This window comes from Solea solea, chromosome 5 (assembly GCF_958295425.1).
Source record: "Solea solea chromosome 5, fSolSol10.1, whole genome shotgun sequence".
Lineage (NCBI taxonomy): Eukaryota > Metazoa > Chordata > Actinopteri > Pleuronectiformes > Soleidae > Solea > Solea solea.
In genome coordinates this window covers 9,657,619-9,729,707 of record NC_081138.1, presented here as the reverse complement: position 1 = coordinate 9,729,707, position 72,089 = coordinate 9,657,619, and the positions used below count along the sequence as shown (strand labels likewise).

Below are 72,089 nucleotides of genomic sequence, written 5' to 3'. Positions count from 1 at the left end.
GTTCCGGATAAAGTCAGCAAACGTGTGTTCGCACCACTTCGCATCAGACTGCGGCCAGCGGTCGCCGTATTTAGTCAGCGAACGTATTTCACCGACGTACAAACACACACATTTTTAAGAAAAGGTCACATGGAGCTCATAACTAACCATTCTGACATGTCCTAATTAAAAATATTTGTTCAGTACGTCCTCCATGACCGGAGCACAGTCTGATCACATACAGCGGCCGTTTCTGCCGCTCGCCACTGGCGATCAGCGGTAGCGATCAGCGGTGCTGCACTCTCTGTGCTGATCGCCAGCGGCGAACGGTGAGCTGCCTAAACTGGCGCTGTATGTGTGAGTGCCGTCACAGGAACAGACCTCCGACACATGGATACTTAGGGACAGCACAGCTGATCGCCACCGCCGATCGCCAGCGGCGAGCGGCAAGCTGCCTAAACTGATCGCCAGCTCCGGAGCATACAGTCACCGGTCTGATACAGCGCCAGTTTATTCAGCTCACCGCGCGCTGCTGGCGATCAGCTGTGCTGTCCCTAAGTGTATTTAACTGATTTACAGTTCGGCAATGTTCGGCTCGATCCTTATGTAGGACGTCTCTTCCTGTGACGGCACTCTCGCTGTTTTCTGCGCATGCTGCCATGTTGATATTGTCAGAGAACTAGTGGAGGGAGGGGGAGACGAGAAGCAGCTGAGCGAGTGAGCGCTGTAAAGAGGACAAATCAGAAACCCCCTGGAAGAAGTGGGTGTGTGTTTGCAGGTGTTACAGCTTACAGTTATTATTATCATGTAATATTAGTGAAACATTAGGTAACCAGTAGGGCTGCATCGATTGTTAATCAATGACAATATTAATCATCAACTATTTTGATAATAGATTCATCGGTTTGAGAGGGTTTCTTTTAACAATTAATACATTTTTTCAGCTTCTTAAATGTGAATATTTTCTGGTTTCTTTGCTCCATTTGACAAAAAAAATCATTAAACTGAAAAGCCATTGAGAACATCATGATTTCCAGGTTTGTTAAACACTGATCAACATTTTCAACATTTTAACTTTTATGGACAAAAGAATACTTGATTAATCAAAAGAATCGACAGATTCATCGATTCTAAAAATAAACGCTATATTTCATTAAACACTGAAAAGACATCTCTGACAGTGTTTCTTTGACAACCACTTTGACTTCAAGATGGGAATTGTGACACTGCCAAGATGAAAGTCTCCGAGTAGGGAAAGAGCGAATCAATTTTTAACACGGTTACTCTCTTCCATGTATGCTACTGCACTTTATTTTAAAACAACACAAAGTACACATCAGGTATGTCATGTTCCTCAGCATATCGTATCAATAATGGTGGGCCTCCATGGCCAAAAATTCCAGGGCAATTTTCTGGTCTCAGTCCAGCCCTGCCATAGACTGAAAACATTTGGGTTTGACATCAAAAGATGAATATGAATATTTTACTTCCAGGTATTTACATCTGGATCTGATACACAACTTTGAACCCACCCATTTCATGTGAGCAAAAGTATTGGAACAGATAGACTTAAAAAGGATTAAAGTGAATAGGACTTAATATTTAGTTGCAAATCCTTTGATTTCAATAACTGCATCAAGCCTGTGACCCACTAACATCACCAAACGTTTGCATCCTTCTGCTGTGCTCTGTCAAGCTTTCAACGCAGCCTCTTTGGGGTGGATTGCGTGAAAAACAATTATATTTGGATGAATTGCGGACAGGTCGCGGTTTAAATAAATATAATAAACAAATAAATAAATAATACATAGGTTTACATATTGACTAGATCTGAAATGTGAACATTCTAAAAACATTATTTTTCATCAGGCAGAAATGAGTTGACCTAGACCAGGGGTGCTCACACTTTTTCAGCATGCGAGCTACTTATAAAATGACCAAGTCTAAATGATCTACCTACTACAAAAATGCAAAACATATATTTATTTATAAATATATTGAGAATTCTTTATATGTACAATGTATGTTGATGTACCTTGCATAACCACATGAGCCCATAATGCACAACACAACACAATTAACTATGTACATTTTTTGTTATTACCTGACTTTACTCTGATGACTTGCACTGAATGGAATCAGCACAGTAGCTGCTGACAGCCAGCCTCAAGCACACTAACAAATGATCATCAAACGCACTTCGAAAATGTCATCGTGAACAAAAGCCATCCTCCCATTCTGTATGAAAGTGATACGTTTTTGTCTTTTAACTTGGTCCAGCTCCCCCACTCATTTTTATACCCTTTCTTAAGTTTAAGAGAAAAAGGTAACTCGCTAGCTATCTTGTTAGTTTTGCTGCTGCACTTAGCGCCGTTGTTTGCGCATGCGCAGTGACCTAAGTGTCAGAAAAAGTCAGATGTCAGCTGACTGGCTGCCCTGTATATCAATCAAGTGACAGGATGGATGATAGGCTGAAGTCTATTTTTTTTTAACGTTGCGATCTACCCACGCTACCTTTGCGATCGACGTACTGAGCACCCCTGACCTAGACGATCTGCGCAGCTGCTGTGTTCCATATGTTTAGCAGACTGCTCCTACAATGAATGATGATTGGGTGGTGGGCGGGTGTGGGTATCACTTGTTGAAAAAAACATTGCTGTGGGTGGATGTCAGGGGGAATTATTGATATTTATGACAGCTCATCCACGCATCTCTCACACACTTTATATATATAGAGATATAGAGAAGAGTGACTGACTGACGATCATATGGTGAAATACTAGTTTTCTTTGGTGATATGAGAGTGTGATGGACCCAAATAAGACTGTGGTAGTAGTTATAGTGTGATATGCTTTTCAGCCATATCGCCCAGTGCAGTCACTGATCCAAGATACATTGAGTTTAAACCCCTTCTCTTTTCATCATCTCTATGTCAACAGACACTTTTGGCCCCGAGGTTGACTCCTGTTACAAAGACGGAATGGCCAGGCGTGTGCAGACAGCACTGGGCAGACAGGGAGTCTATTCTTCTCTCTCTTCCTGGATAAATATTTGATCAGTAGAACTCTGATGGGTATTGATTGGAGCTCTTATCCGCTCTTCATCGATCCCACTGACTGTGATCACTGTTTAGATGAACACACATACTCATGTAACTTCTGAATGTCAAATCAGAATGAAAGGTTAAAGCATTTATCTTCAGTTAAGTGTTTTCTAATGAGATGACTGAAAGATTGTTTAGAGAACAGCATCGGAAAGCAATGATGCAGCAGATAAAGGAAAGATAGGATTCTCTCTGTGTGCGTGTGTGTGTGTGTGTGTGTGTGTGTGTGTGTGCCCATGCCCAGTGGTGTACTCACTATTAGGTTACAATGCATTCCCTCTCTTCACCTATCATCCTTCCCTACAAGTCCAATTAACAGCTAAGATCACATTACTGTGATGTCCTTGAGCCCTGGGTGACCTCTGCTGAAGTGCTTACACAAGCACCTCTGCCTTTAAAAAAGATGGGAACTACCACCACAAAACAGGTAGAGCTGCAACTAACAATTATTTTCATAATCAACTAATCTGCCGATTATTGTGGTCCGTAAAATTAAAAAATTAAAAAATGTTGATTGGTGTTCGTCAAACCTAGAAATGATGATGTTCTCAAATGACTTGCTTTGTCCACAACCCAAAATGATGAACTTTTAATGATTTCTTTGTTATCCAGAGCAAAGAAATGAAGAAAATACTCACATTTAAGAAGCTTAAACAATTGGAAATCTTGTTTTAATCATGAAAAAAGCTTCAAACGAATATTCGATTATCAAAATAGTTGTCGATTCATTTAGTTATCGATTAATAATCGATTAATTGTTTCAGCTCTAAAAACAGGTGTGTGTGTGTGTGTGTATGTGTGTGAGACGGATTTTCCACCTTAATCTGAGTGGCGACAGTGACTTTACATTAATGTAAGAATCAAGTAAAGCCCATCCTAATTTGTTAAAAATCAGAAATAATGTGTGTTTTTCAATTCAATTTATTTAAGTAAAGTGGTTTTGTTATTATTTGTTAGTGTCAAACTGTTACACTTGGCTTGTGGTTGAGCGTGCAGATGGTATAGACGTGTTGTGCGAGTGCTCCCGTTTAACCATCAGCCCTCCAACTTCCACGCCAAAATGAATCCCCTTACCCTTTATTGTTTGTTCTATTTTTATTTCATCTGAACGATCCCTGCTATCGCTGAAATGTCTTCAAAAAAGAAGATGCTAACACTAGCTTAACCCTGGTGGCTATCACTACACTGCTTGAGGAACATCGCGAGGCGTTAGCCGCAGAGTTCAAAGCATCAGTCCAGTATTTTGGATTAGCCCAACCCACAGGAGACAGAAAGACTACAGACGTCCGGTGGTTTTATTTAATGTTGAGCTACAGTCAAGCTAACTTGTCTCCGTTATGTTGCTCTGTCCGTTTTGAGTACATGAACATATCAGAATTGGCATATTTCAATGTTTTAGTCTAATAATTATTGATTCGTTTTATAACTGCAGGCGCACTCTCCCGCAACAACAGCAGCAGTCCGTTTGTGTCTCAGCCACGAAGCTGAGCTACTATGTTCGGTGTCGCTCTGTGCGAGGACATGCACAGAGACAAATCATCTAAATATTCCTCAACAGTTCATATCGCACTGACATCAACATAGTGTAGTATAGTATATAGTATATCGTATATTTTCGAAAATCACGCGCTATGATATTGCACAGATGTACAAGATGCAAAACGCTTTCAGAGCCGTCAGACCCCCCTGAGTCGTAGAAGGTCTTAAGGAGTTCTCCCTGCTCTCCTCACCAGGTAGAGTCTACTCTGGCCCTTCCTGTAGAGTGCAGCAGCATGATCAGATCAGTGCAGTTTATTGTTTACGTGAACACCCAGGTATTTGTAAGATGTTACCATCGCATCAGAGGTCGTCAGAGAACGTCTGCAGGTGACAGGAGGGGGAGCAGTAGGAGACGTCTGCAGTGTACAGGGTGAAGAGGAACGGAGCGAGGACATGCACAGAGACAAATCATCTAAATATTCCTCAACAGTTCTTGTGCTGATATCACTAGTTGACATAGTATATTTTGATTGGAATAAGGTTCCCCAGACTTGCCAAATTAGCACACAGGTACCTGTGCATCACGACAACTTCCGTCCCCTCAGAACGGGTATTTTCGGCGGCTGGACTGATGGTCACCAGGCTGCGGTCGCGTCTGACCCAAGAGCAAGTTAACATGCTCATCTTTATCAACAAAAATCAGTAGACTGGTGCCAAAGTTGTATGTTACTAGTTATTTTTTATGAAGCTTTGTTTATTTGCCTAATTCATATAGACTAATCTCTCGCTCACCCTATTTCTCGACTCGTGGCTTTTTTAATAGTTTTAGAGAGTTACATTTGGCAAAACCTGTCAGACATAAGTATTATATATTTTTGGTTAAGTTATTGTTAACATGTTTTGTTATATTATTATTTTTCGAAAAAACCAAGGGTCAGTTGTGTTTATGAGCACTGGCTTCCAGCTGCATGCACCGCGGCTTTAGAGCACAGCAGTGAATCTTCAATGAACGGATCCGTTTTAAGTGCTTAAAGAGATGTTCACCTTGTAATAAAGACCTCATCGAGGAAAACACGCTGGGTTTTTTGTATTTTCATTACATTTTTTTCGCAACTTTATTTATCATTTGTCCATATCAAAAATATTAACATAAGCATTTATTACACAAGTTGTTGTTCACAGGTAAAATTGTCTTCCATATACCCATCTTACTTGATCCACGGAGCTCCCCCAGGCAAAAGACGTTAGTCGCCATTATTACTACTTGGCGACTACTTATTTCTAGAACCAAAGGCTCTTGCAAAAAACTACAGCAAGCACATTTGATGACCCATTTAGTCACTGGTTTTGGTTGACTTCCAACTTCAACAATGGACACTTTTCAGAAGAGTTCACTCTAGACCAGCTTTTCTCAAAGTATGGTACTGGTAGTCCGCGAGTTGACAAGCAAGTCTTTAAAGTTTAAAATGTTTTAATTTCAGTGTTTCTCAAACTGCCTGCAACATGGCGAACACATTAAATGGTTTTATGGATTTCTTGATGGGACGTGATTGGCCGGCGAGGCATATTGCCTAAAAAAGCTGAGTATGGGTGTGAACTACATTCAATAAAAATGCTGCTATAAATGGTAGCATTTATAAAGGCACTTTATATATAAATAGTGATTGATTTTAACAGATCATGAATAAAATGAAACCTGGCAGGGCAGGTAAGATCAAAATTGAACCTGAAAAATTGAAATACAGAAAAGTAAGCTGCAATCCCCAATCAATGACATTTATAAGTATCTCTGTAAGCATTGTGGTGAATCCATGAATTCACTGTTGCTGCCTCTATGTCACAAGAATCGTCAACTCAAATCCAGTGTTAAAAGAAATGACTACCACCATCATGAGACCAAAATGCCAACAATACTAATCATTTTCTCTAATCTGGTTTTGTTGAGTCAGAGCACAACAACCCGACATGACCACATCACCTTAGCTCCTCTGACTTGTGGATGTTAATACAGCATGTGAAATAATGAAGTTACAGTTCATGCTTAAATGTTATTATGTTGAGCAAAGCCAAGCCAATCTCAACATGAATCAATCAGAGGGAAGCAAATCTGATATAATTGTATTGCACTGATTGGCTCTGACAAAGGGTAATATGTTCAAGTGTCGAAGGTGAAATGAAAAAGGTAATTGAATTCCAAGGATGCAGTTACAGTCTGTTGTCATTACAGGCAAAGCTGTCTGCAGTTCTCCCGGCAATATTAACTACTACCACAAAGCTCTACAAAAGCCTTTGAGCAATCAGCAGATACAGAGACAGAAACAATCACATCAACAGATTGATTGTATTCAGACAAACCTCATAAGAAAGGTTTAATTTTCCCCATTTTATTTCAATTCAATTTCATTGTTTATGTTTTTCGCACAAGGAAAACAACAAATCTGGGGTTAAAAATTAGGTGAACATCTTTGAATGATTTTCTCAGCCGAGAACAAAATCAACCAACTTCTTAACAATTAAAATAGCCTAAATAAGCCTTTCATAGGTTGACATTGGCCGAAATCTCCACATATCCACTAACAAGCAGGGAAAACACAAGCATTCAAAACAGTTTTGACCTCCATGTTTTGATTGCTAATCAAAAAGTCACTGCTCATCAGACTCCAGGCAAGAGCACACTTCATTACAAGGTGAAAGAAAGTCATTGACCAGCAATCAGTAGATTCCCAAACAAATAATGATTCTTTGTACAAAGCACAAGCCTTTGAGGTGCATATTCTTCCTTGAACATGTGCTCGATGCATCCTGGAGATGACTGAGAACCAGCTTCAGGGTGATCAAGTGGCTTCTCGATTCCAGACAGAAGGCTACCATCTGGCCTCAGCAGCTGTGTATACATAGTATATGGATCAATAAGAGCAGAGCGCTTGTATTGATTATGTGTGTACAGTAAGTGATACTAGAATGGGGGAGGAGGGGGAGGTGAGGGGAAGGTGGCCTGGATTAAGGTAACAGAGATTCAGCCTTGTGGTGACCATTGAGAGCTGTGTGTGCGTGTTCATGTGTACTTGGCTTCCCTTTCCTCTCACATGCTGTGGTATATAAGATGTGCACAGCTTGACCCCTGAATTACAAGCTCCTCCACCCCACATCCACCCATGTCTTTTATTAACCCTAACCACAGTTCTACAAATAATTGGTCCAATTGGATGAGATTTTATCCAGGATCAGACACTCCTTCAGATTAAGTTTCATCCAGGTTTGATCCAGATTACAAATTTGGTGGCAATTTAAATTTCACTTGGGGAGTCCTATTTAACAAGCTTAGATGCATATATCTCAGCAAAAAATCAGGATGAATGTTGTCATACTTATAAAGAGTTATAGCTATAAGATGGGAAAGATCAAAAGGTAAAGCTTTTGAAAAAAAGTGCCAGGATGTAGAACACCGGTGACAAAGAGTTTAAAGAGGCCATAGCATGGTCCTATCTCACTTGCATGTGAGATATGGAGGTGTACTTACAAACACGAAGTCGTTTTTATGGTCAAAAACGTCCTAGTCACTGCAAACGAGCCGATGTAAATGTCTCATCACTGACGCTCTCGTCAGGCGTGCTGTTTCAGACCAAAACCACACCCACAGAACACGGACTGTCTTGTGATTGGCCAGTAACCTGTAAGTGACGTAATTGGCATGTCAGCTCTGAAACCCGCAGCTCCCCCTCTGGAAAGGCGGATGCACCGCTAGCAATTATCAAAACATTGAGTAATGCCGTCGTCACGACCCCTCGTCGTAATCACTTACGCATTTGATCCGGAGTCTGACCCAGAGTCAGAAGACACTGTGACAAGTGAACCACCTCCATCGCAAAGACTGCTGCAGGACGCCTGTAGCTTGGATAACGTTGTGGTTACTGAGATGATAAACACACATACATGCAAATGAAACACGAGCGAACACGTGTAGCTTAGCCTGTAGCTGGTTATCGCTAATGCTAAACGACAAAACAAGCACACAAAGACCGTTGGCACTGCTCCTTCCTTTAGGTGAAGTTCGGTGCTGTGTCCTGCTTTATATTGCTACTTTCAACCATAGAAGAAGAAGAACTACTCTCGTTGTAGCTGCCATGACATAGTAAAATAATAAAGTAAATTGTGCCCACGAAATAGCTATAACGTGTACACAAAATATTACTTCATTCCTGGACACCTGGGTAAGCAAATCGAGCGTTGTTGTGTTGTTATTGTCGTACCTGCGCGGGTAAAGAAACCTGCCTCTCAATATTCTGTTTAAATGCCTCTCGGTAATAATGACAGGCTTTTCCCAATGTCTTTGTCGCTCATTCCCAGTCTAAAATAAAACTCTATCACGCTATCTCTGTCCATCGTGTAGCTTTAGCCACTCTACTGCCTCTACCTTTGACCTTAGAGTAGGTGCGCTCGATTTGCTTACCCAACTATCCAGGAATGATGATATTATCAATTAGTATTTTGTGCGCACATTATACCTACTTCGTGGCCACGACGCAGAAGCATTTTAATTCCGGCGCATCCCTAGATATTAGTAATCCGTTTTTTGCATTTGTTACCTATATGAAAAAGTACTTTATCCATAAAGCTGGAAAATTTTAAAAAAAATCAATTATTAGAAATTGTACTGAGCAGCAGTGTGTTCTTCTAATAGAACGTGCATCAAGATGCAGTAACAGGCAACAGCATTGTCTGAGAAGGTGCGGAGAGAGTGGGGGAAGGTACTGGTGACAGGCATTCATATGATTTATCATTTCATGTTCAGCAGTTTCTGGTGGAAAGTGTGTTCTATTAATAAAACAGAACTAGATTTTCACACAGAAAAGAATGAATGTGTTGATTTCATAAGGATGTATGTGTTGAACAGTCTTGCACAGAAACTTGTAATACCGTCCTTACATCAGGATTCATCTCTTTGGATATATTTTATTGAGCCATGCCTTTAGGTCCTCTGACAAAAAATAGCAGGAATTATTTCTTTCAGTAAAAAAGGCTTTGAGAAAATAAAGCCCCATGTTCTGTCTGCACCATTGTTAACAGTCACAGTACCAATTTTGTGCCCTGTAGGCAAAAAGTATCTGCAGCATTTAATTGAACATGTGGTAGAAATCTCAATTTACTGTAACAAGGGAGGCAGATATAGAGAAAGTTTGTTCACCATCCCTCCCCTCCACTTGACTGTTTTAACTCCTATCCAAACACGGCCGATTTACACCATGGGTTCACTGAATATACAAGTCTGAGATTAGAAGACTGTGTGTGTATGTGCCCATGTGTATGTTTGCTATTGATAAAGGTTTCATCTGTCGCAGTTTTACATTCTAGGAATAAGACTGAGTAAGACTGATAACAACATCATACAAATCTAATCATTCCTAGAGTTTAAAAATGAATTCTGAAGATATTTCCAAGGATCAAGATGAGCAAGGATTGGCGAAGACATAAGGTGGAAGCTGGTACAACTGCTTTTAAAAACAATACTCAGTTCTTGTCTTTCACACACACTCAGATTTAACTGCAGACACAAGATACTGTAAGAGGCCCCATGTCTCTCTTAAACAAAGGCAAAGGTAGACTAACATTAAGCCAACAATGCAAAGAAGAAACCACTTCCAGTATCATAAATGCTGATGTGGTGTCTCTGTAATGTTCCTTGTGGTCACACTTGCTGCAACAAATAACAGAAAGAGTCCCGTGTTGTTTTCAGCCTGACACGATCCTTACAGGTGCTGCAGATGGAATCGGTTTGATTTTTTTATGAGATTCAGATAATGATGATGAACTAATGATGTGAAATATATCCACAGGCAAGCACCCATCAAAATAATGGGTGATGATGGGTAACTTTAACTGTAACTTAAAGAAAATACTGTACTTACACAGTGAAAGTGGGCTATGCTTAAAAATGAGCACTGCCCAAATATGACCAAGGTTCGGAGCTTTAATCGCCACCTCATTATTCAGCTAAATGAAATGAAAGACAAAACAGTTTTTCATTTGTTAAGACTGTTACTAATACACTTCTTCAGAAAAGCATCTCTGAACCGGTTCTTTGCTCTGTGCTGTCTCTGCGCTCACAGTCAGCCCCTCCCCCCATATGCCCATGCTGTCATTTACACACCACGCTGAAGATGAGTGATAAACAAGAGGGAGAGACTGTGGCCACATTCAGACGCAAACGGTACCAAAAAGTTCCCCGTAAACACGGCATCGTTTCAGGAAGTATCTCTGTCAGCTGTAGTGTATATGTCAGGACGGGAAGTTGTGCTGTAACATTCCGACAAAAACAGAGAAGACGACGTTGTGCACATTGCAGATATAATAACAGAAAGAGAGACAGAAGGAATCGAGTCAGAGGTAAAAAAAAAGGGAAATAATGTCTGTTTGTTGTGTGAAATAATGTCTGTTCCACTTCCGTGTGTATATTTAGCGACTTCACAGACACTTTTTTTCTTAGCGACAAACCGTATTAACTGCGGGCGGAGGGTCGGACAACACACATACACAGAGAAGGGCTGTGTGAGCGTCACAGATGAGCTGTGGATGTTCAGTGCAGCCGACTGTGTGTGGAACAATCATGATCTGTATTGTTTTGTTCAAGTGTTGAACAAAACAAGTGTTTTTCTCCTCTCTTTATTTTTTTTACCAGCAGTCTTGTTCGTTCACAGATGTGTCCCATCTGGTGAGAATTATTTTTTAATAACGCTATATGCAAAAATAAAATTGCAATGTCAGTTTTTTCCAATGCAGCCCTATCATATAAAATGACCAACTATAAATAAAACACAGATGTTCATTTTCAAAGACAATGTTCATTAAGAATGTTCTTCCTGACAGGATGCTCAGCAAGTATTAGGTATGTGATGGGTCAATGTGGTCTGGGGGCCCAGCTAGCCAATTGTATTCCCCCATAGCAGAAGTCCAGTTCCTACCAACCCGTGCCACCTGTCCTCAACCTTCCCTATGAAGAGGGAGGGTGACAGCCAGATGGCTCTTGAGGACCAAGCAGCATTCTGACTACAGCATCCTCCCCACCCCCAAACTCAGAGCTCCATGCCTAGTCCCACCTCCACCCTATATGACCCCCCTACCCTTCCCCAATCCGAACCCCTGAGTCCCTGCACTCGTCAGTGCTGCACGACTGAGCAAACATAGTCCTTCACTAAAATAAATCCCCTCTCTCGTATGCAGCTGTCTATTTAGTAAGAAAGGCTCAGCCATTGGTGTCCTCTCTACTTGCAAAAAGCAGTCATTAGATTCATTTGTTTCACAATCACAGAGAGCCACAGCCTGCTCCTGATTCTCAGCATTTACCCATTAATAAAATACAAATCTTAAAAAGAAAGTGGTATTCTGTAAATGAGCTCCAAGTAAGATAATGAGTACCAGTCATCGTGATTTATAAAGACAGCAATTATTTATCTGCGCCATCCAGTCAGGGGCTTGGAAATTCCAACTGTTAAAGAGGGATAATGTGCACAATAGGTTCAAAATAATCTCACAATGCTGCTCATTTGTCATCACAGTACCCGATCTGCCTGATATTACATTCAATTAGTTTCAGATAGCAGCAGTGCAGCTGGTATACACAATCAATCAAACCCTGTCAATGACAAATTGTCATCCCTCTAGTCACTCTGTAGCCGTGTCTCAATTCAGAGTCTCGATCCTGTCAAGTGTGGATTTGAGGTCTGGGCAGCGACCGTTTTTGAAGGATACATTTGTGAAACCTTTGCACAGCAGAGGCTTTTTTTCATAAAATGTTATTAGAACAAGACAATGGGTTCGATGGAGCCAGGATAACTATAAACCAAACACAAATGCAAAAAAAGAATAATAAATAAAAACAAGTTAGAACCCCGATTTAATTACATATCATTTCAAAGCTTTTTATCCAAGCTATTTCAGCCGATTCTTCAATTATTGAATCATAAATTTTTTGAGGATTGACCCCACACAATAATGGGAATGGCATGCATCTGGAAAATTCTACTGGGAAATTCCAACCTCTGATTTTGTCTTTGAACGCAGCATAAGGTCCACCCTTGGAAAAAGTAAACAAACGGTGCATGTGGAATACAATCTTTGTTTCCAAATGATGTTTATTTGACAGATAGGATAATAGGTGTGTTTTCTTTGCTATTTCTATCAAATGATGGCATTTGCTACTTACTATTACCTACTATTTGCTAGTTACTGTGCGATACTCACGTGAATTAGCAGGACTGTTTTCCCTTCGGCGAATGATAATCCTGAATCTGTGATTGACATCTACCCAGTGCTTGTTAAAGTCGTTGTGCTGTAAGCTCAAAGTTTCTCGTTTGGCGTTAACATTACCTCTGTTTTGGCGTATGCTGAGAGACGGCGCAGCACGGCGCATCAACACGTGTGTGACTGTGCAAAGACACTTCTTGATAGAGTATTTAATTTGTCAATAAACACTACTAAATATTACATACTGGAGCTTAAATACAGCCCTTTAGATGTTTCACGGTTCAATGACAGGGACGACCCAAGGGAAACGACAGAGCATGGTGGAGTGATTACATACTGTATGAATGGACAGTTGGATGGATGTGCTAAGGCTAACTAACCTTAATAGCATTCTTTGGTCTATTGCCACTGTCCCATCATCACATTTCACATTAATGGATTATTCCAAGTCTGGAAGCCACCAAAGCCATGGAAAGAAACCCTAAAGCTCCCAACCACACGATTCTCACTGAGTACCTGACCTGTATCTTGACGTTCAGGGTTCACTCCATCTTCTGAAGGAAATACACAAAGCTATCTGTAGGTTCCTACTCATTTGTGTCTCTTAACTAATTATGAGGCTTTTACAGAATGGCTGCTGCACAGCACATAGCAGCACACATATATTAATTGGAAACACCTCATTATCCTACAGAACCCCATCCAACCATATCAAACGCCTCCTAATGAGCAGTCGGAAACTAGACTTGTGAAAATATACATAATCTCCAATGGCTTTGTTTGCACAATTAGTGTCACATTTCCTTTTATCCTCATTGAGCAGAATCCATAAACGATTTTATTACAGGATGCTCTGTCACCTTCTTAATGCCCTTTGTCATCTCTATCAGATACTAATGGCTGAGATCTACTGTTGAACTCTGTTCAACATTTCAGTACCTTACGTAAAACATATATATATATATCAACTATATATATATATATATATCAACTATATATATATATATATCAACTATATATATATATATAAACAACTCAATGTGAGGTAGGGAAATACCAGGGGTCGCACCAATCGAGAATTCTCTGTCATTGATGGAAAAATCTGAAGGCTGTCCGTCATTTTGACAGATAGAACACAGAGGTGGATCTACCGTAACTTCAAATAATTCACACACAGCACCGTCAATAACCACTCCTGCAACCATGATCCTGTAAGGTGTCGTGTCGGCACATAGATGCACTTTGCACACTAAGAACATCAAAGAGATAACCAAATCCATCAAAAGAAGATTCCTCTCGGAGCAAATGGGTATCATATCTGATCTGACACTGTGCTAAATGCTTCTCACTATCAGGCGCTGACAGTTTATTGAAAAGCTATGAACTGGAGGCCTTGGAGTGTGTTTGTGACCAGCTTTGCTGGAAAAATTAAAGCACTGGAAAATTTGGCAAAAATGTAAGCATTGAATAAAGTTCTGTGGCTGAAAACTTTAAGCCCTGTTGTTGGCCGGATTGTTTTTGAAAATTAAATACTATTAGATGGACTATATTTTATAATCATAAAAAATTTTACAACCCTATCTGTCAAAATGACAGGCGGCCAAAAAGTCTAGTGCAAACCACTGGGATATACACTACATGTACATCAAGGAGCAGTTAAAGAACAGAATATTTCATTAGCATTTTCTCAAGAACCAGGCTGACTGGGAGGAGGGAATATGCCAATTGTCCAATATGCTGTTAATCAAAGATCAACTCAGAGCTCTTTTTCTTTGACTGTGCTCCAATAAATGAAGCATGTCTACATACTACATCTGCAGTTCAGTTTTTCAAACCTACTTTAAAAGGTGGCTCTCACAAATCTGGGATACATGGGAGGAGCAATGCATGCATCAAAAATGATGAATATGTAATACACGGGGCTGCTGTCAAAAAAACAAAAACTTTTTACTATAAGACAGGCAACCTCTTTTTTTAGATTCTCGACATGACAAGTTTTATTGGCTCATCCCTAATGGAAATCACCAGAAAATGCTGTACACTTTTCCAAATAGTTTAAAATTTAGTGTGACCCATTGTTTAATAATAAATGGGTCAGTTTATTAGAGACTATTGTTCTCTGTTTAAGTAATATCACTTGATCAAGTCTATTCTAACATTCCACACTACAAAATAAGTAATTAAAGTATGTATGATTTGTGCCGATATCGTATCGGATCGATATCGGCCAATACTCAAGGCTGCAATATCAGTATCGTATCGGCAGTGAAAACATTGTATCAGGACATCCCTAGCTACAGTTAAGGCTGTGCAGCAACACTCACAAGGAATGTACATAGTTTACATCCTTAACCCTTAACTTAACTTAACTTAACTTAACGTAGCTGGACAAAACATAACACTAAGAATCATAACCGACTTCAACTAAGAGTTCTGCTCTGTCCAAGCCCACACTGAGCCCACTTTCACCATAATACCATACCAATATGTGATTCTCCTCCAACTGATGATTGCTACTCAATGAACATTATTATATGAAGCATGTGAGAGAGTAAATCTACAAAGAGAACAAAATCCAATTACCTCCTACTGAGGTGAGCATCATATATAAGATCTTGAACTCACACAGCCTGGGTAATTGTCAGGGGACATTGAATCTTGCTGCCTGGTAGCCTGGGGTAATTCTCCAACAATGAGAGCCCGTGTGTCCACATTACTACCTCAGTGATTTCAATTTATTTAAGTCGGCCGATATCCATTAAGAGGCAAGGTGAGTATTGGCTTAGACAAGCACAACCTCTCTTCCCTGGAGAGAGCTGCACATTGTGTCATGTCTGGACTGATAATGCCACCGCATCTGTAGCCGCAAGTGAGGGTTTTTGATGAAATCCAGAGATGTCAGTGCTGATATCACTTTAAGTGGGCAAATAAAAAAAATAAAAAAAATTACAAATGGGATCAGGATTCTTTGACAAAAAAGTAATTTGTAAATACTGAGCTTTATGCAGCATCCAATCATCATTCTGTCACTGAGCTTCCAAGAGGAAAGCTTGGCAGTCTGGAAAACTGGAAAACAGCATCTGGGATTTTGGTCGCATTAATAAATATTCATGTTCGACATAATCTCAAGTGACTAATTTAACACATCTGATCAAATCAATAATTAACGAGAGGAGCAAGGAGGATGGGTGAGGAATGAAAAAAGTGCTGAACATTCTTATTGAGTCTAATCCCAGAAACACCTTTAGTAGAGGGAGTGAAGTCCAACAAAGCTCCACACTATGTATTTCATACTAAACCAGACTTGGCAAGGACCAAACTCCAACATGCATGTTCTAACTTTGTAACCACCTACTCTAATTTACAGTTCTGAGTGATAAAGCCCAGAGGATTTAGAGATCCCTCCTGTTTTGCTTCCTTCACTATAAACACTAGTGCTCCGAAAACAGAGCAATGAATGAATGTGAGCTACAATTTCTTTCAGGAAAGCAAGATGTCACAATCACAATATCTATCAAAAATAACAATATGATATTTTGACCATATATCTTGCAGCTCTAACTTCCAACCTGCAGAGCATCCTGTATCCCCTCATCTACAGTCAAACCATGAAAACCCTTTGTGTGTGTTCAACAACAGCAGTGTAGAAAATTCAAGGCGAAGTTGAAACATGTGTAATTTTACACAACCACAAAACATCAAAGAGGACACTGCTTTCACTGGGTGGTTGGCTTTGAATTAATCCTGATATCCTTCTTTCAACACCACAAACGTAATGAAAGTTGGAGAAGGTCAGGAAGCTCTAAGTCAAATGCATTGTTTTGTTTGTGCAACAAGGCACAATGCTTTGGATCTTTTTGTTGACTGGTTACAATTGAACATTTTACTTTTCAAGACTTTTAGATGTGAGGACATGTTCTAAAGGCTTAACATTTGTTTCCATGACAAGTTGTCATGGAAACTGATTTATATGAAGAGATTGGTTATAACATCCACTGCTATTCAAAGTTCAAACTCAGCTTTCAAAGATGAACACTCAATCCAATCACTCCACTCTTAAACTGTCACACAACACTGAGCAGGTGGATCGTAGGTTAAGGAGGGTCAGTCATTAACGCACCTTTTTCTGGTCCTCCAAGCCATGCAGCACAGGTTTCTTCCTCGAATGCTGCTGTGGACTCGCCTCTGCTCCTGCCTCCATCTTCCCATGAGTGAGTGAGTCCTCAGATGCTCCCACAGCTTAATATCCTTTTAGGGAAATACCTGCTCAACGTATTTCAGTCCCCTTCCCACGGGGTCCGGGTATGGTGCATGAATGTCTATCTAAAATGAGGAAAAACTGTCTGTCGATCAGTAGTACCCAGTCTTTTGGGGGATCCAACCTCGGTCACATGCCGTGTCTCAGACATGTCATTTCTTGAGCGTTTTGCTTTGCAGTTCCTGGTCAAAAGAGACCGGCCTGAAAAAAGCATCAGGGCAGAGAAGGGGAGAAGATAATGTCACTGGTTATCTCTACCAAAAACACCATCAGGGTGCTATCATAATGATCCATTCTACTGCTCCACAGTCAGTCACTAGAAAGTACATGAAGGCTGGTCTCCATTTCTGTGTAGAAAAGAAGAGTAGACTTCAGGTTTACAGGAAACATCCATCTGCACGAAAAAAGGCTAAAAAATAAATGAATAATAAAGTCCAGGGGTCACTCTCAGGTTGGAGGTGTGGTATCCTGACAGACAAAATGTTTAGATTGAAGCAGATTCATACAGATAAGAGAAAAACCACATCTGATGAGACATAGTGGTCAAGTTTCTCTTGACTTGCAATCTATTCAATAATATGACTTGAAATAATACTTTTAGTCTACTACTGCTTCTTATCATTATTATTATTATTATTATCATCATTATTATTATTATTATTATTATCATTATTATTATTACCATTATTGTGAATGTTATTATTATTATCATTATTATTATTATTTATCCTTTAACAAGCAGTGTTTTTTTAATGGGATCTGGGAAGTTACCAACCGTTTCAAACAAAAAAATATCATGATATATGATGTATGTGCCTATATTTTTTACCTTTTTATGTTTATGTTTATTTTATTTTTTTTAGTTGTAACCTGATATAGTTCATAGATTACGTTCTAATCAAACTATATATAGTCAAATAATTATTATTATAGAAATAAATGAGAACCTCTAATTGCTAATTGCGCCAGGTGTGAGATTATATCGTGCCACGTAGTTCTGGTGAATTTAAAATTCCTCAGCTTGATACAGACAAACATAAACTCAAGGGTTGTGATATGGAGCAAATTGCTTGCTGAAGGTTTGAGGTACCGCAGCATCCCTGCAGGAAAACCTGCGATCACTCCCGGGCTGCTGCTGCTGCTGCTGCTGCGCCGAGCTTTCTGGAAACTATTCGTAATTCACAGACTAAAGGAACTACGTGGAGGAATAAACATCAGAGAGAAGTTTCTTTCATAAAACAATGATGCTCACCCCACATTTCTCTGTTTCTTTCCTTCACCGTGCATCGCTGGTGATGCTGTCCGCTCCTCTGCCTCTGTGAGAGCGGCAAGTAGTAACAGCTGCAACATCCAACTCCGCCCACATCCAACCCCGCCCACATCCAATGCAACAGCTCTGCCTACATTCTGTACGTCACTGTGCTATGTTCATGACAGCGCGGAAGTTTGGAAGCTTGCTTCATTTATAACATTTTCATTTTAATGAACAGACATGCTACAACAATGAACATGTTATACATATATTCGTTTCTTTTTAATCTATAGAAATGCTATAAAATTATTATTTTAAACATATTTATGCTACAAATTATCTTTTTAAACATATATGTGTTTCTTTTGAATATATAGAGACGATATAAAATTATTAAATTAAACATATTTGCTGTATGAGCATTAAATTTGTTTAAAATGACGGCAATTCTTGGTATATTATACTGTATGCTTGTCATATTGTAGCCCACTGTTAGGCCATCTGGACTGCTTTTTGGGACACATTTTATTAAGGGGATGGATAATGAATTGATTTTACCTGGTCACAAAATTGTGATATATACAGATACATATTCTGTATGTGTCTGTATATATAATTTGAATATTCCAAGGTCAGAAAATGAAGTGGTTTTTTTTTTTGTATGTATGTATTTTTTAACAAGTGCAGCTTCACTAACGTTAACTCAGATGTATCTGGATCATCTTATCTTCCTGTATCCAGGTCAGGGTCAAAGTGGCAGCAGTCTAAGGAAAGATGCTTCCACCAGCTTTTCTGGGAGGATACAGAGGGGTTCCAGAACAAGATGAAAGTCAAACAGTAGACTCTCCATCGTGTCCTGGGTCTGCCCCAGGGTCTTATCCCCAAGCCATTCCCCTTTCCCTTCCACATGAGTATGAATCAACAGTTATGAGTATGAATCAACAGTTATGAGTATGAATCCACATTTATGAGTATGAATCAACAGTTATGAGTATGAATCAACAGTTGTGAGTATGAATCCACAGTTATGAGTATGAATCCACAGTTATGAGTATGAATCAACAGTTATGAGTATGAATCCACAGTTATGAGTATGAATCCACAGTTATGAGTATGAATCAACAGTTGTGAGTATGAATCCACAGTTATGAGTATGAATCCACAGTTATGAGTATGAATCAACAGTTATGAGTATGAATCCACAGTTATGAGTATGAATCCACATTTATGAGTATGAATCCACAGTTATGAGTATGAATCCACATTTATGAGTATGAATCCACAGTTATGAGTATGAATCCACAGTTATGAGTATGAATCAACAGTTGTGAGTATGAATCCACAGTTATGAGTATGAATCCACAGTTATGAGTATGAATCAACAGTTATGAGCATGAATCAACAGTTATGAGTATGAATCCACAGTTATTAGCATGAATCAACAGTTATGAGTATGAATCCACAGTAATGTGTATGAATCCACTGTTGTGAGTATGAATCAACAGTTATGAGTATGAATCAACAGTTATGAGTATGAATCCACAGTTGTGAGTATGAATCAATAGTTATGAGTATGAATCAATAGTTATGAGTATGAATCCACAGTTATGAGTATGAATCCACATTTATGAGTATGAATCCACAGTTATGAGTATGAATCCACAGTTATGAGTATGAATCAACAGTTGTGAGTATGAATCCACAGTTATGAGTATGAATCCACAGTTATGAGTATGAATCAACAGTTATGAGCATGAATCAACAGTTATGAGTATGAATCCACAGTTATTAGCATGAATCAACAGTTATGAGTATGAATCCACAGTTATGAATATGAATCCACTGTTGTGAGTATGAATCAACAGTTATGAGTATGAATCAACAGTTATGAGTATGAATCCACAGTTGTGAGTATGAATCAATAGTTATGAGTATGAATCCACAGTTATGAGTATGAATCCACAGTTATGAGTATGAATCCACAGTTATGAGCATGAATCCACAGTTATGAGTATGAATCCACAGTTATGAGCATGAATCCACAGTTATGAATCCACAGTTATGAGTATGAATCCACAGTTATGAGCATGAATCCACAGTTATGAATCCACAGTTATGAGTATGAATCCACAGTTATGAGCATGAATCCACAGTTATGAATCCACAGTTATGAGTATGAATCCACAGTTATGAGCATGAATCCACAGTTATGAGTATGAATCCACAGTTATGAGCATGAATCCACAGTTATGAACCCACAGTTATGAGTATGAATCAACAGTTATGAGTATGAATCCACAGTTGTGAGTATGAATCCAGTTATGAGTATGAATCAACCGTTATGAGTATGAATCAACAGTTATGAGTATGAATCCAGTTATGAGTATGAATCAACCGTTATGAGTATGAATCCACAGTTGTGAGTATGAATCCACAGTTGTGAGTATGAATCAATAGTTATGAGTATGAATCAACAGTTATGAGTATGAATCCACAGTTATGAGTATGAATCCACAGTTATGAGTATGAATCCACTGTTGTGAGTATGAATCCACAGTTGTGAGTATGAATCAACAGTTATGAGTATGAATCCACAGTTGTGAGTATGAATCAATAGTTATGAGTATGAATCAACAGTTATGAGTATGAATCCACAGTTATGAGTATGAATCCACAGTTATGAGTATGAATCCACAGTTATGAGCATGAATCCACAGTTATGAGTATGAATCCACAGTTATGAGCATGAATCCACAGTTATGAATCCACAGTTATGAGTATGAATCAACAGTTATGAGTATGAATCCACAGTTGTGAGTATGAATCAACCGTTATGAGTATGAATCAACAGTTATGAGTATGAATCAACCGTTATGAGTATGAATCCACAGTTATGAGTATGAATCAACCGTTATGAGTATGAATCCACAGTTATGAGTATGAATCCAGTTATGAGTATGAATCAACCGTTATGAGTATGAATCAACAGTTATGAGCATGAATCAACAGTTATGAGTATGAATCCACAGTTATGAGTATGAATCCACAGTTATGAGTATGAATCAACAGTTATGAGTATGGATCCAGTTATGAGTATGAATCAACCGTTATGAGTATGAATCCACAGTTATGAGTATGAATCCAGTGATGAGTATGAATCCACAGTTATGAGTATGAATCAACAGTTATGAGCATGAATCCACAGTTATGAGTATGAATCCACAGTTATGAGTATGAATCCACAGTTATGAGTATGAATCAACAGTTATGAACATGACTCCACAGTTGTGAATTTACTAATCTGCAGCTGTCACATAATTCTCAAAAATACATCACAGGGGCCCCATACCCTGTGTATTGAGCAAAAGATTCATCGATTTCACACACTGTGTGCATGCGTTCACAGCTAGTTCAACCAAGCTAGTGCTGAGATGAACAAGGAAGAAGTATTAAATTTGTAATAAATAATAAATAAATAAAAATTAGTTTCAGGTTGGATATTCAATGGACATTTGCTCCAGATGTAGCTGCACCCTCCTCCATTTCCACCCAGTGATAGTTGCACAATCACGGCTTTTTTAAAGTCCGACCCGTCCCTCTTAACTACCGTGGTCTCATTTAGTTCATGTGACCTAATGACTCCAAATCAGTGCAGGAGCATACATGAAGTATAGTCCATCTATTAGTAATTTATTTTCAAAAACAAGAGAAGATGACGTTGTAAATATTAGATATAATAACAGAAACGGAGACAGAATGGACCAAGCCAGGGGAAAGACGTTTGCGTGTGAATATTTAGCGACTTCACAGATCCCCAGCGACTCAACACTATCAAAAACCTCTTGTAAATAGTGGTGCTGGCAGCCGTGATCCTGTACAATTAAATATGATCCTGCTGCTCATCTTCTCTATTTTTTGGTGTAACACCAAATTAAATGCATTGAATAGTTGTAAAAAAAAAATATTATAAAAAATGTAATTACATTTTTTTTTTAATAGTAGTCTCACGGTTCGTATTCATGTTGAATAAATCACAACCGAGCAGATTTGTTTTAAACCAATATTCCAATATGGCTCTGCTTACTCACATGAAGAGAAAAAAAAGTTTTACTTTTATGTTGCGTGTGTGATGCAGTGGATGTGTTTGTGGAAGGGATGGGAGGACACGGCAGGCTGTGGGGTCAAGGGGCCCTGAAGCCCAAGCCCAAGTCACTACCTTAATAAGACAAAAAGCAAAAGGCTATGAATCTGAACAAATGTATGTATTGCCCTTCTCCAGCTCTCAAAAATGCACCAGAATATAGGAAATCCCATTTAGCAGATTCAAAATTCTGCTTAGGGCCCCCTAAAAGCTCCGGCCGGCCCTGCTCAGCTGTGTTTTCACTCCAACTAAAGTCTCAACTTAAATTCACTATGTTTCCTTTTTTCCCATCAAGGACACTGGTATGTGTCATCACTCCCACGTAAAAAAAATATTTAAAAAATAATTGATTTTTTTTATTGAATTGCTCTTGGGGCCCCCTGGTGGTCATGGGGCCCTAAGCAGCCGCTTAGTTCGCTCAGGCCTTGGGCCGGCTCTGCAACTGAGTGCGCATCTTTGTGCCCATCTTTTGGACAGTTATCTTACCCCATATATAATCTACACAGAAATCTTGTGTTGTCCATATAACTGTATACTTTTAAGAAGGTTAATGGTTCATCTAGGATACGACCCTGGGGCACAGGGACGTATGGGGACGCTCCTGTCCTGAGTAATTTGGTGCCCTAGGCAAGATTTTAGCTGGTGCCCCCTTGCATCTCAGCAGTCAATTTCACAATCAACTTGTGTGAAATGTAATGTAATGTAACTTTCATAAAATCACACAGAAACTGCATGTGTGTATTCAAGATTTTATTTCTTTGAGTAAAAAATATCACACCAAATAAAAACTAAAGAAAGAAACAAGTGATAAAATTAAAAAGGACAGCAGCACGTGATGCTGTGTCACTGGGGGTGGTACTGAAATATTTTAAAAGTGCATCTGAAGAGAGAAGAGAAGTATATGTGACGACTTCATGTTACATTTTAATAAAAAAAAAAACAGATGCTTGGTGTGCTATACATGAGACTAATATAGACTAATAATGAAAATGTGATGAGATTCATTCAACTTTATTGTCATTGCAATGCAATTCAGTCTAACCAGAGTGCAAAAACCAGTAAAGTGCAGTGAAATGAATATATATGTATATATAGCCTATGAATGATATGGGAAAGCTAAGGTATGAAATATTAACAGTAATACACTTTAACTGCACTTTAACACTGATGTAAACTTTAGCAAACATAAACTGTGACACATAAAACCAAAGGCTTACAACCACCCTATTACAAAGGGGATGGACAACTAAAAGCATTTTAACTGACATACAAGCAGGAAAGACACCTGTAAAATAACACCTAAACAGTAGTAGTATTTATAATTTAAAAATAAGTAGTATTTATAAAAAAAATAAAATAAGTTTGTTTTTTTTTTCTCCTCCGTTTTCGGCGCCACCTGCGGATGACGGCGCCCCTAGCATTTGCCTATACTGCCTATGCCCAGGGCCGGCCCTGCTGGGGCAGACCCAGGACACAATGCAGTTTGTCTATTGTGTGTCTCTCATCTTGTTTGGGAACACCGCTTTCCTGAGACTGCTGCCCCTCTGACCCTGACCCGGATACAGGAAGATGAGATGAGAATCTGGGTTAACTGTTAGTCAGGCCGCACTCGTAAAAAAAAAAACATACATACAAAAAAAAACACTTTTATTTTCTTTTTACCAGGTAAAATCAATTAAGAACCCATTACCTTAATGAAAATGTGTCCCAAAATGCTGTCCAGACAGCCAAACAGGGGACTACAATATGACAAACTGTATATTGTATATTGTACAAAAGGAGGGGAATTGCCATAATTTTAAACAAATGTAATGCTCATACAACACATTGGTTTAAAATAACCATTTTATAGCATTTCAATCAAAAAGAAACAAATCTATGTTTAAAATCTTCATTTTTGTAGCATGTTGGTTCATTAAAATGAAAATGTGATAGTTTGCGGTGTTATAAATTAAGCTTCCAAAATTCCGAGTTGTAATAAACACAGCATAGTGACGTATTGAACGTAGGCAGAGCTGTGGCATTGGATGTCGGCAGGGTTGGATCCATCATGGATGGGTTGGATGTGGGCGGAGCTAGATGTGCTGCACGTCACAAACGTTACGACTTGGCTCCACGCTCACTCTCGCATCCGTAACATTACGTCACTGGATGCTTTTAATGCGTTCTCTCCCAACACCCTTGAAGGTGCCTGTCGGTTTCCATGGTGATTGCCAGTAAACTGAGCTCTACCGCCACCTCTTGCCCAAACAAAAACATAACAACGTGTAATTACCAAATCAATGTATTTTGAAGAAGGCCTCAGTGACTCACCTAACTTTTGATATTTCGATACTTACACTTGTCTACATTATTGAATCGCTAATGTTATATTATTTAATGATCAGAGTTTTTAATAATTTAATAAAACACAACAAAAATTGCATGGGTCCTGAATTCATATTAGCATAGGCAGGGTGACTGCTAAACACAAAGGACTACACCCACACATCTCCTCTACCGTATGCATGAATAATAGCCTGCCTGGCCTCAGCCTCTGCAGTCTGATTCTGAAGCAGGTGCCATTCAAACAAAAGACCAAGAAATTAATTGATAACACTGGACTTGTATTGTTTGTTTTTGTACTTTATTTGTGAAAGAAAATTATATCCAGATGTGCAATTCATCATGAAAGCTACTCAGTCACATTCATATTCATTCATTGTATTTGGCCACTAATTATCATGTATATCAATTTAACAGAGCAAATTCTTTCATCAAACAGTTGTGTTAATTTAGTTATGTAATGTGGAGAGTGAACCGCTCCTGTGCACGTGAGTGTGATGGATGATTCACAGCTGTTCTAATTTAATCTCTTTCCAAACACATTTTTTCACAGTAGCTGAAAGAGCAAACAGTTTTGGTTCTGTTTTATTACCAAAGAAACATGGTTTTATATATAAATACTGCAAATTATTGTGCCCAAAACACAACACAATGTATTATTTTAATGAATACTTTATGTTACACTGATAGCTGTGAATTAAATGTAGCCCACATCTGACGAGGCAGACTCTTTAAAAAAAAAAGTTTTTAAAACATTTACACCCAGTCTGAGTATACCAGTTAACTGCCCACATATCTATTTTATTATTAAGTCCCATATCTTATTTTAATCCTAATAACAGAATAAAAATGATAAATATTGCACCTGTCCTAAAGAGTGAATATTATAAAAAATTATAAAACACCAGATTTTTTTTGTTGCACTACTTTTATATATATTTATATACATACACACTTACTCATTTATTTTTTCTTAGTCATAGTACACAATAATCTACCTCAAAATTCAATGCTATGTGTTGGTTTTTATCTGCTTGCCAAGCAACGAAATTTTGTTGCTTGTGTTTCACTGCCGTGTTTTCTGTGCAATGACAATAAAAGGAAATCTAAGTCTAAGTCTAAGTCTAATAAAAAACATTAACCTTCAACTCAAAACACTGTTAAAACAGATCAGCGACAATACACAGGATGTGTAAAGTCCTCCACGGTATACTGAGAAATGCTGGGGATGACGATTTTCTGCACTTTGTGACTCAGGGAGGGAGGATACTCCCTCCCTCCAAAAAAGGATCTACTCAAAGCAGTCATTTTATTAGGTACACCTGTTCAACAGCAACTCAGTGCATTAAGGCACATAGACATGATCAAGACAACCTGCTCAAGTTCAAACTGAACATCAGAATGTGGAAGAAAGGAGATTTAAGTGACTTTGAATGAGGCAGACTGACAGACAGACTGAGTAGTTTGATGAATGCATCCCTTCATGCTGCAAATTACATCACAGGAGCCAAGAAACTGGTTTCGAGGAAATGGAGGCACCCAGGTGACAGGTAAAGTCATTCTGAACTGAAAACAACAACATGATTACATTTTGAAACAGGTATATACATACATTGTACTTTTTTTTGTTAATGCATGTTTATATTATTTATTAACATCTTTGCTGCTGTAACAATGTCAATTTCCCCACTGCGGGACACATAAAGGACTATCTTATCTTATCTTACATACAGTTCAGACAAACATTGCTGTAGATTTCTTTAATAAAAAAACTTAACATTAGCTGACTTTGAGATTTTGGGGGGTACATGGCTGGAGGTCTAATGTCTGGAGGGGTACGTGATTGTGAAAAATGTTTGGGAACCAATGCTCTCAGTCAGTGTACAAATACATTGGGACTGTACTTAAATACAACATTCATGTATCTCTACTTTAGTTTGTCTTATACATTTCTAGCAACTATTACTCCACTACATTTCCTAAATAAATTGTGTAATTTCACTCCACTTTCCTAGTGTTGATGAGCTGCTTTAACACTACAGTTTTGCCCTTCACTCATTCACACTCTAGAGTAGCAGGAACTGGACAGCTTGCCCTACCACTGAGCTACCATGGCTCAATCCTACTACTCACTTTTTTAATACTTTTACTTTTAAAACTTAAGTACATTTTATATCAGAAAATGACTGTTGATTCTCAAGTAGAGTATAACTTGAGTAATGTAATAAAAAAAGTGACTTCAACTTCTACCAAAGTCATTTTCTGGTAAGGTATATTTTTAATTAAGTATCATTTGTAGGTACTTTATACAAGAATGTTCTCATTGAAAGGACGTGACGTGTGTGCCTCGTAAGGTGGTTAGTGAGTGTGTGCGTGAGTTGAGCCCGCCTCTTTCTCTCTAACATACAGGAAGTACCGGGTTTGTGTTGGGATGACGTCAGAGTGGTGAACGGGGCTGGACAAGCGGACTCTCTTTCTCACTGAGAAGTGAGAAAACTTTGCTCTACTACTGTAAGTTGACCAGCACACAGACGTCTGCGCTCAGCAGCAACTGGAGGAAAACAAAACAAATGTGACATGTTTATGAGTGTATGATACTTTCGCCGCGGAAATCCTGTGATCTAGTGTTTAAAAACACACGGACTGTAACCCGGAGCCCTTTACCGCGAAGATGGGAAGGTTCCTTTTAGCGAGGCTTATTTGATGGATTTTGGGTAAGTCTAAACACATTTGGGAATAAGGCTGCACATTTTCTTTCTTAATTTAGCTAGAAAAATCAGTGTTCCGCTTCGTAAAAGCAGTGGTTTCGGTGTCGCTGTGTTGCCGCCTCCTCGCTGTAAACCGATTAACATAGAGCCATTTAACCTTAGCGGCTCTTATTGTTCATGTAAAAATGTGAAGGAAAGCCCTGGATGTGTAGCTCGTTTCCGGACTGTCCGGTTTTTGTGAGAATGTTGGCCTCTAAACCCTCTCAGGCGGCAGAGGCGTTCATTCATCCACGTAAACCGTGGTTCAACTCGGTTGCGTTAAACACACACGCAGTATATGTGTGTGTATATATCGCTGTTGACATTGTAACGTAGATGGAAGTTCAAACTTAATCAGAAGCGCGTGGAAGTTTAAAGTAAGCCACTGATGTTATTACCGTACCGACATTCCGCGCCAAGGATTTCAAAAACAGTATACCTGCGCGGGACAGCTTCACTTCCTCTGCGTTTCCTCGAGCCGCGGCCCCATTGGCTGCTTCTCAAAAAAGGGCGGGACCACCGCGTCCGTTGTGCCCCATGATTCGATGGAGCGCACGTCAGTAACCGCCAAGAATTCCTTGGCCAGTTAGTTCGACATTAACTAAACTTTTTTTTAATCAATATTGCCTGTAAATAGTTCATATATCAGTGTTTTATTTAACTCAGTTTTGACACGCTGGTGTATAAATGTCTTTATTGTACAAATGTGACGCACAAAAGGCGGTAATACTTTAAATCAACGAAAATATTACATGCATGTAATATATTAGTATAGATCTTAATATTCAGATTCAACTATTTAACATGAATAAGAACACGTGATATAATAGCACACGTAGAAAAGGGAGTGGAAGTACATGTAGTACAGTACATGATACAATAGGATCCTCCATTAATAATCTAAAAAGATCAATCAATGTATGCACAGTGCAAGTGCAGTCTGCTAACAAAACCTGCAACCATACAGGACCTTCTTCCTCAGCCATCTTACTTAACGCAAAATACTAGTAATAACATAGCAGGTCAGTCAATCCAAATATTTATATTTATAGAACAACAAGACATCCTATCTCATCACCCACCATAACACAGCGGAAATAAAAGAAAAATGAATAAATACAAAAATAAAAGTAACATAGTAAAGTTTATTTACAAATGTATTAAAATGTTGTACTGAACAAATAATCATACAATCGTGTTAAAGGCCAGGTTAAAGAGGTAGGTCTTAAGTTCACTTTTGAAAAGTACAGATAATTAAATAAGTTCCTATTTCCATTCTTGGAGTTCTCCTGGTGATGTAATAACACTACCTAATGTCTGCTGTATATAAGTACCTGCCACACAGAAATAAATAAAATCAAGCTGTTTGATTAAAACGTGACAATATGTAAATGAATTCATTAAAAACCAATGAATATGTGGTATTTTCTAACTGTTTGTTTTCCCCCTCTGATGACTAGGACGATGGCTTTATAATACCCCAGATTCAAAAAAGAAGACATTTCTTTGCACGTGTGCTTTGTCAGTGGAGAACCATGGGTCCCCTAACCACACCTAAAAAAGGAAGGGAAGTGGGTTCTGTTGATCCCTGGACACCGACATCTAACCTTAAGATGCTCATCAGTGCTGCTAGTCCTGACATCAGGAACCGAGAGAAGGAGCTATGCATGGACCATGGAGGACAGGAAGGTCTTGACTCCATACAGGTATAAGGAAATCTAGCAATATAACACATGGTATATAATTGAGTGAAAAAGTGAAATAAAACAACCACTGTTCTGTGTTATCTTCCTGCAGGACACTGAACATGGAGAATCTGAGAAAATGAGCAGGAAAGAGAAGAGTCTTGGTTTACTTTGTCACAAGTTCCTCGCCCGATACCCAGATTATCCAAACCCTGCCCTCAACAACGACATCTGCTTAGATGATGTGGCCACTGAACTCAGTATGTCTTCTATTAGTTGAACAATATCCATCTACGTGAACCTTTGCTTTTAATGCCATTTAATCTGTCATTGTGTTTCTGAGTCATTGATTACTTCTTAACTAAGTGTCTTTAAATAATCTATTAAATCTGTAAATTGCAAAGTAGGGTAACAAAATGGATTTCATGTAAATTTGAAGTTGAATTTTACTTTTTTTAGTACTTGCTCTGGCGAAGTTCCAAGAGTAGGTTCTATGCGTGACATTGCCAGACTGCCGGAAGAGACGTCCGACACAAGAATCAAGCCGAGCAATGCCGAACTGTAGATTAGTTAAAAAGACTTAAAATCTCTAACAATTACCAGGGAAATGTCTAAAATGCTTTGGGAAATGTAACTTAACCGTGCTGAGGCGAGGAGAGCTGGTGGAAACATGCCATATGATTCATTGAGCTGCTACAGTCTGTTTTATTTGTTTCTCTTTTGTGTCCAGATGTGGAGCGCCGGCGCATCTATGACATCATGAATGTACTGGAGAGTCTGCACATGGTGAGCCGTTCTGCAAAGAACCGTTACATATGGCACGGCCGCTCCAAAATGGCTCAGACTCTAGCCATTTTGAAGCAGGTGGGTGAGGAGCACCGGTACAGTCAGCAGATGCAGCAGATCCAACAACGACTCCTCGACATTGATAGTGAAGAGAAGGAGAACGCCGAGGAGGTGGATTTGGAGAACGAGGAGCAGGGACAGAAGGAGCTGTTCTTCGTGGAACTTCCAGGAGTAGAGTTCAAAGCAGGTGGGTCGCTGAAGAGTATTGAGTGGTAGTGTTGCTCCACTTTCTGTATTAATCTGATTATATCCTTGAAAAGACTGTTTGTGTTTTAAATGCATAGACATGGTTTTTTAAATGTTTGTATAAAATATTGCTGAAATGCAGTACACGACACAAGTATTGTGATCCTTTGTGTAATTTTGTATACCACTAGATTTCATGAGACATTTGAGTACTGTGATAATACTCACATGCGTCACATCTTAGCGCTGCACAATCTATCGCCATTTGTCATGTTGCAGTTGGATTGACATTACAGTATACAGCAAACACTGTATACTTACACATTCGTTTAATTATCAGTAATATCGTCAGCACAAAATTCATTGTTATCCCATGTTTTCCTAAACAAAAGTAAAAAGTAAGAAAATGAAAATGACATTGAAAATGTCTTCTTCTTGACTCGCTCTGTCCTGTCCAGCCTCTGTTAACAGTCGGAAGGACAAATCTCTGCGGGTGATGAGCCAGAAGTTCGTCATGCTCTTTCTAGTGTCTAATTCTCGTGTGGTCAGTTTGGATGTGGCTGCGAAGATCCTGATTGGTGAGGACCAGGATGCAGATCCAGACAAGAACAAGTTCAAGAGTGAGTACAGAAGACACCATAGAGCTTTCCAGATAAAGTAGTCATGTTGTTGTTTGTCATGACTCTTGAAACAGTTTGTACAAAATGCGTTTAACATTTCTTTCTCTCTGTGTTCATGTGTTTGCAGCCAAAGTGCGCCGGCTCTATGATATTGCTAATGTGCTGCGAAGCCTCAAGCTCATTGAGAAAGTTCATGTGACAGACAAGCGAGGAAGAAAACCGGCATTTGAATGGGTTGGTCCTGTAGAATTCCCACAGATCAAAGGTATCCACACATCTTTTAGAAGTTTTTGAAGTTCATACAGTATTGTGCCAGCACTGTAATAGTATGTAAATACTATATAATACCCAACATTGAACTCTTCTTTCAGACTTGGAGAGTTTTACGTCTCAATGCCCATCCAAGAAGAAACATGTCCTGGAGTCACGTGCGTGTGTAGATAACTGTGCCAAAAAACTCTTTACATCACCCGGAGCCAAACGCAGTTTCACCCGACACCCCTCCCTCATAAAGCTGGCAAAGAGCATTCAGGACGACAGACGCAAGATAAACTCAGCTCCCAGCAGTCCTGTCAAGAATTCCTTCAGTGAGTACAGGAAACTTTTCTCTGGAAGGTTAATATTGAAGTATACTTTTAATATAACCGAGTAACACTGGTACTGCAGAGTACCAATTAATGTTAAATGTTAAATCAAGCAGTGCTGAACTGTGGCTGTACCTAAATGAGGATTTAAGTGGTCTGTGCAGCAGTGACTCAGTGTCTGAGTAAAACCACACCCATACATGAGAGAGGGGGAGGTGGGGTAGATGTAGATACTGCTAAAAATAATGCCCATCGCCCCCAATGTTTTGCTTAAAACTTAATAATCGCTCTCTAAGCCTGCATGTGAAAAAAATCCTGTTTTAATTATGTAACTTAAACCGAATCATCAATCAAAATAGTTGATAGCAGATCTTTTGTTCTTGTTCTTATAGAGTGTTTTACTGCGGATGGTAACTTAGTTGTTGCTCGTTACTACTTTTTTCTCTCCTGTTCCCTTCTCTCTCCTGTCTTGCTTTCAACTCTTTTCCAATTTCGTACTCAGAAACCTTTTGTGATTTTTTTAAACTTAGGCATGTGATGTGATTGACTGCTCTGAACAGGAAGATTCTATACATGCTCCTCCTGGGCAGAACGAGCACTCATTTACAACAGGTTAAACAAAACAACACAGTAACTAACAGCAACAACAAAGAAAGGACCACCTACTCTACAGCAACTGGAGCAATATGTAGTAAATGACTGTAGAGCAGACTGTGTGTGCCTGCATGTCCACAAGGGGCCCCCAACCAGGGGAGCCCCAGGGGGGACAGGAGATGTCATGCCCAAGAACTGGTCAGGAGGTCAGGATTACAGCCATCACTGACAGATAGACTACAGCCCACAGCCCACCATCAAAATATTAGCTGTATTTATTCTAATGCAAGGATGACAAATGAAAACCCACTTGCTGTTACTGAAACCATTTACAGATATGCTGCATAACATCATCAATTGCAGCCTTTCTAATTCATTCATTATTTACTAGGGCTGAACAATAATCAAAATGTTATCGAAATCGCAATGTGGCCCACAGTTTTTCAATATTTGTTAAACCAAAATGTGTGTCAAAATTTAAGTTTAGTTTATGAATGCTGGTGTTGTCCTATACATAACTTATTCTACAGACTGAAGGGAACATCTTTGTTTCTCAGAGATCTGCACAAATATCAAACAGTAATCATTTTAAAAGTTTTTCTGAATGAAAATGAGAATAATGATGTAAAAATTACCAATCGCTAATCACAGTTCCTGTCAAAATAATCACTATTAGATATTTATTCAAAATCGTTCAGCTATTATCTAGCACTTTATTCTCCACATAAGGCTCGTGACAGAGGGTACACAGGACTCTGGACAGGTGGCCAGTCCATGTAAGGACCGCAGTGTTGGAGGAAACTGGAAAACCAAGAGAGAACCCATGTGCACACAGAGAGAACATTCTCCACACAGAAAGGTCCTTGGTCGAACCGGGATTTAAACCTGTGATCTTCTTGTTGTGAGGCAACAGTGCAAGCCACTATACCCCCCATATAGCCCAGTCTTTGTAATGAGACAAATCAGTGAACCCTCTAGAAAAGTTAGTTTTCCCTCTGAAACTTGCTAAGCAGAGGCAGGTGTAACACCCGCCACACTGTCGGCATCAGAACTAGCTTCTCCTGGTGGTTTTTCATTGGTGGAAGCAGGAGTGCTCTCATGATCTGGTGCTTGATCACTAGGGAAGTGTTTCATAGTTATGAAAGAATGCCTCAGAGCTTTGCTGGGTTTGATTCTTTTCTCTGGATCTACTTGCAGCATCTCTTTAAGGAGACTTATAAATGCCTGTGTGTCTTCATAGCCAGCCGTACCTGGACGACTCCTCATGATGTCATCGAGACTGGTAATCAACTTTGATGACGTGTCAGTCACTAACTGATGAACAGTCAACTCCTCAGTGGACTTGTCGCTCCCTGAGCTCTCTGAGCTCCAGGAGGAGTTCAGAAAGCTCCCCGAGCTCAGGAAACAGCTGCACTCGGTTTTCAGTTTCCACGAAGAGCCGTTGTTCTTGTAAAAATACTTCTCAGTATAAATTCCAGTATTGAGTAAGTGATGATCAGGCTGACCATGCAGCTGTACAATATCAGCCATGTTCGCCAATATACATTTTCCTGAATACACGTTATCCAACACATACACCGAGGCAATTAAAGAGCCAAGAGCCCACATGTCTACAGCCTCACTCAGAGGAAGCCCCAGTAAAATTTCAGGGGCCCTGTGCTGAAGATCATGCAAGATATAACCAAGATACAGTTCAGAGACGTCTCGAGCCATACCAAAGTCAATCAGCTTCACTCTGAAGGGCTGTAGCTGATGATTTATCAACATTATGTTGTCTAAGCTGATGTCTGCATGTACCGTCCTTGTGTTTTTTAGAGCAGTTAGAGCCACCAGCATATCTTGTGCGATCACTTGAATGTCAGACAGATGCAATGGCCTGCGGGAGCACATGAGAAGGTCTCTGAGAGTCATGTCCAGCTTTTCGAATTCCAGAAAAAAATGTCCTTGGAGCTTAATGTGCCTGTTAAACCGAATCAAGTTGTTCTTATCTGGATCGAGCTGTCTGAGTAGTTCAAGGTTTTCCACTTCTTCTTGCCCACACTCTTTAATGATTATAGCCTTCACAGCCACCACCTCTTTGGTATCTGAACGTGTGCACAGAGACACAGATCCAAAAGCCCCGCATCCAAGGAATTTCTTCACTGAGTATCCACATGATTCCATAAGTGGAACAAAATCATCGAAATGATCTGCTGCATCCATTGTCAACTATTGGATTTCTGACTTTCTCTCTTCTTCTAATAACGTCTGGCAGGCTGTACACCTTTGTTTGCCCCCACAGCTATTAGCTTCAGATCTGGCAACAGCTCCTTCTATTGCCTTAGATAAGCGTCAGAAGCCTTTGAGTTTGATGTGGTGACCTAACTATGACATCAAACTTACTGATATTGTGTTGATCAAAGGCGGCTACTTTACGTCACTGTCATGTCATCACTCTCACCCTTGCTGCTTTTCTCCTGGTTGTGCTTGACATCAACAATGTTGCCTTTCTGCCTTTTCTGGATTGGTCCTCATCCTTTTCCTCTTTTATTGCTTTCATTAATTAATGATCTTTTGCTTATTAACAGTCAGTTGAGTTTCACTGCTACAGTACAGCACCCAACCCTATGTGTATGTTTGTGAAAGGTGAGATGATACCAACAATTAATGTGTTCCTCTCTTTTATGAAGGTGATTCATCAAACACTGATTTCCCAAACAAAATGGCCCAACTTGCTGCCATTTGTAAGATTCAGCTTGACCAGGAGTCTGTGTGAGTTTGGTTCTATTCATTATACATTCATGCATTATTCAGCTGGCTATTAAAGAAAAAAAAAAGATTACATACTGTTCATTTCATGTTATCCACTGGTTTCCACTGTCGGTATGTACTGAACTAAATCATTCTCTTTATGAATGAATGAAAAATGCTGTTCAGTGTAACGAGCAGATCAAGTACTTCTCGGTTGTTAAATGAAACTTTTGCGTCTGTTTCAGGACTAAAGCTAATGATCCAAAACCTGCTCCCGCTGAAGTGGGCCCAACAGCCTCTAATTCAGTGGAACTGCTTCAGGCAGCGTTACTAACGCCAACCCAGGATTCTACAGACAACACTACTGTCCACCTCACCCCACACACACAACTCGCAGCCCAGCCCACAGGCTCTGTGGCTTACTTTTCTGCACAGTGTTCACCCATGATCCCTGTCCTGTTACCTCAGCAGCGTGGGAGCCTTCCCTATGCCATTTATCTGCAACCTTCCCTCAGGACAAACTCTCTGGCCAAGCCGCAGCCGACCAGCCTCGCTGTGCGCTCCATGACCTTTGAGGACAAGACTGGGCAGAGCCCAACGATCATGTCTGCCAACAAGGAATCAGACAGCAACCCCTTCATGTTTAAACGGCTGCATTCAGACTCTGCCTCGGAAAGCAGCCCCTCCAAAACCAAGAGGACTGACCCCAACTTTAAGGTGAAAAATAAGCTCAATTTCAACCTTTAGTTGTAGATTTTAAGTTTATATAACATTTTCTTACTATAAAGTTTGGCGCTTGCAATGAACTACTGAGTTTAAGATCAGTTTGATGACTAAAAACCTTTTAGACAATAGAAAACAACAAAAAGATAAATGTCTGCAGTGCATTAAACACTTAAGAAAATACAGCCTCTCACATTGTATTGTGTTAAGCATTAAATGATACATTTAGGTCATTTCTTGTCTATAAACACATGTAAGTCATCATAAAATTCTTAAATAAACCTGTTCTGTTATTTCTTTCTGACATACTTGTTTCAATCCTCCCGCCATCACAGGACACTTCTCCAAAGCTGTGCGAGATCCTCCAGGCTCGCCTTAAGGCCCATCGCAGCCACCCGCTCTCCTGCCGGCCCTCACCACGTGCCCTCCACCTTGACCCTGAGTTTGTAAACACACCTGGTGGTGCCGTGGTCAATCAGACACTAGAGCAGAGCTTGGAGACATTCCTGGACAGAGAAGACAAGGCGGTCAACTCCGACGGTGAGGCAGGATTGACGCCAGTCAGAGCCGTACCCCTCACATCTGGACAGCTGCAAACTGAGGTAAAGACACAACCATACTGCTGTCTGTGCCCTCACTTAAGACCAGGGAGGCTTTTGATAATCCTGGTGCTTCTGACAGTATGTGTGACATTTACTTCTCTCCCAATCCAGACTTTAGTGCCAGCTGGATACCTAATCCCAATCTCCCAACAGTCGTTCATCAGCTATAAGGAAAGTAAAGGTTCAGGGGGAGAAAGTAACAAAGCCTCAACTCCCACTTACAACATTTACCAAACACCAACTGCAGGTAAGAACAGGCATGATAATAAAATGATGTCAACAATATTTTTACATTAAATCTACATTTCATCAAATAAATCAAAACTGTACGGCCTATATTTGTTTAGGCTTGAACTCACGTAATCGTTTTTTGTTTTCTTCTGTTTTTAAACAGGCTCCAGACCTGCTGCCTCAGCTCAGGAGAGCACACCCACCAGCCTTCGCCTTTACAAACCCACTGCTGCTACTGACTCTCCACACATCACCCAGCAGGCTCACCACCTCCACAGCCCCAGTCCTGCCATCCTCAACTTCACACTGCAGAACCTGGGCCTGATCTCTGGATCCAGCCCAGGAAATGCCTTTGCTACCCCTCAGACACCAGAGCGCACCAACGGTCTGGCCAGTCCACTGGCTCTGCAGCAGAGAGGCATGGTTTTCATCAAACCAGTGTCTCCTGTGCCTGTGTCTCCCCACCCAGTGGCCCTGATCACTTTACAACAGGTACAACAGCACTTCTTTTCAGACACTGACAATGTTTCTAATCACTGAACACTGAACATTGGACACGTGACAGTTTCCCAACAGTTCTAACGTTTTTCTTTCTTTCCCAATTTGCCAATCTTTGGATGTGTGTGATTTAAATACTGTAGTTATTCTTTAAATATAACATCACCCAAAGACCGTATATAAAATTGTGATTCGACTAGAGCTGCAACTAACAATTATTTTCATAATCGATTAATCTGTCGATTATTCTCTCGATTAATCATTTGGTCCGTAAAATATCAGGAACCTTAATAAATGTTGATCGGTGTTCATCAAACGTGGAAATGACGATGTTCTCAAATGTCTTTTTTTGTGCACAAACCAAAATGATTAACTTTTAATGATTTCTTTGTTATCCAGAGCAAAGAAATGAAGAAAATATTCACGTTTAAGAAGCTTAAACAATCAGAAATCTTGTTTTAACCATGAAAAAAGCTTTAAAACGATTAATCGATTATCAAAATAGTTGTCGATTAATTTAGTAATCGATTAATAATCGATTCATTGATTAATTGTTTCAGCTCTAGATTCGACCGGCACATACATTTTCGAAACTGGAAATTCACAGATGTTACCTGCAACCAGGCAGCTATTGGATAATATTAGAAGTCAATGACAGTGGTGTCCACTCATGTGTGCCATGTGTGATCATCTATTTTCCTCTAAATGGAAACATCATTTACACAATTGACCTGTTCCAGTGAAGAAGAATGTATCCTGACATGAGTCAAGTGAGAAGTAGACACATTCTCTTCAAACATCAGGGCTGTCAAAGTTACCGCATTCATCGCTGCGACTAATACAGCTGAGATTAACACGTTAAAATGGTTTACCGCAGTTAACGCAAGGTTGTTTACTTCTAGTGTGCGCTGATCTGCGACATGAACGATCTATTGACAGCCCTAGTTTTTCTATATATAAACTATGCATCACCCTGATGATACTGATGATACTAGGTCACTTTAACTAGGTTAAAAAAACAAAAAGATGAAGCAGAGAAGGAGGCTGGAAATGTCATTCTACAGATCTGACTAAGTTTAAGATGTTTTTTTTTTTCAAAAATCCCTATTGATATTGATCATTTTGTCATATGAACCAACATAACTAGTATTTTGAAAGGACCAGTTATTTCCCTTTAGTAACTGTGCACTTTTACTAACTGATCGTTGTCTCTTGTCCAGCCTGTGATGACGACCCCCAAAGGGACTGCACTCCCCCACAGCTTCTTTCAGACACCAGTCCCCGTCTCGCCTTTGGCCGCCATGGTAACCACAGGTGGACATGCTGCCACTAAAACAGTTTATATCCCTCAGAGAAAGCTGGACGTCGCCACTGAGGACTCCTAATGGTCCTGAGGGAAACCCACAGATGACTGTTAAATGTGTGTATGATTGTTGTGTTTGTGACATGTTACAATATCCATTACCTCTGAACATTTCACCGCGGCCTCCCTGCCTTCATCCTTATCACTGTCTGTTCTAAACATAGTTGCCAGAACTGCCAGGCACTGTCTGTGGCCCAGTGGACACATGAAAAATCACATTTCTAACCAAGTTCATCAGAAACTCATGAACACTATTGTTCTGCTCATTGTGAAAAAGAAGCAGCAGAGTTAGTTTCCATGTTTGAGTTTTTGATGTTATACCTGCTATTTCAGGTTTCCTTCAAATTACCAAGAGTAGTAAAAGCTAAATCTAAGAACATTTTATCCCAGTGTAATAGAATATTTTTAGCTGAAATACAAGTTTGATTTGAAACAAATTGATAATTTTGTAAAACCGAACAAAATTTCTTTTGCACGTTAACTGTTGCCCCTTTTTTAAAAAAAAAATGGAGTTGTTGAGAATATGTGAATATCTGTGATTCATTGTGAGACTAATTAAACATTTTGGTAAGTTTAATTTATAAGAAAAATACTTTACTAAATGTAAAAATGCAAAATAAATTTTAATCTTTCTTTTCTAAGAACCTTGCGTCATGTCTGCTTTTCTTTAGGTCTACAGACTTACACTGAAAGTTGGTACAGATATGACATGGACAGACTTCTAATTATTTTAACTAATTGCTTTTTTTAATTAAGGGAATGCTTTCAAAAGGGGCCTCTGCACCAGCAGCCATTTGACAGATCACAGTTTAAAAAATCTAATTAATGACAGCTGAGTGCCTTTTATCTTCCTCAGCTTCAGGATGATGATGAGGATGAGGATGATGATGATGTATCATTAACGTGATCAGTCACACCTGTGAGTGCTGTGCTTTACATTCTTTCATTCTGAAATCGGAACATATTGAGACTTGTTCTTTGGCAAAAAGACTTGAACTAATTGATACATGAAAACTGGGGACTACACTTTAAATGGACTGCTTGGCTTACTGTCATATAGTCTGTAGAAGTTGAACATTAATTCAAGTTTTTCATCTTAAATTCTTCCTTGAGAAAATATAAAGGTTCAGTGTGTGTTCAAATGTGGCTAAATGGCCGACTCTGCTCACTTCTCTGTCTCCCCAGCATGTCAAGGAACTACGTATGGTGGGCTTCACATTCCGATAAGTACGCTTACATTACAGTATGCCCCGCCTCTGAAAGCACGTGCATGCTGTGGCAGGTTTAGCTTTTCAGGCAAAAAAACAAGGTGACACATGGTGTAAAACAAAAGCTTTGTCTGAAGTACATATGAAATCTACAAATATATAAGTAAGTACTGATACACTTGTATATTCAATTTCAATTCAATTATATTCATGATGACAATATAGAAGCCTGTTTTCTCTACCCCATAATAATGACACCAAAAGTGTTGATTTCAGACGTCTGGAATCGTTTTTGTACCATAGGTGAATAGAAATGTCTTCCCACCTATTGTTCCATTATTGTGGACAATCACAGTCCAAACATCTAAGGTCTCTGGCCATCAAATCAGCTTGTTTTGTTTCCTGGTGTATAATGAGCCTCTTAAGGTCACTGCTGCCGCTCGGTTGTCATTTACATGCTTTGAGTTCCCGTCATTTATGTTCATAATCCAGCAGCTTTTTGCAGCTGTCAGAGTTTCCTCTGCCTTTCTTTGGGTCAGTGAATAAACGTCTGAGTGACTGATATTCAGGCGTCTGTTGGCCTCTGATGATGGGTCGGAGGGCTTTGCTCTGTCACAAGTTATTTTGGGAGGATGCTTTCATTGACGTGTCACTGGTGGACTGTGGTGATGGTGAGATGGACGCTATATAAGTCGGGCTGTAGTGCACACCGCCGTGTTAGGACAAAGCATTCAGACTTTCATTCAAGGTAAGGACTCATTTTGTCTCCTCTCGTTTGTTTGTGTCTCCTGTTGTGATTTTGATGTGAATATGAACTTTAGGAGCTCGTTACATGAGTGACTTCTGCGTTGTCTTGAGAATAAAATATATAGTAAAGTAAGTATAGTAAGTAATACGATGACACAGTAAAGTAAGTACAGTAAGTAATACGATGACACAGTAAAGTAAGTATAGTAAGTAATACGATGACATAGTAAAGTAAGTATAGTGAGTAATAAGATGACATAGTAAAGTAAGTATAGTAAGTAATACGATGACACAGTAAAGTAAGTATAGTAAGTAATACGATGACACAGTAAAGTAAGTATAGTAAGTAATACGATGACACAGTAAAGTAAGTATAGTAAGTAATACGATGACACAGTAAAGTAAGTATAGTAAGTAATGAGATGACAGAGTAAAGTAAGTATAGTAAGTAATGAGATGACAGAGTAAAGTAAGTATAGTAAGTAATAAGATGACACAGTAAAGTAAGTAATAAGATGACACAGTAAAGTAAGTATAGTAAGTAATACGATGACACAGTAAAGTAAGTATAGTAAGTAATACGATGACACAGTAAAGTAAGTATAGTAAGTAATACGATGACATAGTAAAGTAAGTATAGTAAGTAATAAGATGACATAGTAAAGTAAGTATAGTAAGTAATACGATGACACAGTAAAGTAAGTATAGTGAGTAATAAGATGACATAGTAAAGTAAGTATAGTAAGTAATACGATGACACAGTAAAGTAAGTATAGTAAGTAATACGATGACACAGTAAAGTAAGTATAGTAAGTAATGAGATGACAGAGTAAAGTAAGTATAGTAAGTAATGAGATGACAGAGTAAAGTAAGTATAGTAAGTAATGAGATGACACAGTAAAGTAAGTATAGTAAGTAATACGATGACACAGTAAAGTAAGTACAGTAAGTAATACGATGACACAGTAAAGTAAGTATAGTAAGTAATACGATGACATAGTAAAGTAAGTATAGTGAGTAATAAGATGACATAGTAAAGTAAGTATAGTAAGTAATACGATGACACAGTAAAGTAAGTATAGTAAGTAATACGATGACACAGTAAAGTAAGTATAGTAAGTAATACGATGACACAGTAAAGTAAGTATAGTAAGTAATACGATGACACAGTAAAGTAAGTATAGTAAGTAATGAGATGACAGAGTAAAGTAAGTATAGTAAGTAATGAGATGACAGAGTAAAGTAAGTATAGTAAGTAATAAGATGACACAGTAAAGTAAGTAATAAGATGACACAGTAAAGTAAGTATAGTAAGTAATACGATGACACAGTAAAGTAAGTATAGTAAGTAATACGATGACACAGTAAAGTAAGTATAGTAAGTAATACGATGACATAGTAAAGTAAGTATAGTAAGTAATAAGATGACATAGTAAAGTAAGTATAGTAAGTAATACGATGACACAGTAAAGTAAGTATAGTGAGTAATAAGATGACATAGTAAAGTAAGTATAGTAAGTAATACGATGACACAGTAAAGTAAGTATAGTAAGTAATACGATGACACAGTAAAGTAAGTATAGTAAGTAATGAGATGACAGAGTAAAGTAAGTATAGTAAGTAATGAGATGACAGAGTAAAGTAAGTATAGTAAGTAATGAGATGACACAGTAAAGTAAGTAATAAGATGACACAGTAAAGTAAGTATAGTAAGTAATACGATGACACAGTAAAGTAAGTATAGTAAGTAATACGATGACATAGTAAAGTAAGTATAGTAAGTAATAAGATGACATAGTAAAGTAAGTATAGTAAGTAATACGATGACACAGTAAAGTAAGTATAGTAAGTAATACGATGACACAGTAAAGTAAGTATAGTAAGTAATACGATGACACAGTAAAGTAAGTATAGTAAGTAACGAGATGACACAGTAAAGTAAGTATAGTAAGTAATAAGATGACACAGTAAAGTAAGTATAGTAAGTAATGAGATGACACAGTAAAGTAAGTATAGTAAGTAACAAGATGACACAGTAAAGTAAGTATAGTAAGTCATAAGATGACACAGTAAAGTAAGTATAGTAAGTAACAAGATGACACAGTAAAGTAAGTATAGTAAGTAACAAGATGACACAGTAAAGTAAGTATAGTAAGTAATAAGATGACACAGTAAAGTAAATATAGTAAGTAATACGATGACACAGTAAAGTAAGTATAGTAAGTAATAAGATGACACAGTAAAGTAAGTATAGTAAGTAATAAGATGACACAGTAAAGTAAGTATAGTAAGTAATACGATGACACAGTAAAGTAAGTATAGTAAGTAATAAGATGACACAGTAAAGTAAGTATAGTAAGTAATACGATGACACAGTAAAGTAAGTATAGTAAGTAACAAGATGACACAGTAAAGTAAGTATAGTAAGTAACAAGATGACACAGTAAAGTAAGTATAGTAAGTAATAAGATGACACAGTAAAGTAAGTATAGTAAGTAACAAGATGACACAGTAAAGTAAGTATAGTAAGTAACAAGATGACACAGTAAAGTAAGTATAGTAAGTAACAAGATGACACAGTAAAGTAAGTATAGTAAGTAACAAGATGACACAGTAAAGTAAGTATAGTAAGTAACAAGATGACACAGTAAAGTAAGTATAGTAAGTAACAAGATGACACAGTAAAGTAAGTATAGTAAGTAATAAGATGACACAGTAAAGTAAGTATAGTAAGTAATAAGATGACACAGTAAAGTAAGTATAGTAAGTAATACGATGACACAGTAAAGTAAGTATAGTAAGTAACAAGATGACACAGTAAAGTAAGTATAGTAAGTAATAAGATGACACAGTAAAGTAAGTATAGTAAGTAATACGATGACACAGTAAAGTAAGTATAGTAAGTAATAAGATGACACAGTTAACATAATGTCTAGAATCAAATGTAATGGTTCATTTGATCACCATCATCTACAGTATATCTAAGGTCACGGGTTTACCTTATCAGCTGAGTGATTAGTTGATTAGTTAATCACTTACTTTCAATTAAATGAAATGGTAATAGTTTGGAACATAGAAAACCAAAATGACTGAACTAAAAAGTCCTCTGTTTTCTCTGTTTCATAACATTGTGAACTGAGTGTATTTGAGCTTTTAAATGATTGTTGGATGACACGTCATTTAACAGAATCATGAATTATTTAATGAATTGAATCAATAAATATATAACGGTGGCTATTTAATATTATTTACTGTTTTGTTATCAAAAGATGCCAAACTGGGGAGGAGGTGCCAAGTGTGCAGCCTGTGAGAAGACCGTTTACCACGCAGAGGAGATCCAGTGTAATGGGAGGAGCTTCCATAAGACCTGTTTCATCTGCAGTGAGCAAACGTCTTCTTCCTCCTCTTTATTCACTGAGCCAGTGTCATGGTTGATCATGGTTGTCCTTTCATGCTTCTGTCTCTCAGAGGTTGTACTGGGTTGAATCCACCTTCTCTGCATCTTTTAAAGTACATTTTGTGGCTGTCTTTGGTTCAATTTGTTCCAATTTTATATTTCTTCCCTTGTTTTATTATTTTTATTTTAAATTTAAAATCTTAATTTATTTTGGTAAATGTTTCTAGCATCTTTTTACCTGCACCTGCATTCTTTTCCATCTTGATTGCTTGAATCTTCTTTTTGTACTTTATTTCACTGTGTTCTTGCATCCTTTCCCTTTTTGAAATGACCTGGTTTGTTCCTTTGCTTTCTTTAATGTCATACTGGTTAGCTGTCTGTAGGCTGGCTTTTGGACTGAGCTTCCCTTTTCTGTGGTTCTGATGTGATTCACTGGTCACTGGCCTGGCCACTCTGATCCAGTGACATCTCATATACAGGTTGACAGGACTTTGCACAAACACAAGCACTCTCCAGCTGGCTGGATATAAACCTCTCATTGCCCCAGCAGGAGCTCTGAAAGGTCTCTGCGATAAGCTCTTCCATCTGCTGAGCATTCATCTTTTCTGGAACATTCACTTCACACTTTTATCAGTCAGCAGTTCCATTACACACATCTTGTGTGTAATGGAACTGCTGACTGATAAAAGTAGCTGTGTGGAAGCTTTATTTAGCCTCCATAACTCCAGACCCCCCGAGTCAGGGCAAACCATTGCATCCACACAAATGGTCATGGATTTAAGTGTGTGTGTGTGTTATTCTGTGTTTCCTTAAACAGTGAGCTGCAGAAAAGGGCTGGACAGCACCACGATGACCGCACACGAGTCTGAGATCTACTGCAAGTCATGCTATGGCAAGAAATATGGTCCAAAAGGTTACGGATACGGGCAAGGAGCTGGAGCTCTGAGCTCTGATCCTCCTGGACAGAACATTGGGCTGCAGCCTCATGAGTAACTACAATATTAATGCATGTTATTACTTCACCCCACAGAGTGTGTGTGTGTATGTGTGTTTCCGCACTTTCTTGCGATACGAGCAACAGGCCCAAGAAGTTTGACCCTGACGTGGATTTGAACACTTCTTCTGATGTGGAGCCACAGAGTCTGTTACACATAGAGGCCGACAGAGGCTTGTTGCGTGAATGGGGTGAAGTCTGCATCTCTGATTGCCTTGTTAATGTTAATGTGCCTTGTGTTGTTCTTCAAGATGCTCAATGACTTTACATGACACAGTACACAAGTCACATTTAGCAATAAATCTGATGTAAGTATGAGCGATAATAGCAAGTCATTCATTTAGGAACAATAGGATAAGGATCACATGCACTTATCCTTTAATTATCAGCATTTACACGTATATCATAGATAATTGTAATAATCTTTTTTTTTTTTCTAGCTCAAAACCTAAACATACTTCAACGAATGCAAACCCAAGTAAGTGCTCCCAGCAGTTTGGAGGGTCAGACCGCTGCCCTCGCTGCTCCAAAGCCGTCTATGCTGCTGAGAAAGTGATGGGCGCAGGAAAAGTAAGGGCCACCTTCCTATTTTACACGGGCTTTTATGAAAGTACTTTTGTTTCTTGTCATTTCTGAATAACTCATTTTCTTATTATTTTTTAAGCTCTTTTTCCAATGAATCTTAAAACAATGTCATCACCAAAAGGAATTATGGAGTGCAACCTAATACTGTAGAATTGATTATTCATAGAATCTAAATGACATGTATACTGTACAAATACTAGAAATATATTAAAAACAACACTGTTCTAAAAATATCTCTTTTCTATTTCATAGTTTGTGTAAAAAACAGATGAGCAAGAATTGAACACTATAACACTAGATAAGATGATTTGCTCCCAGGTCCTTTTCTTAAATTTATTTACGATTTATTTAAATATGAATTCAATATGAAACACAAGGATATGCACAGCACACATGTAAAGGTTTAACTTTAACTTTAAATTTAAGGTTACAATATCTAATTATGTTAGTCCACAGCAGCAACAATTTTGTGAAAACCCCTTTAAATGAAATGATTGACTACAGGAGGCAGATGCTGGAAACACCCTGGACCCCATGTCACGGCTCTGCTAGGGCTTCTGGATCCCCAGTGTCTCTTGAAATGTCCCGGACCACCACAGTTCTGTGCTGTGCTGTTGTTCAACATGTCAAGACCTTAAAAGCCTCTAGGGGCTGCAGTCTGTGCCTCAGACTAATGTTAGTGTTTTTGTGTATGTGTGTGTGTGTGTGTGTAGCCCTGGCATAAAACCTGTTTCCGCTGTGCACTCTGTGGCAAAAGCCTGGAATCAACGACGGTAACGGACAAGGATGGGGAGCTCTACTGTAAAGGTATGCACACACACACACACGGTCCAAATGTCCTCACAAAGATAGGTTTGTTTGACACTTGGTCCACAAAGCTCATGTGAGACATGTAGACACACACAGACACAAGTGTTATCTCTAACCTCAAGCCCTCAACTTAACCACTTTATCAGAAATGATTTTGGTAGGACTACTGGTCCCGACAAGGTCATGTTTATACCAAGTAAGATCTTAAAAAAGAGGTGACAAATACAAGCACAGACACAGACACAGACACAGATGTGAGAACACTGTCCATCCATCATGAACGCATTGTTTTCTGATTGTCTTTTCAGTTTGCTACGCCAAAAACTTTGGGCCTAAAGGGTTTGGACTTGGAAACGCCGCCATGTTGGAGGAGCGAGAGTGAACAGGCTTTGCTTGGTTGCTTTTCTTTTTTTAAACCTCAAACTTAAAGTCACGGTTACACTACAGCCTTTATTTTACACTAAATGATGCATTGTGATGAGTAAGTGCTTAAATTGTGAAATATTATCTTACTTTTACAACAGCGCTTGTTACATGACTGATGTGTGAGATGTTTCTAAATAATAAATCAAGGAAAACAGAGCATTAAAATGCAGTGTGAATTCTATTTTACACCTTCTGTATCTCACGTAGTTCATCTTTGTGTGATTAGATTATGTTTTTGAAAATCATTTTGTTTGTACTAGTTATAGTAATAGTGGAGTTACAAATTCAGAACAATGTACAACAGTGAATTTCCACGACTGTTACCTCCAGCTGCAAAAAGGCAACAATGCCTCATCTTGCCAAAGTTAATTGCTAACAGTCTTCTTTGCATTCATAAATATTGCACTGCAATATTTAATGGGAAAACATCAAGAAAACAGTTGATTAATAAGTAGAGTGTAAAGATTTTGCCCAATTATGCATGAGCAGCCATACAGAGCAAAGGACTTCATGTTTTTGTGAAATTGAAAGTAGAGGTTCAGTTATCTTATATTGTTAGGTTAATAGAAGTGACGACACACAGGAAACTCCACTCCACATAAATAACTCTGTTAACTCATCATAAAGTTAGTCTGAAAAAGCTGAGACATCATGATGCATAAAATCAAGAAAAACAGCAGGTTCTGTTTTTGTCCACCCTCACACACAAGTTGAAAAGACAGGAACATTTATTGAAGTACTATAGTGGTCATTCATTATTAAACACATGCAACTCTTACAAAAGTCATAAACTGTTTACATGTACAAAGATATTTTCTTCCTGAACTGATGATAAAAAATAGGCTTGACATGTTCATATGAAACAGCTCAAAACTTCAATTACACTTTAAATCTTTCAAGGTTCAGTTACCTTTATCTTCTATTTATGAAAGGTGTGATTTTCATTCCACTGACAGCAGTCTGTACAAAGAGCGACTGAACCAATATCTACAAGTTGCTTTTGTGTTTCAGCAACGGCAACCATTTTACTCTTTCTTTACAAAGAGTCCAGACATAAAAAAATAAATAAATATAATCTGTGCTTTTGGTCCACGTCTGAGTGAAAGGTTTTGTGGAGGTCACACCATGTCTGTTTGTCCCAACATGTGCTGGTCGTGGCCGGCTGGAAACTGCTGCGTCCAGTCGATGACGGCAGGTTTGAAGAGGCCACAACAACGCAGCTGGAAAAAGGACACCAAGTTCCTCACCACACCCAGACTGCAGAAAGACAATCACAGATGTTCACTTGTTTCTCACATTAGAGACTCATTTTTACACTACATGTAAACACATTGTTGTCTGTCTGATTGCTATATGCCTGCCCAACATTGTCCCAAGAGGCTCCAATTGTGAAGTGCATTACCTTTATGTTAATGAACATCTGTTGTATGTAAACCATTGTCAAATGAGTTCACACAATGATTAAGTCAATCCATTCCACACGACTCTCTTTTAGTGCTTTTACAAAGACACGATTCTGGGTTTGGCTCCGGCTCCGTTCTGGAGTCTCAGAACCATGGTGCTTTCTGGCAAACCAGCACACGTTCACACTAATTTAAGGGGAACCTACGTGGGAGGACATTATTTCACATTACTTCTTGTGTGTCTTCGCAACTCAGAATATGACACGCCCACTAATGATGTCACAGTTTGCACGGACGAACCAACTATTTTTTGGTTCCAGTTGAGAACCAAGATTTGAGGTGAAAGTGAAATTATTTTTTTCACTTTGAACGCACCTGCCAGTTCAGCTCTGTGTCGGTCCGGGAACCGACACAGAGTCCTGCCGAAGAGAGAAGGCTGTCTGTGTTTCTCCATGTTTGTTTGTTTTTGCATCTGTGGTAAGATTCCCTCGCTGCACTGCAAATGTCACGACTCACGACTCTACCAGTGTTTCAGCGACAGAAGTTACACATCAGAAATTAAGAGTGTAGAAATGGTCTGCACTGTGCTGAGAGTGCCAGGAGATGGATTTATGAAAATTAAACCACTACTTTCCTATATTGTTATGTTGCTTAATTCTTGCAAACATTTTCATAAAAAATCTTAATATTAGATGATTTTTTTTATGGTATCAATTGTTGCACATTACCTTAAAATTAAAAAATTGGATGAGAAAAGTAGCTCATATTCATTATATTTTACATGTCATGATATAATCTCAAATTTATTTTGCTGTATAATGAGATGTGCTGAGAAAAGATAGTTGCATAGAAAATGAGCCGATGAATGCCTTTTTCTTTTTAAACACTGGAGACATTTTGACATAAAAAGGTGTTGTATCACGCTGGTGGAATGGCCTCCAGAGTGCTGCGAGAACAGGGGTGTCCCTGTCTATCTGCAAGAAGCTCTTGAAAAGCCAGCTCTTCCAAGAGCATCTTCTGTCCTCGCACTTACCCTCCCCACTCCCCTGCACTCTCACCCTCTATCCGTCCACTGTCTCCGTGGAGTGGAGTTCTTTCCGAGACTACTTCTCTGTAGCTTATTCCTCTTTTGTAAGTCGCTTTGGATCAAAGTGTCTGCTAAATGCTTAATTGTAAATGTAATGACAATAACTGTATTACTGATATCTTGTTGTTTATATTGTATGTGTGGTGGTTAAATCAAAGCAGTGAAATAATGAATTGAATCATCTGATAATAGGACCAGATTCAAACTCATTCACCAACAGAAATAAAAGGAACCAGGAACTGAGAGTTTTACTTACTTGTATGGATTCTGTCTTAAGGAGACAGGCTGCCGAAGCTTCCTCTGGTGTAACGTCAGGCTTGTGCGCTCTGCTGTGGTCAGTCCCAGAAATGCTATCTGCTCAGACAGAGGGAAGTACATCAACCACCACTGTGTGGAAATACAGCAGTTTAGTGGAATGTAAATAAATAATCCTACAGCTACAGTATGTTGGCATGTTTTATGATTTGAGTTAAATCAATGTCATGACTACAGTCAACTAGAGACGAGTAGGATAGAGCACACCGACAGACCTGATAACAACACTGTTATTAAACGGCCTGCCAGCATGAAGCACCCCTATAGTTAACATGGTACAGTCCCTTCCATACAAGTTTCAGGGCACCAACAGCTGTGTTGTTTTTATGTCTCTCAAATTCTGTGATCACCGACATTTGGGTTGGAATGATGTGATGGACATTTGGTCTGATATATTAGCAAACTGTCCGAGTTCAACTCATACAACAAGTGTATGTAATGCTCACGCATGTCTTGGGTCGTGCCATTGTTCGTGTGTAAGGGTCACACTAAATACTTAGTCAAGCAGCCACTCACCTGGTAGAGCTGCAGCAGCAGGATCAAGCAGGACCAGCAGGTATGGTAAAATGCCAACAGGAGGATACAGAGCAGCCAGGGAGAGCAGCCGACCAGGGCAGAGACCACACCCCACAGGCCCTGCTCTTCATAATGCAGCGCACAGTGAGTCGACAAGTCTGAAAGAACAAACACAGGAGGGCCGTGTGTGTAAACCTGTGTCAGACACTGAATTTATACAGTAATATATTGTCACTTACACACGAGACAGCCATAGAACATCCAGACTCCCATCAGCATAAGGGACAACAGGAAGAGGACAAAGTAGTAATGGTTCCTCGCACCTGCAAGAGAAGTAATGTGGTAGATGATAGTTACTATTTCACAACTTACTATGACATAAAATGTACAGATAGATACAGAGAATATAATGGCAGTGACTGAAGGTCAAAATATTATCATGTATGAATTATTAGTGTGGAAGATTTTCCTAATTGTCTCATGAACTACACTACTTAAAAGGTCCAGTGTCATTAGTATGTATGTATAAGTGTATATTCTCATTTAAAGTGAAATCAGTTTGATTTTCATAGCCTTACGATAAGTATTTTAAATGTATTTTAGGCTTTAAGGCCTTGCTTAAACGAAGGCTGCCATCTCACACTGTTGCTGCCATGTTTCTACAGCACGTAAAATGTTTTGAACGGCAGGTCACATGCTTAAGATTTGGTTTGTAAAGGCCACTACAGTTCCATGATGCCCAATGGAAAAACAGTGGTTCTCTGTCCTCTGTTACAGCCTAGTAACCTAGTGTTAGATATCACCAATTCTTAAACAATGGACCTTTAAATGAACATCCATCCATTTTCTACTGCTTTATCCACCACAGGAGGGTTCATCTATATACTGTAAGTCATCAGCTGACATAGGGCGAGGTACACAACCATCAGACAAACAACCATTCACACATACGGTCAATTTTAGAGAGACCAATATACCTCATCCCCATATTGCACTGTGGACTTGTTTCTGGACTGTGGGAGGAGACTGGAGAACCCGGAGAAACCCCCCACCCCACACACACACACAAATAACATGGAAACTCCATGCAGAAAGGCCCTTGTTCCAACCAGGGCTCGAACCCAGGTCTTCTTGCTGCAAAGGTAAGAGTGCTAACCACTACACCAACCGTGTAGCCCTTAAATGAACATATATGGAATAAATGCAGTATATCCCAAGCGCAGTCTCACCATTATGTATACGTTCCAATATTTTGCAGCTCCAGGCACAGATGAAACATTTTAAATTAAGATAATTTGCAAAAGATATAATTTAAAACAAATATTTTAAGGACTAGTCAATGGGAATGTTCTCTCAAAAATGTTGTTGTTTTTCCAAACACTTGCTACATGCTGTTGTACCAATGCAGCTGTTGGTCCAGACAGAGTGATGGTCCTGCTTCGCCACACAAGCATCACAGGAGAAGCAGTGGTGCGCTCTCATTGGTTTCTTTATCTAATGGCAATGCAAAACAAAACAGAAGAGTTTCACTTGTCACTGCTTGTGTTTATGGTTAAAAAAACTAAAGTAAAGATTTTGTGTTTAGAGCTTTTACCATGCAAGAGGTGCAGAATATTCTGGGGTCCAGACAGCCAGCTTCAGCCAACACCAAGACATTCTGAAATACAAGAACAAAAACTCAGCTCAGCTGTGCCATTTCTATATTAAATTAACTTTAAATAAACTCCCACCATTTTCTTCTCTTCTTCTGTTGCCTTGATGAAGCCAGGGTCGGTTCTGCAGGTGCGGAAGTAGTAGTAGAGCAGAGCAGCGGCATTCAGAGTGAACAGAACCTGAACGGTGGTGCTCGGTCCATGTGAGGTTACAGGTTAAGAAACTTAAAATCATTTACTTATCATCAAAACATTAAGTCGAAAACCCGCAATTAACTGGGAAATGATCACAGTGGTCAAAACCTGATTTGAAGGTACAGTTTGTAAACGTTTTTAGTGAAGTTGCAAGTTGCAGCTGAATATCCCTCACCTCATCCTGCCCTTCGACGTGTTTGGAGAAGTCATGTAGCCTTCAGTTAACATCAACTCAACAGATGATTAGTTTGTCAATTGTGGGCTATTGTAAAAACATGGTGGTCCAAAATGGCGGCCTTGGAGCTGACTGATATAAATATAAAACTATAAAACTCATTCTGAGTTTAAGGAAAACAACAATTCATGCAACCAAGTGATTATAGACTTTGAAACATTTTTAAATTTCTGACAAATGAAAACAATTTCACTCAATGTTTACACATTAAATACGCAGTTTCGCTGAAACACAGGATATCTGGCATAAACCACAGGCACCAGGTGACAAGCATCCAAAAAACTGAAGCCATGAGAGATGTTGCTGGCAGCAGAGACTGAAAGTCTGGACTCGGGAAATTCCTGTTTAGAGACACATATTTGTCTTATATTAAACAACAACCAGCTTCATAGACAGAGAGCATTTACATTTCATTTAGATGAGTCAAGGAAGAAATGCCAGAAGAAATGTGTTCCCACCTTGACACCAGATTGGCCACACCCATCACACAAGCCAGCAGGATCCCTTTGAGTAACCAGGACTCCGAGTTCATATCAACAGTTGAACCTACACTTCCAAGCATGGCTGTGCAGAACAGAAACTGCAGAATCACCTGCAAAAATGCAAACAAGAGGATATTAAAGACAGCAGAAGTTCTCTACAGATCACAGGATTTCTGTTCTTCTGTGACCAGGAGTTTGAGTTGGTACTGTATGTTGTTTGTGCTCTTGAGCGTCTGCATACCTTGTATCTGTTGATGAGCCGCAGACAGCGCGAGTTGGAGCGAATCCTCTCTTGTTTGACACGGTTTAGCATGTGAATGAGCAGTGGGCTGTGAACCTGGTGGGCCAAATCTAGGGGAGTGTGTCCCTGAAGAAAACACAATGAACATGAGAACATTCATCCTTTATAGCTTAGCCTTTGATGGTCGTGGGGGGAGCTGGTGAGAGGTGCGGTAACGTCCTGGACAGGTCACCAGCAAATCACAGGACTAATATACAGAGCCACATTCAAACCTCTGGGCACTTTCTTTAGTTCACCAATTTGTGTGTATTTGAATTTCAGAGAGAACCTGGAGAACATGCAAAAGTGCTGCCTTACTGCCAATAATTACTGATTAAAAATATAGTTTATAGTTGTACACTTTTCTGACCTGTTTTATCATGTACTGAGCAAATCTTTTTGTCTAGTGCCGTGTTTCCACCGGCTCGCCTCGCCTCGCCACTAGCATAGTACCTGTTACCAGGTGTGTGATGTCATCAGACTGCCGGCCACTGATTGGTCGTGCCGTCACAGGAAGAGATGTCCCACAAGAATCAAGCCAAACTGCTGATCATTTAAAAAGACTGCTGATTGTGACCGCGAGCAGCATCACAAACACTGCCGCTGTGTTTCAGTCCAATGACTGTGTCAGACAGAGTCTGTGCTTTGGTCATGGAGGAAGTACTGAACAAATAGCTTTAATTAAATGATTCTAATGATAGTCAGTTACACTAAAAACAACTGCTTTAGAAGTCACCAGTCACTTGTGTGTGTAAAACTAAGTCACCGCAATTTCATGCAGCCGTGCAGTGATGACTCCGCCCACGTTAAGTAGTTACTATTTTTGTGGGGGAAAATCCAACTTGCTCAGTTGCTGCATGACCAACTTTTCTCTTTGATTTAGTTGACGCATGTGTTGCTCACATTTCAACAGCACACTGAAACTACACAAGATTTATTATTTTTGCAGTAATAACTTAGTGAAGCTCACGTTGATGTTATCTGCGTCCACACTGGCTCCAGCATCTAGCAGGATGTGGGCGGCATCTACGTTTCCTGCCAGCACAGCGCAGTGCAGCGGAGTGTTTCTGTTCACCTTGTCCACGGCGCTCACAGAAGCATTATTCTTGATGAGGAAGCTGGTGGGTTCAGGCCTTCAACAGAACAATGGCATATTTTAGACACTGCTACACTCGCTAAATCATGGATTGAGCAATCATGGATCTTTAAAACTTGTTCATAGTTTGGTTAAAAGGTGAAGACGTGGCTAAATGCTCTTATTAATTAATCTATTAATCTGCTTATTAATGGAATCTAAATGTAAAGTTACTGGAAGTAGAAAAAATACTTTTATCAAGACAAAGACTAGAATAAATTGAGAGAACAAAATGTATCTTAAGGGGAAGCAAAAGGTTTTACACTAAAAAATTTCCATGATACTTAAATTTTTTTCTTTCACAAATGAAAAAATGAACACAGGCATGATCTCAGATTGGTTGCATTTAAATAATATTTAGCATATCTATAAACAGTGTACAGCGCTTACCCAATGATCTTCTGGGCTGCTAACATCAGTGGTGTTTGTCCGTTGCAGTCAGGACTGTCAACTTCCTGGAAAGCAAAATCAGGATTACAAGCAAGGAAATAAAAGAAAGGAAAAGAAAAAAGAGATTTATACTCCAATTAAGTGACAAACCTCTCCTTTAGCCATCAGATAAGCTGCTATGGCCATGTGCTGGAAGAGGATGGCAAGGTGGAGAGCGTGGTAACCTTCTCCATCAGCGATGGACGGATCTGCTCCATATCTCATCAGCTGGATCACCATGGCAAGGTGGCCCTGCCTTTTTAAATCAAAGCCAATGACACATTTACAGTGGTATAGTTACTGAAATAAGAAAATGGAGGCACTTTGGAAGAACTGCTTTCACATGACAAAGATATTGTGCAGGGAAATTGTTGAAATCATCAGTGGTTTCATTTGCATTTTACCCACAGATAATGACAAAATACCTTGTCATCAATGATTGTTGATGGCAGTGTTTTACATATTTGTTCAGCCGATTCATGCAAATATGAATCTAATAAACACATGGACATACCAAATCTAAGATAGTAATCATTCATGGTCAAATACTCACCTTATGGCCCAGTGAAGAGGAGTAGAGTTCAAGTCTCCACCGAGCTGATCAACTATCGCCCCTTTTGACATATAATATCTGAGAAAACAAAGAGCAGATACAAATAAACAATCAGTGTTAAAGCTAAATCTGCATCAACAACTTTTCTGGGTTACTGCTAAAACTTGAAGCATCATCTAAGATTCTTCTGACAAGTAAGAGGAGACCATAAAGCAAGGACTCATTTTCATGTTAAACTGGCAACAACAACACTTGGCGTGTTTCCACCGGCTCGACTCGACTTGCCTTGGCCCGGTTAAGTTGCCTTTCCACTAGCATAGTACCTGGAACCAGGTACTTTTTTTAGTACCTTCTCTGGCGAGGTTCCAAGTGAGCTGAGGGGATACAACGGGTGACATTGCCAGAATGCAGGCCACTGATTGCCGTCTCAGGGAGAGTTGTCTGACACAAGAATCAAGCTGAACAATGCTGAACTGTAGATCAGTTAAAAAGACTAAACAATCCTAAAAACGTGGGTTAATCTCCAACAATTACCAAGGAAATGTCTAAAATCTCAATATTTTACAGAGGAGTCTGGTTTGTTCAGATCACGAGCAACATCACAAACTCTGCCGCTGTATTTCAGTCCAGTGACTGTGTCTGACGAAGTCTGTGCTCCGGTCATGGAGGAAGTACTGAACAAATGGTTTTAATTAACTGATTCTAATGATTCAGTTACATTGAAAACAACTGCTTTACAAGTCATTAGTCACTCGTTTGTGCGTGTTGTGTGTCAAGTCACGGCAGTTTCATGCAGGCGTGCAGTGATGACTCCGTCCACGTTGAATAGGTACTATTTTTGTAGTGGAAAACCAACCTAAACCATGCCATGCAGAGGCGAGGCGAGCCATAAGCAATTTACAGTCAACTTCTGACTGTTGAATTTAATGTGAATTTATGTTAAACTAAAGGACAGAATGATTTTGACTTGCAAACAGCTAGAATGATCCTGCACAGTAAACAGTCAAGGAATTTTTTACAATGTACTGTTTTGCCTAATTTCAATTAAATTTAGCAAAAGAAAACAATAATACTCTGAATATGCGTCCTGAATTTACATCCAAGATACTTAGAAAGTTCTGAGTATTTTCCTTGTTTTCTCTCTGGGTAGTCAGTCGAACTGATAACAAAATATAACAGCAGGTCTTACTTGACCAGCTCAGCGCGGTTGTTAATGGCTGCCCAGTGCAGCAGAGTCACATTCTCTTTGTCAGGCTGCCTGATGTCATATCCTGCATCCACCAGCTCCTTACACCGCTCAAGGATACCGAACCTGAGAGGATGACACAAAGTAAATCACTTTATGACCATACACGTATTATTATAACTTCCACACCAATGCTGAAAGTTGTACAGTGCTACAAAACAATAATTCAAAATAAATAAACCAATAAAGTTAACTACTGCTAATACTTATATTAGCAGACACAAATTTGCAACCTGATAGATAGAAAGCTATCATCTGTGTATTTAAGTGGAGAAACAAGTTTACCTGATCATAGTTTCAGACTATTGGAACTACATTAGCACATGGTTTCTACTACAGTCACAAAGGAAGAGATTAATAGGCAGGAGTGGTGCTGCAGATTTGTTTCTTTTTCCTTGTTTCGCAACAGAAATTGACCTTTACTCCACGGCACACCAACTTGCTAATCAGTAAGCAAAGAAAGCATGCACTTCAAGTTACTGCAGGTACTACACAGCAGTAGTTTCATCTAGATCACATGCAGTTTGAAAAGCTACTTCTTCTTCTAACTGTTTTCCTTCTATCATCCTCTGAGGTTTATTTAAACAGGGTCTTTTAAAAAGACTGCACTCCTTTATGCTTCCTGTACAAACACACTGATCAAATATATGACAGTACAAATAACAACATGGGCTGTTACTTTTGTGCAGCACAGTTTTCACATAAGTTGATATTCATCTTGTTGTTCTATTATTCTTCATCAAAAATTGTACAAACATAACATAAACAGAGAAATGGTAACAATCATCTGTGAGTCTGCAGGTTACACGATGGTAAAGGTCTCTGTGAAATGATGAGAGAATACAGCATAAATAATCAAAGTCAATCTGAAACAAAAAGCAGATTTGGCCCTAAATACTGAGAGGAAATATTATCTCAAGGTTGAGAAAAAGTACATTTGACAAAGCAGATGTCAAACTCAACTGTGATACTATACTATATAGCTGTACTTTGTTATGTAATTGTGACATCACATTAAATGGAGTAGTAGTATCTGTCAGGTATAATATTTCATTGCTTACTGCGTCGCCTTCACTATGTCCCAGCTGCTGCTGTCGTCCATGTGTGACCGTTTCTTTGGCTGCTGAGTTAGTTCCATCGTCTCATCTGTGCTCTTGCCAAATGGCCCGTGAAAAGCTGGCATGAAGGGATGTGCCATCCCGCCAAAAGCAGCTGCTCTCGGCCCATGACTATGTGAATGACTTGCATGTCCATGGTGGCAGCCGTCACGCATGTGACTGTGATCCTGCCAGAGAAACCACAAGGAAAATTGAGAGATTTGGCCCAAAATGGTCCACATGGAAAAGAGCATGGCACAACATAGTAGTATGTGTAAAAACATGTAAGGGGTGAACGCTGGTTTGCTGATTTCAGGTTAATTTTTTTTCCATTGATTGTTTTGGGACAATGAGATTAGAGCTGCAACTTTTATTATTAACTTTTAACGATTTCTTTGTTATCCAGAGCAAAGAAATGAAGAAAATACTCACATTTAAGAAGCTTAAACAATCGGAAATCTTGTTTTAATCATGAAAAAAGCTTCAAACTGATTATCGATTATCAAAATAGTTAAAATAGATTAATAATCGATTATTCGATTAATTGTTTCAGCTCTAAATGAGATTAAATAGTTCATGCATTGCTTACATTTTATTGAAAACAATCAGTGGCTTTGATTTATAAAAAATAAATACAGACATAAATAAAGAGAGACAAAGACTTCATCCAATCCTATTGAGCCCATTGGTTGCCCGTGCTACAAATATTTAACTATTATTGGAGATAAAGAGAAAATATTAGTATTGGGCCATGGTTTGAATCAGCCTATTAAGAGCTACGTGTGCATGTTTTTCTGAGTCCAGATGCTAATTTTGGCGGGCAACACAAATACACATGTGGATTTGGATGGAAACACAGCAGTGATGGAACATAACCTCTACTTGAGCCTTTGCTCAAGTACAGGCTTTTAGCCAGCAGGGCGTCCAGGCATCCAGTCGCCTTGCCGCTGCCATGTTTGTTTACCAATGAGATTTTGCATAATCACGTTTAGCTCACATTTCGCTCATGTTTAGCTCACAAGCCTGATAACTATAGGAGTATTTCTGAGTTTTTTGGCTTCTTTGGTGTAAATAACTGTCGTTGAACCGTGGTAAAAACAACAACAAAAACGTCAGCACGATGCAACCGGCGAAAACTGTAGTGGGGAGGATTCGCATGACTAAGAAAATGGCAAAATGGAGATCAAAATTTGTATGCTGTTCCTTTGAATAATAGGAAGCCTTCATTTTTAAAAGGTTGATAAATGGATGTTGTTTGTGGAGAACAGTGTGCTTAATTCCCACTACTGACATATTTACAGTTGATAATGTCCTTTATAATATGAAGGCTATATAAAAAAAGGACTTTTTTTAACTTTTTGCTTCAAGATGAAAAATGAGGAAAAGAAGAAGACAGACAGTAATCTCCAGCTTCTTATAAGAGTAATCATGTAAGAATTGTTTTCTTGTGTGATTAATGTTCAAAGGTGTGAAAGATCAGAAAACCATCACAAACCCACACAGCTAATACAACTGTATGCTAAGTGGCTTGCATAAATATATGAAAGATTAACAAAATTGAATAGAAGTAGAAGTAGACAATAAAGCTGGTAGTCAGCGAAGAAATGTATGATTTTTTTTTTTTTTAAATCAGGGTCGGGCAAGTCTAACACCTACCCAGGAGCCCTCCCGACCCCACACCTGCACAGTATTAACTTATGAAATATATTATATTGTAAATAAATCAGTGTAATTATAATATTACCTAAAAATGATCTGGTCCTCCCCACCCCCCGCCATGCACACTTACATGTACCTCCCCCCAGCCTCAAGGCAAAAATAATGTTGTAACAAAGTCAAAAACTTGGCTTTACTCCACAAAATTTGCACTTCAAATGCAGGAAATAGTGCTTCAGAGAGTTATGGATTTCACATTTATAACTCAAGAGTATTGTAGGACATTTTGTAGAATTTGAGTACAGCAATCTGCTATAAGTTCATACAACACATCTCACAGGAAATAATAATTAATTTCTTTTCATCTGAATACAATATAGCAATATAAGTCTTCAGAAGAAAGGAAACACTGACAAGTGTTGTGGTAATTTTCCTGTTAATAAATATTAATGTGTGTGATGAATGCACTTTGAAAAACTCGGGGTCAATGTTGAAAGCATCAACCAATGATAGCAAGAGTATCCCAGGCACAGTTATTGTGTTACTGTCGAGTAGCTCCATAATATCCAAAGCTATCCAAAATGACTTGTTTATTTATCAAACTGGTTTTACCATGTGTTCCAGCAAACAAGATACAATACTGCTGTCAAGGGCTTTTATTGCAAAATAACTGTCACTGTCTACTACTTTGAAGTTGTGCAAGTGCTGCAGTGTGACAATCCCCAAATGCACACAGATACTGTGTGTTTAACTGTGACTGAGCAAATATAATAAAACATATTTTTGCAATTATTGTCATTAATCTGTTGATTTTTGCCTATTCAAGTTATCATTGGTGAAGTCGTGAAAAATCTCAAATGTCAAAGATTTGGACTGATGTCAGAGGAGCAAAGAAGAAACTAAATATTCACATTTTACAGACTTAAAACCACATGGCTGATTAATCTTCACTTGAAAACAGCTCGATAATCAATTACCAATCACTTAATTTTCCTAGCCCGATTATTATTTTGACTGTAAAACCTTTTGTACCTGTTTTGAAATGTGTTTTGCAAGTGATTATTATGTTATAAATGATAACACGTTTAATACAGGTAGGCAATTGTTTTAGCTCAACAGGAAAATATTGATGAAACACAAAAAGTACAGTTTATTATAAATACAGTGTAAACAGTCCAGTTGACTTGGGTTAGTGTTAGGGTTACTCAGTGATAGCTTCAACAGATTCCAGACTGAGCTCATCTAACAGGGGGTGGAATGTGGCTTTCGTCTTCAATGGTAGCATTTTTTTTCACTAGCCTGTATGAACAGGAAGAACCTGCTTTATAGTCATAGGGGCACATGGAATACACGTTTAGTCGGTGAGGTCACAGTGTACCGGAAATAATAATTATTAGAGGAAGAAGCAATGAAATAGTTAAACACGTATCGTCATCATGACAACAGACGAATATTTCCGTAACGTGGACGTCAATCCCTTTACACTAAGAAAATAAGATGATTAATCCGACGGTTAAAGTCAGGTAACTAGCAACAAACAGACTCAACTAATGATGTGACTCGACGATCAGATGGCACACGTTAATTCCGCGTTACACCAACTTACTGCCGAGCGAAACAATAAAATAAAACAATCAACAAGCTAACTCGTGCATGCTAACCACCTGCTCAGATAATGAGACTGTGTGAAACACACCATCCTGGTGTCTACACGTTGAACCAGTAGACACATAAACTAAGCAACGGCCGTATGTAAGAAATATAACCGACTTACGCTGCCGTTCTCAGTCCAGTCCATCTTCCTGTGTGTGGGGGAACGAAAGGGAAAGTTCCTGTCACAGACGGACAATAATCAACGTACCACTTCCGCTGTTTAGTTTTCAAAATAAAGTAACGTACAGTGGCGCTCCCTAAAGTGTTGGTCTGTGAGCTTTAACAAACAAACTAGAATAAAGAGAATGACTTGGTTATGACCAAAGTCTTTGTCACAATAAAGTCAATATAGCGATCATGATTATTTATAATGGTGATTAATATTACAGACAAAATGTTTTGATTTGAGTGTTTTGTGTTCAAGACAACATTGGACTATATTTCTGCTGATGTACAAATCTAGACATGGCTCTCTGAAAGTTTTGCAGAAGTTTGAAAGGCTACAAAGTTTTAGTGTTATTATCAGTTATTATAACGAGACATTTACATTTTAGTTTGAAAGTATATGCCTTAAATAGGAAACACTCAGGGCTCTTTGTGATTATTTTCATTAACTTGATTAATTTTCTTTCCTCAGAAGCATTGGACTATTGCAGGGGTGGCCAGCCACTCAGAGACTAAGAGCCACATTTTGTACGTGTTACTGCAAAGAGCCACATCATACACACTGGCACACATGAACATCCCCCTATCCCTTCCTCTCACTCTCTCTCTGTCTCTCTCTGTCTCTCTCTCCCTCATACACACAGACCTGCTCAGCCAGATTTACTGTAAATGTCACACAACAATGACATGACAGAATGGCCTGCCATTTTCAGAGCGAACTTGACACAAATTGTTTACTCAACAATGAGGTTTTCCCGCGCTTGTGCGTGTTTGATATTGAACTAAGGCAAACACGTACACATATACATGAAAAAAAACCACAAACACATCATTTGATATGAACACAAGAGCTGCATGAAACTAGGCAAAGAGCCGCATGCGGCTCGGGAGCCATGGGTTGGCCAGGCCTTGACTATTGTCTCCCTTCCTCCCACAGGTTCTTGCTTGCGCCGTTATATTATTGAACAGTAAGAATAATATAATAATAATAATGATAATAATATTTTTAAGGGTCATTATAGAAAAAACAAAAATGGGACCCTTTTTGTGATAAATGAAGACATGTTGACTGTACTTCTTAAAAGACACAGGTCTGTGAATAAAAATGTAATCTGTGTTGAAACTGATTCTTCTCTGAAAACCCCAGATTTCTAATATTCACACATACTTTAGAGTGTATTGTTATATTCAATGTAAAACTTAACAGTTAACTAAGTATCCCCCCCCCTCAAGTTGGACAGTTATGTCTACTGTCCTATATCTATCAATAAAATGATATCTCCCAACTCTGTGTACTAAACAAATATGTATGTACATGTATCAGGGATAATCTGACTGAATGTGCCAATTATGGAGAAATAGCTACAGTTAAATAAATATGTATAATATATATCATTTTTATTTATAACACATTTAACATATAAAAGCCACTGTGTCATGTGCTGAGGTGAGGTTTAATTAAATTACATCACATAAACATATTCTTGATTTACATTATGATTAATATATGAATATTTGCATTATTGTAATTTATTATAATCTCCATAAAATGGTATTAACTCCAAACATAACCCCTTTCGCCTCTGTGTCATACAGATCAGTCACCATATAATCAGACTGAAATGGAACATACATTTATAGAGTGTATACTGATGAAATACAGCCTTTGTTAATACTTCTCCAAAAGTCATTGCATCAGTAACAGATGGACTTTGAACAACTAGGACCTGGATGAATGAGAACGCACACATTTTCAATCCTTGTACTTTCAGTTTAAAAACAATAGATGGCGCTGATGTTCAACCCATGATGTGAAGGACCTTTCCCATCCAGACTGCATAGAAGTGAATGTGTTGAATGATACATGTAGGGTATGTGATTTTGGTCTGTTGCTAGACACAGAGAGTGGAGGCAAAACAAACCGGAATAACAGTATTTCTATGAAAGGACAAAGGGAAGGCTGCATATTGTTATCATCATATTTAATGACTTCACCTTTCATTTAAAATCAGGTGATTAAGGAAGCAAGGCCAGCAAATGAAAACATGCAGAGGATGTGTGTTTCACTGCTGATATAACGACGACAGCTGTAATAAAACAGACTTTGCCCTTGTTAAAGCCTTTTTAGAACTAAACTATGCTGATGTGTGAAAATACCATAACATCCATCTGGGGGACTTGCATTGTTTGTGGAGACTGTCAGAAAACGAATTGAAGAAGTTGAATTGAATTGAAGAAGTTAAAGACTAAGACTTTCTTAGGTCTCAATCTATGTTTTCTTTTGTTTGTTTTTTTTATCTCTGGCTCCAGGCCGAAACAAAGGGGGGTTAAACGTATTTAGCTTCAGCACAGTGTCTCAAATTTAAAAGCAACTACGCCTAGTGTGTGTGTTTTAAAATATTTACAGGTTTTAAAATGGGTACAAAATGAACATTTTGGAAAGCCTGTAGTCAGAGGGATCCCTAAGTTTTGCCTTAGAGCAGGACCCCTACATGATGATCTATCACCCAAACATATAAATGATAAATAATAAATACATTAAAATATATGCTGTGTATTGTTACAGAAGCAACTTTAACTTTATTAACATATGAGTTGTAAAATCCAATCCAATTTTATTTATACAGCACATTTTCAAACCACAGGGTGGACCAAAGTGCAGCACACGGAATATAAAATCAACAATACGAGGACTAAAAAAGATTAACAATACACAAGTTACATGCAAAAGAGAATAAAATAAATATTCAGAAAAAAAGCTAACCTAAAACACAGACATAAAACAGAACTCACTCTGGGTTAAAAGCTTAAACAAGATTAAAGCTTCAGCCTTGTTTTTGGGACAACCAAGAGGAGCTGATGTGCAGATCTTAGTGACCATGAGGGAACATAAGGCTGGAGCAGATAACAAAGATAGGGAGGGGCAAGATTATGGAGGCATTTAAAAGCACATAAAAGATAAGTATACAGTAAGCGAGTGTAGAACAATTTTCTAATCATATAGATAGTGTTAAGACCAGGCCTAGGGGAAAACGTTGATCAGAACATGACTAAGGAGACTCCTTCTCAACTACCAAGAAACCACCAGCAACAAGTAAAACAAACCATTTTAAAGGTTTATAAACACGTCTGCTGGCAATGTGGCTGGTTTGAGGAAGTCCACTGCAGCTGGGATGTTCAGGCCTCTTATATGGATTCCTCCTGTGCAGGACTAATCAGCTACCAGGATCCACCTAGACTCACTCACACGTCATTCATTCAAACATGCACACCTACAACCCATCTCACGCTCACATGCAGACACATACACACAAGGAGAAAGCAGTCATGACCCTGGGGTCGTAACAACATCTAAAAACTAAAACAAAATATAAGAGCAACCCTCATGAGAAACTGTAGTGTAAGACATCAGTTACACTTAAACGTTTACATAGTTTATCACCTTTGTACACACACCTGATCTGCAGGCAAAGATACAACAACAGCTGTTGCATCTATTTGTCCATTTACAGAGCAAACACAGATAAACATTAGCATCCTTTTGGACAGATATAAATGTCCACTGGATCAACGTAACCAATGGTTACCCTCCTTCTATCATTGATTTCACATTATATGATTTGATTCACTGTTAAAACAAATGAATAAATAAGAAGACAGGCCAGCAAATCAGACAAATCAGCATTACTTGAAAACAACATCCAAAAAATGACACCACACGGTTTCAATGTGATGAGAATAAACTGTTAATTGGAAAAAAAGTAAACATCTTCCAGTTTGCTGGCTGAGGAAAACCAAGAATGTCTATTGGAAAATGTGCCTTATTCTCACTTGATTTATAGTCAGTATACAATCATCTAATAGGAGCCTGGTTGCAGGTGACATCTGTGAATATCTGGTTGCAAAACCTTAACATGGTGCCGAAGGCTTCAAGTTCAGATTCTTATAGGTGGCGTCATGACCACATGCAACTAGTTATGAATTTGTCAATAAAGGCTCGGCCCATTACACAAGAAAAACCTTCAAAACTTTGCTCCACTGAAAGAAAACTATGCACATCAATTTCCGTGGAATGAGTCACAAGGATTTATGATTCAGATTTTGATCTTAAAATAAAAACAAAACAAAACATCACAGTAGGTTCTGAAACAGCCACGTTTGTAAAACAAGGGAGATATTTGAAGTGGCCTCAAATGAGCTTTATTCTACTAAAGGTTTAAGCAGAATAAAACATTTTGCTGTGCTTCTCTGTGTCATCATAGATCAACTAATTAATTTCCAATGCCAAACTGGCCTAAATGTTACTGTCAGGCCGACATTAACCAACAAGCATGGTTATGCAAGTGGTTCTTGAAACGCTCGTCTGCTCACTCGCTCCCTTACCTGAGCACTACGGTGGCCCCGCCGATCAAATGCTGCCCTCGTCATCTGTGACCGTATCAACAGATGAGGTTCCCATATAAAGACTCGTTTATACGTTTGACTTGAGTATATTGTTATTGTATAGACCATAGATGTGTATGATAGCGAAACTTATTGTTATTTTTTTTCATATCCTGTTAGCATTTGAGCGCTAACCGTGGCGGGCTAGCTGTTATTGTAAAAAAAAGTAGGGATAATGACATTTTACTGTATGTGGTCAGTCTGAACGAGACACAGAGAGAGGGAGAGAGAGCACGAGTGTATCCAAGAGAGAAGCTGCTGTGTTTAGTACAACAGGGAGAAGTTTCCTGATCCTCAGGGACAGTACACTTGTTTCACACATGGTTTCATACCTGGCCTCTGAGTTTCCAAGTCTCTGACATTTTCACATAAAGCCACAAGTATTCAAACATCACAACAACAAACAATTACTATAATTACTGGTGATGTATTTTATGTTAAAAACAATTCTGTATTTTAATATAATGTTACACTAATGTACTTATATTTATAGCTGGATATTTTTCTGGTTCAAACTGAAGAGGAAATAAATAATAAAAGATGAACAGATATATGTGCTGTATTCATTTCAATACTATCACATAAATATATATACTGTAACAGAAAAAAAACTGTCTGAAAGTCACATGATTCATGGTTTATTGTTGTGTAACAAAGTGTGGTGCACTCCAGCTGTTTTCAGTCCACATCAGCATCAGTCTGGAGGTCAGGTCCTGTAGAAGACAGTGATGTAGGGCTGGGTTGAACTAAACCAGGCCCTCCATGGTCACCTGGTCCAAGTCTCTGATGCTGACATGTCGTCACTCCAGTGTTGAGTCCTCTGCACGGTCCTTGCTTGTAGCTCAGGGATGAAGGTTTAGGTCTTCTCTTCTTTCAGAAAATACACGCTGTATCTGCTGGTGTTTTTCTTCTGCAGCATTCTGAAACTGTAATTACAAACATTCAATATCTGTTACCTATCATGACATACAACACTGAGTGAACATGTCAACAAATATCACTTATGTATAAATCAGGCAACAGAACAGCACACCCCACCCCCACCCCACCTCAGCTCCCCCTGGCTGCTCCATGTTTGGGAGTTCATTGGCAGGGTCGCGGTCAGCATTTGAACTAGAGGACCAGTGGTATTTCGGGTTTAAAGTTTGGCCCTGAACGCTGCCATCTATTCCAGTGAGGATCACACACTAAAACCCTGCTTGATCTCTGCATGGTGATACTACTAGAGGGCCAGTGGTAGCTGCAGGGTGTAATGTTTTAAATGAGTCTGTTTTAAAACATACACATCAGGTAAATCAGTGAAAATATTGACAATTAGGTCTGTGGAATGAAAGATCTGAAAGGCAAGAGTAGATAAATGATTCTGGAAAATCAAGACATTTGACTGAGGGTGTTGGTCAGAGTTCATGGTAGACCGGATCCGATTTGCTGTCAGAGTTCAGGGACAGTGTCAACCAGCAACACTTAAAGATGGGTACAGAGGGATCGGGTGGGTCAGACAGCGACATTCAATAAAGGGGACATGCCACATTCAATCAAAGAACGTTCTGGTTGAATCACAATCGTTCAGAGGTTAATATGTTCCATTAAATTAAATTAAAGCACAGTACAATATATAATTCAGTTTAAGAAGCTGCTAATTGTCACTAAAATGTCTGTGTCACAACAAACAGATCCCAATTTAAATAAACCATGAAAACATGTCAAATAAAAAATGTCTTGACATTGAAAAAAGCATTTGAGGAAACAATCTCGCCACAAGGTCCATTTAGTGTGTCCTTTGGTGCTTTCAATTACACCACGAGACATGCCCAGCACATGAATGAACATGTAGCCTATTAACCATGAACTTACTAGCTCAACCATGTTATTGAAAAGCTCCTCACTGCAGATTCAGAGAGCAGCTTTGATACACAGGATGCTACTTCCTCACTAAAAATGAATTGAATTGAATTAAGACTGAACCTGACCCGGCCTGACACACCAGCATTAATTGTCCGCCCGAACCAGACCCAGCTCGGAATCCCCCCATTTTCCCATTGATCGAAGCGTGTGTTTGCAGCGGGAGACGGGCGCTGCTGCTGTTGACGCAGCACCTGTCTCCTGGCTCGCGTTATCTGGGTCCTCCAGTACCGGCTAAGTAACAGGCGGGACGTCACGTACTGTTGTACATTTTCCCTTTGGTCAGTGGACAGCATCCACAACTGGTTGAATTTTGGCCACTGTAATGTTACAGCTTTGTGGAGATTGGTTATTGATGGTATGCGCACCGCATTTGCCTCATTTGCACATTTATTTCGTCCGAACCCGGCCCGAACCACACGTCCGGTCGGGTTTGTCGGGCTGGCCCAACCCATTGAGAACTCTAATCTACATTCAAGTGAAAACCCCTCTAGTGGTTTGTGGGTTGTGTGTGTGTGACACCCTGTAGGGAAGTCAGTTTGGACGGATTAAAAAAAATAAAATAATATATATATATATATATATATATATATATATATATATATATATAAATATGTATATAGACTTTTACACATGCTGTTTTCAATGGTCATCATTTTATATGAGACCATTAGCCCCTTTACTATTTTCTATTTTTATAAATGACAATACAGCTAAACTACATGTGGATGACACCGTTGTAGATACAGTGGCACCATATTTGAATCAAGCCATATAACTCCTCCAGAAGGCTATTAAAACCCTACAGTACTCCCTCTAATACAGCTGATTTCTCTTTTTTAACACTGGATGGCTCATGTATGGAAAGAGTCCCCTGCGAAAAACCTAATTTCACTACAGACACTGCCTTCTTTAAACATATTCAAAGGCATTTTATAGAGAGAGAGTATGTGCTGATAAGCTTTAGAAGGCAACATCACCACAAAATGACAGTATGGATCATAAGCCATAATATTTTGATGAAAATCAATCAGTTTCTTCTTATTATTACTACTGATGACATTTTTATTTTTAAAATCCATTTTGGATCAGGCTGCGATGGACTGGCGAACTGTCCAGGGTGTACCCCGCCTATCGCCCGATGTAGCTGAGATTGGCACAGCACCCCCCGCGACCCTCTGGTGGAGGATAAAGCGGTAGATGATGACTGACATTTTGGATCAGGACCAGGATATTGAAAACCTGACCCTGGAATCACTGGAAAAGGAACCAAAAATATGTGACCTAGGGTCATAACAAAAGTAACATGATAGAGAGTTGATTGCAAATCCACACTGGAAATCCAGACATTGGTGGTCATCAAGACTAGAAAAGCTCTATATAAATACAAACAATTTACAATACTGGCATTAAACTTGACTCCCCACACCAAATATTTAGTTCAGTCAATATTTGATTGTTTGCATGACCTGTAGCTGTGAAAGTGGACTACTGGTTTCAGAATGCTGTGCCAGAGCTGGACCAGCGAGACATTTTGAGGAATTGAGAGGGGGGAGAGGGAGGTGACAGAGGAGGGGAAGAGTGAGTCAGTGAGAGACTAACATCCAAACAACAAAGGGCAGTGGGAGTGATAATCCCACCTAATGCCCTCTGTCTGCCCCATGTCTGCAGTTGCTCTCTGGTGAGTGGCAGATTGAGAGCACTCATGCAAAAGGTTACATGGGTGACCAAGCTCTCTTCATGGGGTTGGGGGAAGTAAAGGCTGCCTCTATCTTCAGCCACCGCTCTGGGCCCTCAGTTGCCCAGAGCAGCAGCGGTGGCATTTTTTTGCAGCTGATCCAGCAGAGCTTGGCTCTTCAAGTCATTGGTGGTCATGTATTATGTAACAGGCCATTTGCTCTCTGCACAACAACACTTGCATACTGGGAGACACTCTGACACTATGCTGGGGTCAGAGCGGGATGATGGGATGATGCCATGATAGGAGGGTATTCCAAAATTATTAAGGCTCAGTTCGCTCCGCAGGTCACCTCCACTCATACATTTGTACAGGAAAATCTATAGTTGCATGTTTTAATCCATGTAAAACATTTTAGTTTATTTAACTTCTATTACATTCATTGTCAAATAGGTTCACACAATATTGATTAAGTCCATCAGCTCTGCACGACTATTTTCCTGTATAGCAGTGTTTAGATCTCGTGTCACCCAGTGACTACACACAGTCATTTATTGATAGACAGAGGCAACAACAACATTGCGGTATTAAAGTGAGACGGCTGCAAACAAGTTGGAGTATGACTGAAAACACATAGAAGAGCTCATAAAAAAGATTTAGAGGTCAATTCTACTGCATCAAAAACCTTGTCATTCAGACTTGATAACCATTTTGTCTCCACTCGCCCTGTGCTGCAGCTGTATATACAAATGCTCCCTCAGTCACGTCTGATAATATTGCTTGACAGAACTCATTTTTCAGATGAAGGATGCAGGATTAAAACTGCTGTTACCTCATTTCTGTTCAAAAAGACCAAACAGAGGCAGAATAATAACATAAACCATAAGTCACCAAAAGTTATGCACTGGAGATTTATATAAAACGTTTAACATCTGTCATACCCCTGTATGATATATTTTTTAATCAGATTAGTGCGATAAGCCAATAAAAATTGGTTTATTTTATTTTTTAATTGTACACAAAGAACAGTAAGTTCAATCAATATGTGTGCATCAGTCAAACTCATATTTTCATATTATTGAGGAGAGGCAATGGAAAATGTTTTAATTTCTCTCTTTCCACCTTGTTACAACCAGGCCAAGGGAAGAAACTCACAATAAGAGTGAGGAAACTCCCTCGTCTCAACCCCAAAAGTAACAACCAGCAACAAATAAAACTCATAATTTTAAAGATTTATTAAAGACAAGCACAAAATATCTGCTGACAGTCTGGCTGAGTGGTTCAAGGGAAGTCCACTGCAGCTGGGACAATCAGGCTACTGGAACCTCTTGTGCAGGATCAACTCAGACACTCACACAACCAAGCATAAACACCTGCAGCCCATCACACACTCACATGGAAAAAGCCTGCCGTTGTAACACACCTAACAACCTAACATCATGTTTTTGTTGCAAGCAAGCATCTGAATGCGGCTGCATAGATTCCATCACTGCTATTTTTCTGTAGCTGTCTTTCATGAATGTGACCACATGGCTTCATTTCATTTTCAGCCTTTTTGTGTTGTTAGACCCATGTGGGTGCTCCTTGTTTGTCACTCTGAAACATGCTCAGTACCTAATTTGGTTTTCATGCATGACCCTTTGTGCTCTCAGTTAAGTAGGTGAGTGCTCCACACAGAACCCTAACACATCATCTTTCTCATATGCAGGCAGTTTATCTTGAGAACACGAGTGAGTGACCTTGTGTGATGAGGTGAGTCCCTGCGGAGGCAGGCAAGCTGAATACTCTCAGTCTGGCCAACACTCCGTGACTTTGGGTCGTAACTCCAGAAAAGAGAGCAGCAACAACACGGTAGATCTGTCCTTGATCGCTATAGCTCATTTCCACCCAGCACAGCACAGCAGCCAACATGCTGGGACGCTTTATGGTGGATCGAAGCTGCTCAGGCTTAATGTGTTTGCGGCTGTCGCAGCTCTGATAAAGGGTGCAATACATAACACAGGAGTAATAGAGGAGGACAAGCCAAATCAATAGCCAGAGAGGCCATTTGACCCACGCTTTAAAATGATACATTTCCACTTGGGCATCACTGAGAGTGTCTCTATGCTTTCAACTGTTGCAAAAACTATAGGGACAGTATGCAAAAATAACCAGAGGGGACAAAGTGTGTGTCAGGTGGAAATGTCTGGCTTTCACTGGCATGCCTCTCAGATGTTTAGGTGTGTGTGTGTAATCTCAGTTTCAGGTTCTTCCAGGTTCTGTCTCACAAAGGCCAAACTGGCAGTGAGAGTCTTGTAAGTGAATACTCATGTGCTTCACCTGTGAAAAAAGGCTTTTGTGGGAGCAGTCTCCTGTTTCCTGGCAGATAAAGAACATCTGCTTTTCCAGGGAATCACACCATGCATATTCTCACACAGCTGCTCTCGCTCTCACATGTTGACCTTTTCTTTACCTTCTCTCCATTCATATCTATTTCTGTAATTCCCTCTTGTTGAAGCGCTCCTCCATCCTGCCTGCATATTTTCCTCCACGCTTGCTCTTGTTTCTCTTCTCTTCTTAGTCTCGTCTCCTGCCTTTACCCAGCCTGACTGAGCACCAGCCGTTCCACATGGAAGTTGTCCACATGTTATAATACACATGTGCTATCACAAGTCCTGTCAAAGAGATCACCCTCTATCAGGTTGCTGTGTGTGAGTGAGGACTCACACACACAGCACTTGACTAAATGTAAGGTTTACATTTCCATTTACCCCAATTAGTCAAAAGATTTTTGAAAAAATAAGATATAGTTTAATCTAGTAAATTAAAGAGTTTAATCAATACACTATCAATACAATTTGATCAGCTTGATACCTACTTCCTCCAATACTGCAGTGCATCAATAAAAAAGCATGCACAAATCTCTGAAACTCAAGAGAGGGAGGAACAGCTAGTAGAACATAGCAGTCATGAGAGAAATGTGATCTAAATACAATATATTTGATGTTATTACTACCTGTTATTGTATAATTATTTTTGTGATTATCATGGTTTTGGAATCAAGGCAGTCAATGCTGATTATATTTCAGTATGAATCAGTGACATTTCTTCAATTTAGCCTCTACAGGCAAAAGTTGCATTTGAAAAACCTAATGTTACATTTCCCCATAAATAAATCCTGAAGGGTTCACAGTTTGAGAAACTATAAAAAAACCATGAGATAATCAAAGCAAAAAATGGGCTGTCACTCACTGATTAAAAAATGATAGATTCCAAACAAAACGTGAAGGGGCTGTCAGTGAGGAAACAAACACTCAAAACAGATAACAGACAAAGTCCACTGAAGACTTTCTGGAAAAAAGACAACAAACCAGGAAACTCTGACCTGCATCTATACTGTAGCTCTCCAGTCAGGCTGATTGCTCTCTCAGCTGTGAGCACAACTCAGGTGCATTCAGTAGCTCCTAATTAGTAAGCAAGCATGTGATTCACACGCTCTTAAACTTAAAGGGATGTTTCTGTTTTTAGCATGGGTTTATGAGATATTGACACCGCGTCAGTGTCTTGCATAAAGCTGACTAAGGTGTCCACGCCTGTCTAAAAAGGCAGGAGACGTGGTTCAAAATGTTAAAAT

At 39.0% G+C, this 72,089-nt stretch overlaps 4 protein-coding genes across 5 annotated transcripts in view; 2 read left to right on the top strand and 2 right to left on the bottom strand.

Annotated features, from left to right (window-relative positions):
- nav2a (neuron navigator 2a) overlaps nt 1-18,392 on the bottom strand; it is a 188,713-nt gene extending 170,321 nt beyond the window's left edge. Inside the window, exons 1-2 of one of the 2 annotated variants that reach the window (XM_058628877.1) lie at nt 18,313-18,392; nt 16,923-17,261 (exon numbers count right to left, since the gene is read on the bottom strand). In XM_058628877.1, the coding sequence (XP_058484860.1) occupies nt 16,923-17,003 (81 nt within the window). In that variant the 5' untranslated portion in view covers nt 17,004-17,261; nt 18,313-18,392. Of the gene's footprint in view, nt 1-16,922; nt 17,408-18,312 lie in introns of both variants that reach the window. The other variant, XM_058628878.1, reaches the window with a different exon arrangement.
- An 8,860-nt stretch (nt 18,393-27,252) lies between these two features.
- Nucleotides 27,253-38,831, top strand: e2f8 (E2F transcription factor 8). The gene is made up of 13 exons (XM_058628882.1): nt 27,253-27,492; nt 28,986-29,231; nt 29,323-29,470; nt 29,941-30,243; nt 30,701-30,862; nt 30,990-31,127; nt 31,234-31,449; nt 34,710-34,791; nt 35,016-35,487; nt 35,829-36,095; nt 36,207-36,342; nt 36,490-36,818; nt 38,045-38,831. Exons 2-13 carry the CDS (start codon nt 29,061-29,063, stop codon nt 38,207-38,209), a joined length of 2,589 nt encoding a protein of 862 aa, XP_058484865.1. The 5' UTR covers nt 27,253-27,492; nt 28,986-29,060; the 3' UTR covers nt 38,210-38,831.
- A 1,225-nt stretch (nt 38,832-40,056) lies between these two features.
- On the top strand, nt 40,057-46,510 carry csrp3 (cysteine and glycine-rich protein 3 (cardiac LIM protein)). Its single transcript, XM_058628885.1, has 6 exons — nt 40,057-40,143; nt 43,412-43,523; nt 44,357-44,528; nt 44,974-45,103; nt 45,832-45,925; nt 46,237-46,510. The coding sequence occupies exons 2-6, from the start codon at nt 43,412-43,414 to the stop codon at nt 46,308-46,310; spliced, it is 582 nt and encodes a 193-aa protein (XP_058484868.1). The 5' UTR covers nt 40,057-40,143; the 3' UTR covers nt 46,311-46,510.
- A 554-nt stretch (nt 46,511-47,064) lies between these two features.
- On the bottom strand, nt 47,065-60,530 carry zdhhc13 (zinc finger DHHC-type palmitoyltransferase 13). The gene is made up of 17 exons (XM_058628883.1): nt 60,410-60,530; nt 56,944-57,167; nt 55,826-55,948; nt 54,637-54,714; nt 54,195-54,339; nt 54,045-54,109; nt 53,490-53,652; nt 52,481-52,606; nt 52,216-52,349; nt 51,998-52,098; nt 51,406-51,530; nt 51,270-51,332; nt 51,076-51,169; nt 49,915-49,998; nt 49,676-49,833; nt 49,101-49,198; nt 47,065-47,611 (listed from the first exon to the last, which is right to left on the bottom strand). Exons 1-17 carry the CDS (start codon nt 60,431-60,433, stop codon nt 47,473-47,475), a joined length of 1,944 nt encoding a protein of 647 aa, XP_058484866.1. The 5' UTR covers nt 60,434-60,530; the 3' UTR covers nt 47,065-47,472.
- Between the last annotated feature and the right edge of the window lie 11,559 nt (nt 60,531-72,089).

Excerpts from the sequence above, each read along its gene's own strand:
- e2f8 (XM_058628882.1), top strand. The coding sequence starts at position 29,061 with ATGGGTCCCCTAACCACACCTAAAAAAGGAAGGGAAGTGGGTTCTGTT. Across the intron at positions 29,471-29,940 it reads TGATGTGGCCACTGAACTCA|ATGTGGAGCGCCGGCGCATC; the intron begins GTATGTCTTCTA and ends TTTTGTGTCCAG. Across the intron at positions 36,343-36,489 it reads TTACCAAACACCAACTGCAG|GCTCCAGACCTGCTGCCTCA; the intron begins GTAAGAACAGGC and ends GTTTTTAAACAG.
- csrp3 (XM_058628885.1), top strand. The coding sequence starts at position 43,412 with ATGCCAAACTGGGGAGGAGGTGCCAAGTGTGCAGCCTGTGAGAAGACC. Across the intron at positions 43,524-44,356 it reads TAAGACCTGTTTCATCTGCA|TGAGCTGCAGAAAAGGGCTG; the intron begins GTGAGCAAACGT and ends TTCCTTAAACAG. Across the intron at positions 45,104-45,831 it reads AAGTGATGGGCGCAGGAAAA|CCCTGGCATAAAACCTGTTT; the intron begins GTAAGGGCCACC and ends GTGTGTGTGTAG.
- zdhhc13 (XM_058628883.1), bottom strand. The coding sequence starts at position 60,433 with ATGGACTGGACTGAGAACGGCAGC. Across the intron at positions 54,340-54,636 it reads CCTCTTCACTGGGCCATAAG|GCAGGGCCACCTTGCCATGG; the intron begins GTGAGTATTTGA and ends TGATTTAAAAAG. Across the intron at positions 52,607-53,489 it reads TGGACGCAGATAACATCAAC|GGACACACTCCCCTAGATTT; the intron begins GTGAGCTTCACT and ends TGTTTTCTTCAG.